Here is a 67,341-nt window from a genome sequence, read left to right as displayed (position 1 = left end):
AGGAAATGATCTACCACCCTTTTTTATAACTGAATCTTGGAAGTAGTATCAAATCACTTTCATGAAATCGGTTGGTCCCAGGAATCAACCTGGGGACCGTGCGGGGGAGACCGAATAATGAGGAGGTGGGGATCCTGCCTTGGAATCTGGCTGCTGCCCAGATTTTTCCACCGTCAGTGTCTGGCTAATTCACTTTCTCTCGATACGTACACATTTTTATTCAGAATCATTGGAGAATAAATTGCAGACGTTCTGCTCCTTTACTCCTTAACATCTCAACCTTCGAAAACAGGAACATTCTCTTAGTTGACCACGGCACAATCATCAGGTTCAGCCGATTCAGTCCTGAGACAATACCCTTATCCACTGTGCACAGCCTAAAGTCAGCGGTCGTCCTGCGATCCTGTCATGTGTTTCTCTCCCAATTGCTCTTAACTTTCGGGTGTGTTTCTTTCTCCACACCATATGCTGCCCAGGGCTTCATGATGTGGCCAGCTGTCTTCTTTCCCCTTACTGAAACCTGTTGTTTTCCTCCGTTCTTGACTGTAAATGCTCCCACAGTGGAGGAGCCCCGTGGTGCTTCTCATTGCTGATCCTAGAAGGCGGGTTACCAGGTCTACCAGCGTGCGACCCTTTTGGTTTGCAGACCAGAGTGCTGTCCCGGCGACAACCTCCGCAGCCCTTCTGAGAGCCAAGGGCACCTCCCATCTCATCTTAGAGGGGGCTGCCTTTGGGCATGCATGTGGGTGGATTGGTTTGGGGGCTTTTGTTCTGAATTGCCAGAGTTATTCAAGGGCAGCCTCAGGCGGGGTGTTGGAAGCATCAGGCAAGTCGTAACCTTGGTATCGTGAGTCGGCTCACGGTAAAGAGCCCCAGCTTTGGAGTGTGGCAGCTTTGGTGGCCTTGGGCCTGTGAGCCTGAGTCATCCTTGGACAATTTGGAGGTCGAGAGGGAGACTTGGGACTCAGGGAGCCTTGGGACCAGCCATTTTGGCTCCCTGGCCTCAGTTTCTCCTCTGTCCCCGGGGTATGGATTTGGCGACCATCAAAAGGTACCCAACCCACCCTGTGTCAGGGACTCAGCTGGCTGGTAGTCGCTGGGGCAACTGTGGCTGCTGAGGTCGGGACTCTGCGGGAGAGCAGCGCGGAGGTGCCAGGTCTAGGGTGTGTTTTCAGCAAGGTCACAGGGGACGGATCACAGGCTAATGCCCGGATGTCTTGTGCGAGTCTGATCACACACAAACACACGTACCCATACTTGCATGCTCACAGGGGACCCGGGAGGCCTGCAGTCGCAGCCATAGCCACATAAGCAAAGGGAGGCAGAGGTCACGGACACTTAGGGGGACCTGGCCCCACCCCTGCCCCGTGCCTTCTGTAGCCGCTCCATCTGTGCTGGTGTCCATTCTTGGGGGGGGGGGTGGGGGGACCTGGACAGTCAGGCGCCATGGGGATGGTGGCTGGGATGCTACCCCCCCCCACCCCCGCTCCAGCCACCACCTTCCCCTCCGCTGCTGTGCTCGTGCTCCCCAGCCCTCTGCCTCCCCGCTGGGCAGCTGGTGTGGTGCCCCCCTGCCGCCGCCACCGCTTCCTCTGCTGCTCCCCCAAATCCTGCAGAGCTCCCCTTCATCTGGGGGGTGGGGGAGGAGGGGGGCACGTGGGGAGGGGGGCGAGAGCAGAGGGAAAGGTCTGGAGATGAGGCGGGGGCAGGTGGAGGGGTGAGGCAGAGATGGGGGCTGGGGTGGGGTTGGGGGGGCAGAGGTAGAAAGGCGAAGTGGGGAGTTCAGAAACGAGAGGTGGGAAGGAGAGCCATGGCGGCGGGGTCCTCTCTCTCAAGACAGGGGTGACTAAGAAGGAGGGTTTCTGGTGGGCGTGGCTGGGGTCCCCAGTGTCTTGGGGCAATGGGAGCCAAGGTTGGTTCTGACCCCCGCCCCCTCCCCTCTACCTCCCTCCCCTGCCCAGATCCCGGCAGCGGCTCCGCTGAAGGGCCCAGGCCCCTCCTCGTCCCCGTCACTACCTCACCAGGCCCCTCTGGGAGACAGCCCCCACCTGCCCTCCCCACATCCTGCCAGGCCTCCCTCCCGACCCCCCCCTCGCCCCCCCCCCCCCCCCCCCCCCCCCCCCCCCCGCTTGTCCCGCCCACCCTCAGAGCCCACCCTGCACCCTTGCCCCCCGCCCCAGGCACCCCCCACTCTGCCTGGCATCTTTGTTATCCAGAACCAGCTGGGAGTCCCCCCACCTGCCAGCACCCCAGCCCCTGCTGCCCCGGGCCCACCCCAGCCCCCCTTGCGCCCCCCATCCCAACCCCCTGAGGGGCCGCTGCCCCCAGCTCCCCACCTCCCTCCCGCCTCCACATCCTCTGTCGCGGCCTCCACGGATGTGGCCACCAGGCTGCCAGCCCCTACGCCCCCTGACTTCCAGCTCCAGTTCCCGCCCAGCCAGGGGCCCCACAAGTCCCCCACGCCCCCCCCGACCCCCCCCCCGGTCCCTGAGCCCGCCTGGCCCCCCCCACCGCCTCCTCGGACCTTCCAGATGGTGACTGCCCCCTTCCCGGCGCTGCCCCAGCCGAAGGCTCTTCTGGAGAGGTTTCACCAGGTAATCGGAGGCGGGGACCAGCCCTCCTCCTACCCCGCCAGCCCTGCCCTCCTGGTCCCGTGGGGAGGCCCTCCCACGTTCCAGCTGTCCAGCTGTCTCTGTGTCCCCAGCCCTGGTGCCTGGCCGCCGCCCCTCCTAGTGTGTGCCCCCTACCCCTCAACCACCTGTCCCCCTCCTCAGGTGCCGTCCGGAATCATTCTCCAGAACAAGGCCGGGGGGGCCCCCGCCGCCCCGCAGACCTCCGCCAACCTGGGGCCCCTCGCCAGCCCCACTGCCTCTGTGCTGGTCAGCGGGCAGGCCCCATCTGGGACCCCCACCGCCCCCAGCCATCCCCCTGCCCCGGCACCCATGGCCACTGCAGGTAGGGGAGAGGTAGCCCATGCAGGAGAAGTGGGGGGGCCTGAAGATGGGCGGGCAGGGGGAGGGGGATGGGCTGGGGCAGAGCTGTGGGTGCGTGAGCCCGAGGGGTTCCCCCAGACCTCACAGGACAGGGAAGGTGGAAGAGGAAGGGCTGTCGCCTCAGATCCAAGGGGGGCACTCAATTCAGGGCTAGCGGCACTGCCGAGGCCAGAGGACTAGAAGAGAGCGGGGTGTAGGCTTGGGGATCGCATTGTGGAGGGGCCTTCGTGCCAGTGACCCTGAGCCCTATCTGCCCCCAACCCCACCCCTCAGGCCTCCCTCCCCTGCTTCCTGCCGAGGGCAAAGCTTTTGCCAGCAGCCTCCCGACCCTGAGTGTGGCCAAGGCCGCCGCCGCCGGGCCAGGGAAGTCCTCCGGGCTGCAGGTAAGAGGCCACCAGCATGGGGGTGGGGCACCTAGGGTCAGAGCATTGTCACAGGGGAGCTGGGGACGTGCCAAGCGGGGCGGAGCAGGCCAACCGAAAGGCTATCAGAAAGCAAACTGGGCAGTGGGTCAAACACAAGGACAGCCCAGGTGGGCGCATACCAGAGAGCGAGACAGATGGAGACCCACAGACACCAAGACACAGGGTGATGAGAGGAGCAGTGGCTCGCCTGGGTCCCTGAGGCCATCACTGGGGGCAGGAGCAAGGAGAGCCTGAGGCTGGAGGAGGAGGGACGTGGGGAGACCATTGGCCCAGAAAGGCAAGAGAAAGGAGGTGGTGAGAGCCTAGACCGTGAAGGGGGAGGGGGGAGGGCTGGGAAGTCACGTGGTGGGGGGCCCAGAATGGAGGGGACAAAGCAGTGTGGGGGAAACTGAGGCAGAGACCTTCTGCAGGGAAATGGGTAGGGGGAGGCAGAAAGACAAGAACACAGCTGGTAGAGGGACCCAGTGCCGGCAGCCTCCGGGGTGAGATCCCCTCTAGCAGCCTGGTAGGTGGAGTCGGGCAGAAAGAGGGAACCTGGACAGCCAGGTGGGCCAGATGCTGGACCATCAGCCAAGGCCTTGATCTGATGAGCAGGGAGGGAGCCTGCCCAGTGTCCAGACCAAGAGTCCGGTGGAAGCCAAGCCCCATGGAGCCAGGCAAAGTGTGCCAGACAGTGCCTCCGGCAGCTGGGGCCAGGACCCCACCCCAGGATAGAAGAGGGGGGCCAGCTCTCCTGTTGGTCATAGGCAGGGTTGGAGGGGGCTCAGGGCGCCAAGGGAAGGCCTCTCTGCGGCTCTGCCTCTCACTCACCTCTCTGCCCCGCAGTATGAGAGCAAGATGGGCAGTCTGAAGAAAACCCCGGCCCTGCAGCCTAGCAAAGAGGCCTGGTGAGTCGCAGCACTGTGCGCCCCGCCCCCCCCCCCCCCCCCCCCCCCCCCCCCGGTATCCCTGGGAGCCGCCTCTTGTTAGCTGTGTGCTTTGGGGCAGTATAATTTCCCTCAGAGACCCCCAGTTTCCCTTCTAGAGAGTGAGGTGAGGATAGTAGTGACGATAGGGTGACAGGTGCAGATCCCCTGTGACTGTGGTAAGATGGGTGGTGTTTGGGGGAGTGGATGTGGAGGGGAGTCCAGGAAGGTGCATGGACGAATGTGGGTCTCTGTGGGCGCCAGGGGGGGGCAGGGGGGTGTTTGGCTAGATAGATGGATGGAGGGGGTCTGGGGAGGGTGCATGGCTGGATAGAAGGGTGTTTGGGTGGACGGATGGGTGTTTGGATAGATGGGTGATTGGGCGGTTGAATGGGTAGATTTGGATAAACGGATTGACAGGTGTTTGGCTAGATGGATGGATGCAGGCTGGATGGATGGGGTCTGGGGTAGGTGCTTGGCTGGCTGGCTGGCTGGGTGCGGGGTGGAGAGAGGGGTGTCTGGATGGATGGGGTCTGGGAGGGCAGTGGGTACATGTTGGGTGCTTGCCTGCATTCTCCCTCTCCTGCTTTCCTTCCACATCAAGTGTTTAGCAAATGCTCAAGCCCTGCTGGGTTCTGGAAACAAGGCAGGGTTCCGGCCCCAGTGGTGTGGTGCGGGTCAGTCTTCAGCTCAGGGTGGAAATGAGCATATTTGGGGGGAGAGAGAGAGAATCACACAATAAAGAGACGTAACTCACTGCCCACGATGTGGTAGAAAACAGACCGGGAGAGAACTGGATTGTACCACCCAGCGGACCAAGCTCCCTTCTTTCCTCCCTCTGTTCCTTGTCCTTCCCACCTTACCTGGGGTTGGTGACCCGTTTGAGGCAGAATAAGGACGTGCTGACCCCAGGTGGCGGGAGAGGGTATAGCATGAGGAGGATGAGTTTCAAATCCCGGCCTCCGGCTCTGCCCGCTCCCAGCTCGGCCTCCTCCCCACTCTGTGTTTTGGGTGGAGAAACATCACTCTGCCTGGCCTCAGTTTCCCCATCTGCAGAGTGGGGATGATGATAGCACCTGGTCCCTTGGGTTGTCGCCAGAGGCCATGGAAGAGAATGAGCACGTCCTGCCCACATTAGCGCGTTTCCCTGCTGTCTGTGTTGGGGCCACGGGGGGGTGGTCGGGGTCAGGGTCTGGTTTCTCCTGGCCTTACCACCAGCTGTGTGTGTGTGACCTCTCCCCACCCTGCCCCCCAGTTTCCTGGAACATTTGCACAAACATCAGGGCTCCGTCCTGCACCCTGACTACAAGACAGCCTTCCCCTCCTTTGAGGACGCCCTGCATCGCCTCCTTCCCTACCATGTCTACCAGGGTGCACTCCCCTCCCCCAGCGACTACCACAAAGGTGAGCCCTCCACCCTGTCCACCTCACTCCCCCAGGACTCTCCCTCCCTGGTCCCTAGCGTGGGGTGGGGGTGGGGGAGCAGCTGCACCACCCCAGTGCGTCTGCTAGACCTCAGCTCCGGATAAGCCACACTTTCCAGTGTCTGTGCCTCGGGACCTTTCCTATTCTTCCGCAGTGGATGAGGAGTTTGAGACCGTGTCCACGCAGCTGCTGAAACGCACCCAGGCCATGCTCAATAAATACCGCCTCCTGCTCCTGGAGGAGTCCCGGGTAGGGCGCTGGCCCCTTCTTCCCTGGGAGACCCTGCCCTCGCCCCTCGCCCTGCGCAGGGCCCATTTGGGTAGGGTTGCGGGGGCTGCTCCTCGAAGCTCCGGGAGGAAGGGAAGGAGGCTGGTGCAAGTCTGATCCCAAGAGGGACAGCTCGGAATCCGCTCCCATCTTTCTGGGTTGCCCATGTGCCCTCCCCGCCTTCCTCCTTCCCCCCGCCGATCTGCCCCTCTTTCCCCTCAGAGGGTGAGCCCCTCCGCGGAGATGGTGATGATCGACCGAATGTTCATTCAGGAGGAGAAGACCACCCTTGCCTTGGACAAACAGCTGGCCAAGGAGAAGCCCGGTGAGAGGAGAGGGGAAAGGAGGGGTGGGAGAGGGGTCCCCAGCTCCTGCCTCGCTGAGGAATTCGATCTGGGTGCAGGAGGACGGGTACCTGAGCCCGACCTTTCTCCACCACCGGGCGACACCCGTGCCCCCACCTTCCTGCCGTGGCAGAGGTCTACTCTGACCTCTGGGCTCTGGGACTGGAGAGAGCTGAGTTGGTTCTCCTCCATCCCTGTGTGTCCATTCCGCTGTCTCCTGGCTGGGACATTCCACCACCCCCAGGGGGACAGAAAAGCGGGGGACTAGAGTCAGGACTGAGGTGCTTGCAGGTTTTAAGGGCCCTTCTGAGGCGTGAGCTCCTGCTTGCAGGTTCGGGGGTTTGGGAATTGCTGAGTAGAGCAGTACCCAGCAAAGCGTCCTGAGAGTCTGATGAGCCAAGGGCTTGGCCCCAGGCCTGGCAGATGGTCGATGCCCATCACGCCGGGGCTCCTCTTAGCTGTGCTCCCCCAGGCGTCTCATGCTTTCCCTGCCCCCGTGGCTGTTCTTTGCCCGGCCCCCCTCCTCCATTTTGCAGACGAGTATGTGTCTTCCTCGCGCTCTCTTGGCCTCCCCATCGCTGCCTCTTCCGAGGGACACCGGCTCCCTGGCCACGGCCCAGCACCATCCTCAGTGTCCGGGGTCCCCACCCAGCCGCCTCTGCACCTGCCAACCAAGCTGGTGATTCGGCACGGTGGGGCGGGTGGCTCCCCTTCGGTGACCTGGGCTCGGGCATCCTCCTCCCTGTCCTCCTCCTCCTCCTCCGCTGCCTCCTCCTTGGATGCTGATGAGGACGGTCCCATGCCCTCCCGCAACCGGCCTCCTATCAAGACCTATGAGGCCCGCAGCCGCATCGGCCTCAAGCTCAAGATCAAGCAGGAAGCCGGGCTCAGCAAGGTCGTCCACAACACCGCGCTGGACCCCGTGCACCAGCCCCCGCCCCCTGCTGCCCTCAAGGCAGCGGAGCCCCCCCCCCGGCCCCCCGCGCCACCCCCTGCCACGGGCCAGATGAACGGCACAATGGACCACCCGCCGCCTGCCACCACTGACCGCAAGCCCACCGCGGCCCAGGCCCCGCACTGTCCCCGGCTGCCCCTCCGGAAGACGTACCGCGAGAACGTGGAGGCCCTGGGTGGCGGGGCCGGGGAGGGGGCCGGGAGCGTCAGGGCCCGGGGCAGCAGCCCCGCGCAGCTGCCCACCAAAGTGGACGAGGCCACCAGCGGGCTCATCCGCGAGCTGGCCGCGGTGGAGGACGAGCTGTACCAGCGCATGCTGAAGGGGGCGCCCCCGGAGCCCGCGGCCAGCGCCGGGCAGGGCAGCGGCAGCCGGGACCCCGGCTGGGAGGCGCCCCCAGCCAAGCGGCGCAAGTCCGAGTCGCCCGACGTGGACCAGGCCAGCTTCTCCAGCGACAGCCCGCAGGACGACACGCTCACGGAACACCTCCAGAGCGCTATCGACAGCATCCTGAACCTCCAGCAGGCCCCGGGGCGGACACCTGCACCCCCATATCCCCACGCCGCCCCGACAGCCGTCTCGCCTGCCTCCCCCGCGCCCCTGCACAGGCCAGAGGCCTACCCGCCCTCCAGTCACAACGGTGGCCTCGGCGCCAGGACGTTGAACAGATAACACCGGGCTGGTCTTCGCTTCCTTGTCTCCCCCCGACACACACACCTCCCAAGTTGTGCGCGTGTGTTTGCGCGCGGACATCCGGGGGCAGGGAGGCCTCTGGGCACCTGACCTCAGCCTCGTGGGGGACACGAGCCGGGGATCCCCTGACAGTTTTTCTTGCCTAAGTTATTTGAGTCACAAAGGCCTCCTCCCCCACTTCCTGCGTCAGCCGGGTTGTTGGGTGGGGGTCGTGGATTGAGGGGAGGAGGCTGTAATGTAAAATGTGCCCCTGCCAAAGGTGGGGGTAATCCCGGTGTGTCATTTCCTATTTCTTCCCGCTTCCTGCCACACTCCGCCCCTCCGTGGGGAAGGTGGGGTGGGGGGGGAACACACGTGTGTTTGCCAGGGAAGGGGGTAACCTGGTCGTTCCCACTGCTCCCGCGTGTCCCGGTACTGGGCTTGTCCGTGTGGCCGCACAGATCGAGGCGTCGAAGGTGCTCAAAGCCTGGAGGGTCCTTTGTGAGCCTCGCTCAGCCTCTCCCTGCCGCCCCCGACAGGCTGTAAAAGGAAATGCAGGGAAGGGCGGGCGTCAGCCAGCGTCCCAGACCCCCTCCTCGGAGGGCTGTGCCCGCGGGCACCTGTGTCCCATCCGCATGTGTGCGTCCAGTTCCGTGTCCCGTGTCCCTGTGTGTGTGCTCGAGTGAGCGAGAGAGAGAGTGAGATTTCGAACCCTCCCGGCCCCTCGACTGAAATCCGAGCACCTCCAAAACAGGAAACCGGGGTCTTCCTCCCCACCCCGCCATCCCTCCCCAGCCAGTCTTCCCTCTGTTCTTCCTGTCGCCAGCCACCCGCGCCAGATTTTGAAATCTCGGAGACAAAACTAGTACTGTAAGATAAATTTTTTTGTACTGTATTTATTGTGTATAACAATTTTTTTAAAGGAGAATTCTGTACATTTAGAACTCTTGTAAATTAAAAACTGATCCTTTTTTTAAAACTGTACTGACTCCGTCTCAGCCCAGTTACTTTTGGGTCTTTAGGGGGTGGGAGTTGTTTGAAGTCTGGGGGTTGGGTCCCTACCTGCAGGGGCGGGGGCGGGGCGGAGGTTGTGAGGGTTCATTGCACATCTTATTTGTTAAACACATATTCGGGGTGCTGGGCCCTGGTCTGGGCTCAGGGGTGCCACTGAACACGGCAGATGGAAGTCCCTACCCGAGGGGAGCTGACTTCTTAGTGGAGAAACCAGATGGAAAACATCGAGACCAAATGGGGAGTTCTCAGCATTCCCCTATAAGGTTCTGTGGTCTCTGTGAACTCGGAATTGGAGAATACTGAAATACCGCTCCTGGAGGAAATACAGGGCTAGCTTCCTACAAACCTCCAGTCACAACATTTTTGTAAGTTGTTTTCATACATAACCTTGTGTTGTGTGTATTTCTGTAAAGACACCTTAATAATATATTCTAGATTAGTGCACATTGGGCTCATGGCCAACAGACTATAACTCATGCCTGAACGAAGCTCATCTAACACGTGTGTGTGTGTTTTTTTTTTTTAAGATTTTATTAATTTGTCAGAGAAGCAGGGGGAGAGGCAGGCAGAGGGAGAAGCAGACTCCCCGCTGAGCAGGGAGCCTGACTCTTGGCTGGAACCTGGGACCTTGGATCATGATTGGAGCCGAAGGCCAAGGCTTAACAGACCGAACCACCCAAGTGCCCCCAGCACAGTTATGTTCTATATAAGACACATCTCAGCTTTGTCCCCCTTCGGCACGCAGGACAATGTTTCAGTACAAGGGCATTTTAAACAGTGAAGTCACCAACAAAAGCACAAAAAGGTGAAACCACAGTGCGAAACAGGCCTTGAAAAGGACGCTTCTTGGGCATGAGAGCAGAAACCAGAAGGTAGAGCGTTGCTTTATTCAACTTCAGTTGGAAACACACATGTTGGGTGACCCAGATTTTTTGCCTCTCTGCACACGTCTATGAAGGTGCTTTGAGTTTGGGGAGGGTTACAAATAAATTTTAACAAGCAGATGAGTTCACAGATAGGGCATCCACAAAGAATGAGGATCACCTATGAGTGTGAACAGCGTGGGATGGAGGGAGGAAAAGCAGGCTGTTTCCTGTGGCTGCCCTTGGAAATGGGTGGCCTCCAAGGACAGATTTGGGGTGCCTGGATGGCGCAATTGGTTAAGCCGCCGACTCTTGGTTTCAGCTTGTGGAGTGATGAGATCAAGCCCCACCTTGGACTCCGTACAGGAGGGAATCTGCTTCAGATTCTCTCTCCTTCTACCCCTCCTTTTCATGTGCCTGCTCTCTTCTCTAAATAAATAAATACACCTTTAAAAAAAAGAAGAAGCAGAAGAAGAAGAACAGAGATTTATTCTTCCCCCTTCTGGAGACTGGACATCCCACATCGAGGCACCACGAGCACCATGTTCCCTCTAGAAACGCTGCAGGGGGATCCTTCCTTGACTTTCCACTTTCCAGGTGTTCCTAGTCTGTGGCTACATCCTTTGTTGGCGCTGGTGTCTCTTCTTAAAAAGAGACCATGTGGGGGGCGCCTGGGTGGCTCAGGTGGTTAAGCCGCTGCCTTCGGCTCAGGTCATGATCTCAGGGTCCTGGGATCGAGTCCCACATCGGGCTCTCTGCTCAGCAGGGGGCCTGCTTCCCTTCCTCTCTCTGTGATCTCTTCCCTTCCTCTCTCCTACTGTGATCTCTCTCTGTCAAATAAATAAATAAAATCTTAAAAAAAAAAAAAAAGAGAGAGAGAGAGAGACCATGTGGAACAATAGCCTACCCGACTCCAATATACTCTCCTCTTCACTTGCTTACATCTGCCGAGATCCTGTTTCCAAATAAGATCTCCTTCACAGGCACAGGAGTTTAGGACATCAGCACATCCCCTTGGGGGAGGGGGAGGACACAATTCATAACAAGGGGTAGAAGAATGGATGAGGCTAGTCCCAAACCAGAACGCCTTTGTGCGAACTAGAAAGCAGTTCCCCTTTCTCCTGGGCACTGAGTTTTGAAGGACTGAATGTGAGGTGGACTCCAGGCGCCTCTCACCCCTTCAGTGAGTGCTTTGCGCAGTGGACAACCTGTGTAACTGCACATTCAGGCACCCGGGATCAGGTGGGAAGGGAAGACTTCTTTGAGGAGGTGACATGTGAGCAGAGACATACATGAAGTGACGGAGGGAGCCACTGGGAGATTTTGGTGGGAAGGAGGCAGGAGAATGTCTATAGCGTTGAGGGACAGCAAGGAGGCCAACGTGGCTGGAAGCTGGGGGGTGAGAGTGGGAGGGAGGGAGCAAAGCAGGTCTGTGGTGTGGGACCCTGTGCTTCTTGGTGATGATTCTGCTGAGTGATGTGGGGAGGTGGGGGGGAACCACCTCGAAGGTGCGAAGCCAAGGGCTGGAGCCGACTCGGTTTTCTGAGCGCCCTCTGGCGGCCGCTTGGGAAAGGGGTGGGGCGAGTGCGGAACCGGAGCACCACCCCACCCCCAAGAGGCCCCTGCTAAGGTCCAGGTGCCCAGTGACGCTGCTGGACCAGGTTGATGCTCCCAGTTTCTCTGCAGGCCCTGGGAGTGTTGGTGGCGGGCAAGCTGGTATGTAGGGTCTCGGGGTGGGGTGGGGGGAGAGACAGTCCCCCTTCCTAGCTCTGTATCTACTACCCCACGCGAAAACGCAGTTCTTAACATCCTTGGATCCCCGCGCGCTCCGGGACACCCCACGTGGTTGCGCAAAAAAGCTTGCGGGTGATTTCTCCAGGCTTGGGGTCTTGGTTCTGGAAGGTTGACTCCATGCAGCCCCAGCAGAGGATCAGCGATGACTAGCTATAGAACACTTAACCGTGGACGCTCTTTCAAGCCCTTCACCCAGGATATTTTGTCTGGTCCTCCCAGAGTCCCCTTTTGTGGGGACTGATAGCTCCATCTTGCAGATGAAGAAACTGAGGTCCCGGGGCAGTCAGTGGCAGGCTGGGCTGCACCATAGGCGGTCTGGCTGCAAGCCCATAATCTTGGCCTCTGCACTCCCAGCTTCCAGGGAGGTGAGGGGAGAGGGGCAAGAACAAGGCCTTTCTGAGAGGGCAACGAGGGAGCCAGAACCACCCCACCTCCCACCCCCCCGCACACCCCCAGCCACCCCTCACTGGAGACCAAACTGGACACCAAACCTCATAGACCCTTGTTCCCAGATCCCAGAAGCAGCTGGGTGGGTGCGTATGGCGTCCCCTTTTCTGTAGCTGAGGCATCTGGGGAAAAAAGAGACCTGGGCACAGAGCAGGATTGGAACCCTAAACTGACAGCATCCAAAGTTCATCCCTAACTTCTGGCTGGCCACCTGCTCCATCTGTTTTGTTTTTTTTTTTCTTTGATTGTGGGAGAATACACACGACATAATATAACTGACCACTTTAACCATTTCTGAGTATACTGCCCAGTGGCATTAAGTAGCTCCCTTCACGTTGTGCAAACACCACCACTGGCTAACCTCGGAACTTGAAACTCTAACCCCACACACCCCATCTCTCTCTCCTCGAGCCCTGCCCATCACCATTCTGCATCCAGGCCCAATGGCTCTGACGCTCTCAGCACCTCCCCAGTGGGATCAGACAGTATCTGTTCTTTTGTGACTGGCTTATTCCACTTGGCATGATGTCCCCAAGGTTTCGTGTTGTAGAATATGCCAGAATTTCTCCACCAGGTTTTGACAGCTGAGCAGGGAGAGAGCTGGGGGGAAAAAAAACCCCACAAAACTGTGAGCTTATGCCTTGGAAAGAGGGCTCCAGGGGCTGTAAGAGCACAGGGAGACTTGTCACACGGAGACTCCCTGATTCAGAGATCAGTGACCCAGGGACACAAGACAGTAGCCACAGTAACTGAGAGCTCAAAGCCTATTTAATGAGGCAGGATCGTCCTGGGTGCGTGGGTGGCTCAGTCCTTTAAGCCTCTGCCCTGGGCTCAGGTCATGATCTCAGGGTCCTGGGGTTGAGCCCGCATCAGGTTCCCCCATCCGCAGGGAGTCTGCTTCTCCCACTCCCTCTGCCCCTCCCCCCCCTCACTCATGGGCTCTCTCTCTCTCAAATAAATAAAATATTAATAAAAATAAAAATAAAAGGAGGCAGGGCAGTTGACAAGGGGGCCAATTATCCTGAGATCCAGCTGTCAGTGTATTTAAAGCCCCTGCTCCCCCCACCATGAATCTGTGACACGGTAATAAGAGCTCTTGTATCAAGACACTAATTAGAAAGAGCTAGTGGTGGTCTCATCAGCGGCGAGTAAACAATCACTGGGAATCTCCAAAATAACCACGATGTGGTGAAAACTGCCACACTCCCCCCCATGGCAGTGACACAAGTCCCCCTGATATCATTGTGCTTTGTTTTGTTCATGGTTGATGGAAACCGTGAAATCTCAGTGAAAGATCCAGATGTCATTTTTCTCTCCTTGTCCAAATTCACAGACCCTCCCGAAACTCATCTGAGGGGTTGCCTCTGAGGGGGAAGGGAGGTGCCCCATGGGAAGATTCTAGAAGAGGACCTTGCTCTTGGCTATAATAACGTTAGTCACCACTATACTCAGGCCTGTTATTAAATATTTATAATATATATTCTGTTATGCATTATATGTGATCATGTATTATAATTATATATTATAATTATGTATAAAATATATTATATTCATATACCTCTTTATGGAATACAGTTGACTCCTTTTTTAAAAAGATTTTATTTATTTATTTGACACAGAGAGTGAGAGCACAAGCAGGGGGAGTGGCAGGCAGAGGGAGAGGGAGAAGCAGGCTCCGGGCTGAGCAGGGAGCCTGATGCGGGGGCTCGATCTCAGGACCCTGGGATCACAAACTGAGCCAGGAAGACAGATGCTTAACCAACTGAGCCACCCAGGCACCCCCCTCCCCATTATGTACCTTACTGAATTCAGCCAATTACTATTTAACTGAGTGCCTACTGGATGCTGGACCCTGTTCTAGGCACTGGGGTGACAACAGTAAACAAAACAGACCCAAGCCACTGCCTGTGAGAAGCCGACATTCCTGTAGGGAAATATTCAAAATAAGTCACACTGAAAATAAATACATGAAAATAAAATCTCATAAAGAAGTAAAAATAAAAGTAAAAATAAGGAACATCTCTCTTCTGGCTGATGGTGCTAAGTGCTAGGAAGGAAAAAGAAGTAGGAACTGGGGTGGGGGGCGTTGGGGCAGGTCAGGGTAGGACTCACAAAGGAGGCACCATCTGAACAAAGACCCAAAGGAAATGGTCCTGTGTAGCAAGACGGATGGGGAAACTGAGGCTCAGAGAGGCAAAATCTCTTCCCTGACGTTCTCTTGCAAGCAAGTAGCAGGGCTGGGATTTGACTCAAGGCTTTGTAGGCTCTGACTCCCATGCTGAGAGAGAAAACTCAGCTCCAGACCTGGATTATAAGACCTGATTTTTTTTAAGCATCTGCTAGGGGCCAGGTACAGCTCTAAGCCCTGAATGATCTCTCTGTGCTTTTTGATTTCACTTCTCTGGGACTCATTTATCTCATCTGTAAAATGGGGATAACGATTGTCACATCTCATGGACATTCTAAGAACTCAATGAGCTAATGCTCTTAACTAATAAATCTGCATGTAAGGAGACATTCAATGATCGGGAAAGATTAAATCAACAAATATTTACTGAGTCCTTTTGGTGTGTCTGGCACGGTGCTAGCCTGGGGACATGGCAGAAAACCACCCAGTTGGAAATCCCAGTCCTCGGAGGGCTTGTGCTCTTGCTAGGGAGGTAGTCACTTAAGCAGAGAAATATGGAATAATCCGAACTTTGGAGAAAAATAAAACAGTGAAAATGGATGGATGGATGGGGGGGCAGCCTTAAATAGGGAGATCAGGAAGGGATTCTGTGAAGAGGTGACATTTGAGCAGACACGAATGAGGGGAGGGAGTGAGCTGTTCGCATCTGTCTTCCTGGCTCAGGAAGAGCCGTTTAGGTGGCAGGAAGAGCAGGTGCAAAGGCCCTGAAGTTGGAGGGCTGTTGGAGTGCTTGAGGAGCAGCAAAGGAGTCAGTGTGGTTGGAGCAGAGTGAGCCAGGGGGAAAAGGAGGGAGGTGAGGGCAGAGGGAACAGGCAGATGCGCGTAGGGCCTTGTGGGCCCCATCGAGGGCTTTGGCTTTTACTTTGAGTTCTCAAGAGAGAAGCCAGGATGGGTTGTGAGAAGAGGAATTTCATGAAGTCAGGTAAGTTTTAAAATTATTATTATTATTATTATTATTATTATTATTATTATTACTGCTGCTGCTGCTGCTGCTGCTGCTGCTGTGGTTGTTAGTCGTAGTATTAATATTAGCATTCCCAGGTTAAGAGGAGCGGCAGAGATCTGGATTTTGAACCGGGATTGAAAGCCTCGCACTCACCCATCTCGAGAAGCCGCCCTGCCACCGTCCACCAGGGGGCTCCAGAGGCCGGGTTCCCGTTTAGGGAGGGGGGGGCGCCTGGTCCCCCCCCCCCCCCCCCCCCCCCCCTCCCTCCTCCCGGCTCTGGGCCCCACCCGGCTCAGACGGCTCGGGACAGGACCTGGAGCACAGGCCGCTCCGCGGGCGCCTCGGATCCCCGCGGGACCCCCGTCCAGCCCGCCGCCCGGTGCAGCCGCCTGCGCGCCCATCGGTGAGTGGTCCCCGACCGCCACTGTCGCCTGCCAAAGCCCGCCCGGTCCGCGGAGCCTAGAAGCCTGATTATTCCCCTGCCGCCCCCAAGACTCTCAATCCCCACCCCCCGCAGTGTGTAGCGCTTCCTCAGCACCCCGTGCCGTGAAACCTCCTTGTCTCCCTCCAGCTCCTTCCAGCCTGTGCCAGTGCCCCCCTGGCCTCCCTGTTCCTTCCCCTCGTGCTCAGTTGCTCCCACTCCCAAGTGGTCTTCCCATCCTCTCAGACAGAAGAGATGCCCTCCTTGGAGTCTCCCTCTACTGACCTCACCCATCTCTGTCCTATTTGGCCCCTCCTCCCACTCAAGAGCTCCTCTGCTACTTCGCCAACGCAATGGCCTGTCCAGCTACCTCTAAAATGTCCCTCAGACCCCTCCCTGCCCAGGACACCACCCAGGCCTGCCCCTCTCTGCCAACATCCCAGGTCCCAGCTCCCGCCTCTCCTTTATCTCTCTGACACTCTTTCCCCTCTACTCCTTTTCCTCTCTATATATTTATTTTCCTTTAAGTATCATTGTGATTTTATGGGTTTTAACATTTTTGATATGCAGTTAATTTTGATGCTCAAATCGTCCTATCTTTGGCCAGTGGGAACTCCTTTAGGCTGGTCCAATTTCCCAGTAGCATGTCCCTTACATCTTTGCCCACCTTCCCACTACCTGATCAGGCTCATTTTGTTCTCCTGCTCCGGCCTTGGAATCAGTCATTTCTACAAGAAGCTCTGTTTTTGTTTGTTTGTTTAATGGAAAATGGTATTTGGAGACTCCAACCTGACCAAAGCCTGGTTCTGTGAAAAGATCAGTAAATTATAAGCATCCACTTAGACTGATCAAGGAAGAAAAAAAAAAGAAAAAAAAAAGACACAAATGATTGATATCAAGAATGAAAGAGGGGACATTACTACAGATCCTACAGAGAATGAAAAGATAGTAAGAGGATACTGAAAACACAGTCTGGATGGGGGTGCTTGTTGCTGCTGAGTTGGCAATTCTCTCTAACACAGACCTGTGATAGGAGTACATGTTCCAAGGTCAGGTTGCCTGGTGTCCCAGACTGAGCGTTTTCTAACCAAGTGATCTTGAGCAAGTTATTGCTATCTTTGTGAGCTTCCTTTGTGCATCAGAAACATGGGGATAATAATAGCCCTACCTTACCACATTGTTAGGAAGATTAAATGAGTTAGAGCAGCATCTGGCATGCAGTGACCAGAAATCTTCATATTCTTGGGATCACCTGAGGCCCCTCATGACCTGGGTGCACTCAGCCAACCCTTCAGCCTTATTTCTCACCCCTCCTGTGTCCCGCAACCTGCTCCATGCCGTTCACAGCTCGGGGCCTTGGCACACACCATCCTCTCTGCCCGTCTTGCACAGGATCCTTGCTGTGCATGGAAGGGAGCTGTTCAAAAGTCAGCTCGGCCAGAGTTTGCTGATCCGTGGTCAGTTTACTGTGTCCGCATCTGGTGCTCATCATCCCTTGGTCTCCCATCATCAGTCTTGCTACTTCCATCATCCCACAACTCATCTCTCTCTCTTCCTCAAGCTGAAATCACCATCTTCCTCCGGGAACCCTCACCTCCTGCCCTCCCGTGCTCTCTGCTGCCCCCACCCCACCCCCAGCCAGTTCTCCCATCCTCCTCCACCCATCCCACCTTCCGGCTCCCTTCCTTCTCCTCCTCCTCCTCTGTGAGGCAGGCCCCCAACACACCCTGTGCCCCTCTTGCAGGCAGATCTCCCCCAACCTGTGCCCATCTCCATCAGCGAGCCCAGTGGGGAGCGTGGAGCCACCATGTTCAGCTGGATGAAGCGGGGCGGTGCCCGGGGCCAGCAGCCCGAGGCCATCCGCACAGTGACCTCGTCCCTCAAGGAGCTCTACCGCACCAAGCTGCTGCCCCTGGAGGAGCACTACCGATTCGGCGCCTTCCACTCGCCAGCCCTGGAAGATGCCGATTTCGACGGCAAGCCCATGGTCCTGGTGGCCGGCCAGTACAGCACGGGCAAGACCAGCTTCATCCAGTACCTGCTGGAGCAGGAGGTGCCAGGCTCCCGCGTGGGGCCCGAGCCCACCACCGACTGCTTCGTGGCAGTCATGCATGGGGACACCGAGGGCACCGTGCCGGGGAACGCCCTTGTGGTTGACCCGGACAAGCCCTTCCGCAAGCTCAACCCTTTCGGGAACACCTTCCTCAACAGGTGTGCAGCTTGAGAAGCAGGGGTGCATCTCCCTGCCTCTGCCCCCCAACCCCTGCCTTTGTTTCTTTCTTTCGCGCTCCAATTCCCTCCTCTCCTCCCCCTTCCTGCCTCCTCCATTGAAGCCGGTGGCCAGCCTGCCCCAGTCCACCTGCCCTCTACCTGGGCGGCCTTGGGCAGGTGACTTCATGTCTCTGTGCCTCTCTTATCTTCAACTGGAAAATGGGGGTAACCATAGTCCCACTTCTGTATGAGGTGCTTATTAGCACAGCACAAGGCATAGAATAAGTGCTCGGTAAACATCAGCTCTGGGTTAATTAATTAACTTGTTTATTTATTTATTTTGGTTGTGGTTCTTATTCTCTGTCCCGATCTTTTGAGATTCTTCCCTTCTCTGTACCTGAGTCCCCCACTGTGCTGTCCTGGTTTTCCCTTCTTATGGGTCCTCTCCTGCCTCTCCCTGCGCTGACCCACGGCTCTCCCTCTGCCTCAGGTTCATGTGCGCCCAGCTCCCCAATCAGGTCCTGGAGAGCATCAGTATCATCGACACCCCGGGCATCCTGTCAGGCGCCAAACAGAGAGTGAGCCGGGGTGAGTGGGCCCGGACTCCTGGGTCTGAGGGAGGCGGCAGCTGGCTCTCTGCTCGGACATGGGCCTGCGTCAGCTGGCGCAGAGCTGGCTGGGTGGCAAAAGGGAGCCCGTGGAAGGCTGTGCTGCTCCATGTCTGTGCATGCCAAGGGGACAGGGGAGGCATGGGCGTGCACACGTGGGAGCAGGCCTCAGCTCCGTGTCTGGGCTGGTCTGGAGGATGAGGCAGGGAGAGATCAAGAGAGACGGAGGGAGACACGTGAAGTCAGAGAGAGATCCCAAGTGTGGGCAGCCTTAGAGAGAGACCCAGGATACTCAGGGAGGAGGCAAGAGGCCGAGCACGGAGGCCCTGGGCTCTGGGCATGTTCCTGGCTTCACCTCTGGGCCGCAGATGGGGCTGAGCAGGGCTTGGGAGGGGGAATCTGGGCGCAGGCCAAGATGGGCCTGGAATTTATAAACAGCTGTGCAGGGGGAGCGGCTGAGGGTGAATTCCAATGGGGCCTCCGGGGGAGCCGGCCCCCACCCCTGCCTAGCCCGCACCCCACCCCCCCCAGCCACCCCGCAATGTCTGCCTGGCCAGCCTGGAACTGGGTAAAAGGAGTCTGCCTTGTGGGGCAGAGGGGACAGGAGGTTGGGCCACCAGGCTGGGCGGGAGCGCGGAGGGTGACGGCGTCCCTGGCTGCTGCCCAGCGGGCGCGGGTCCCCCTGGGAGACAAGCAGGGGGCAGCTGCAGAAGCAATGGGAGGGCGAGCGGCCAGTACGAGGGGGAAGACAGGAGGGAGGGGCTGGGAGTTCCTGGGGCGCCGCCCCCCCGGAGCTGGGCCTGTGGGAGCAGGAGGAGAGAGCAGTGAGGGGAGCCGGGTCGGGGGCCGAGGTTGTGGGAAGAGGAGAAAGAAGGGAACGGGGTTTCTTTCCCTGGCAGGTTGGGTAGAGGAAGAGGAGGAGAGTCTGTCGGTCTGTCTGTGTGCAAGTGTGTGGGAGGTTGGAGAGAGCACAAGGGTATGTATGGGAGTCCGCATCTTGAAGCCTGTGGCTATGATTGTGTCAGGATGTGTGCGCACGTGTGCGTGCATTGGTGGGAGGCGTGGCTGGCTGCCTCTCCCTGTGTGATTGAAGCAAAGGGGGGGGTCTCTGGTGGGGTTCAAATCTGGTCCCTGCTACTTTTAAACCACGGGCGCTGGGCAAGCCACTCATCTCCCTGTTTTAGTCTCCTCATTTGTAAAAGGAGGGTAAAAACAGCCTCAGCCTTGTAGGTGGCACGGGGGGTTCACGTTCAGTGTCAAACCTGTGAAGCACTTCGGTGTGCGACACACAGTAGGCGCTCTGGGTGTGCGGTCAACTGTGTTCCTGGTGAGTGTCATAGCTGTGCACCCCGGGGACTCTGCCACGTCTCCTGCTCCCGCGCTGACTCAACCTCCCTCCCTTCCTCCCGCCTTGCATGAGACACACTTTCCAAATCCTGGCTTGTGTGTGTGTGTGTGTGTGTGTGTACGCTGGGGAGGGAAGGAGGTCCTAGTTCCCTGGCACTTTCTCCCCACAAGCAGATTCCCCCTCCCCCACCCCATCAAGTCCCAAGGGGCCACAAGGACCCTGCTCCCGCTGGACAGGGTGCCCCCAGCACCCACTCCTCACTAGAGCATAGGGACCCATGCAGACTCCTGCTCCACACCTCCCACCCATGTGTCTTGAGTCATTCCCTCAACCTGTCCATGCCTCAGTTTCCTCATCTGGAAAATGGGGATCACAAAAGCACCTGTCTCCCGAGGGTGTTTTGAAGATCCAACTCCATGATTCAGGGAGAGAAAGCAGCAATGGCAGGGGAGTCAGCAGCAGCTTCCTGTTCTGACAGGTAGCACCTTGTCCCCCAGGTCACCACGGTGTCCCCGGTTCTGAGAAGCCCTTCTTGACTCCCCAAGGCTGGGTCAAGTGCCCCCACTGGGCTCCTAAGTCTCTCTAGGCTCCCCCTCCCTGGCCTGACCACTCTTGGGAACGGGTCTGTGTCCTCAGTGCCTGAGCTGAATGAGAGAACAGGACCAGGATGGCTCTGGGGACAGTTCCTGAAGGGAGACCTCCACTGCACCCCGCATGTGTCACAACTAAAACTTGTTGAGCATTTACCGAGTTCCCAGACTGTGTTTCCTTGTTTTTTTTTTTTTTTTAAGATTTTATTCATTTATTTGACAGAGATCACAAGGAAGCAGAGAGACAGGCAGAGAAAGAGGAGGAAGCAGGCTCCCTGCTGAGCAGAGAGCCCAGATGCGGGGCTCGATCAAGGACCCTGGGATCATGACCCAAGCCACCCAGGCGCCCCTGTGTTTCCTTGTTTTAACGGTTTATTTTTTTATAGATTTTATTTATTTATTTATTTATTTTTAGAGAGAGCGAGAGGGAGAGAGAAGGGGAAGGGAAAGAATCTCAAGCAGATCCACACTGAGCTCAGGGCCCAATGGGGGGCTCGATCCCGCAACCCTGAGAGCACGACCTGAGAAGCCAAGAGTGGCGTGCTTAACCCACTGAGCCACCCAGGCTGCCCCTATTTTAACAGTTTAATTCAGGTATACACTGACATGCCTAAAGCTCGCCCATGTAATTTATTCTTACTTATTTTATTTTTTAAAAGATTTTATTTATTTATTTGACAGAGAGAGAGACACAGCGAGAGAGGGAACAGAAGCAGGGGGAGTGGGAGAGGGAGAAGCAGGCTCCATCCCAGAATCCTGGCATCATGACCTAAGCCGAAGGCAGAGGCTTAACGACTTAGCCACCCCGGCACCCCGAGCTCATGCATTTTAAAACAGGCACTGTTTTAGGCTCTTTACAGATAAGCTTTTTTGGTATATTATATATTAGCTCATTTATATTCATTTAATCTCCACAACAGCCCTCCAAGTCGCATTCTGTTAGGACCTCCATTTTACAGAAGAGGAAACAAGTTCAGAGAGGTTTCCTACTTGCTTAAGTTCACACAGCTGGGGGGAGTGGGGGGTTGGGCAGAGGTGAAATTCAAACCCAGGACTTCCTGACCGCTAAGTCAGGCCTGCCCCCCCACTCCACCCACCGTGGCTCCTCTCTGCTCTCCTAAGCCTCGCTTGCTGAATATGTGAGTGAGCAGCAAAAGCGAAGGGTGTGAATGAATGAATGAACCAAGGAATGAATGAATGAATGAATGAAGCCTCTTGAGACAGGTACTCTATGAAGGCCAGGACTTGTCTCTGTGTCATCTGTGGTATCTCTGGGTGCCCAGGATAGGGCCTGGCACACAAAAGACTCTCTGTAAATATTGTTAAATAAATTCAAAATATTTACCATCTCCTCTGGTGAGAGCCGAACTAGAGCCAATGTGAACTCTTCAGTTGCTGGATTGTGGGGAGATCCAGAAGCCTTAGGGAGGGGCTGGGGTGATGGAGGCACTTGGAAGACCCCCGGGGTAGGGGGAGGTTCATAGGGGCACAGGGAGTCTGTTAAGAAACACTTCAGTATTTTAACAACCCGTACATCCAGACGGGGGCATGCCACTAATACCTGCCTGAGGAATGAATGAAAAGGGGGCAGGTGATGGCCCTCTGTAGCCAAGGGCCAGAGGGATGGGGTAATTCTGAGGGCCTGGGGCCAGAGGGATGGTTTAATTCTGGGTGCGGGGGTGGGTGCAGAGCTGCAGGATACTCTTGGGGCCTTGGCTGTTTCGCCCAGAGAAGGTTTTCAAAAGTTAACAACCTGAACATCCGTACAGTCCACTGTCCATCCAAAGGAGTGAATGCTTGCGAAAGGCTGGAGGGTGCGGGGCTGACCTCAGCCCTTTCCACCGCTTCCTCTGTGTACCTCCAGGCTACGACTTCCCAGCCGTGCTGCGCTGGTTCGCGGAGCGTGTGGACCTCATCATCCTGCTCTTTGATGCGCACAAGCTGGAGATCTCTGATGAGTTCTCCGAGGCCATCGGCGCCCTGCGGGGCCATGAGGACAAGATCCGCGTTGTGCTCAACAAGGCGGACATGGTGGAGACCCAGCAGCTGATGCGCGTCTACGGGGCGCTCATGTGGGCGCTGGGCAAGGTGGTGGGCACGCCCGAGGTGCTGCGCGTCTACATCGGCTCCTTCTGGTCCCAGCCCCTCCTGGTGCCGGACAACCGGCGCCTCTTTGAGCTGGAGGAGCAGGACCTCTTCCGAGACATCCAGGGCTTACCACGTCACGCTGCCCTGCGCAAGCTCAACGACCTGGTGAAGAGGGCCCGGCTGGTGCGGGTGAGCAGCACATGGGGTGTGGTGTGTGTGGTGTGTGTGTGTGTGGAATGTGCAGGCAAGGCTGGAGCATGGGGGCAGGAACTGCCCTTGCCCTGCCTCCCATTGCTTCTACCTCAGGGCCTTTGCACGTACTTTTCCTGCTTCCTGGAAACCACCTCTTCCTTGCCTCCCTCCCACTTGGCTCACTCCCCACCTCCTTCAAGTCTTTGCTCAACAAGCTCCAGAACATTTCCCTGTCTGCCCTCCCTTCTGATGACTGTAAGTCCCTCCCGGCTCCCATCATGTGAGTCTTGCTTTATCCTTTTTGTCTTTCTCCCCCCGCCCCCCAAAGATTTATTTATTTATTTATTTGACAGACAGAGATCACAAGTAGGCAGAGAGGCAGGCAGAGAGAGAGGGGGAAGCAGGCTCCCCGCTGAGCAGAGAGTCGGATGCGAGGCTCCATCCCAGGACCCCGGGATCATGACCTGAGCCGAAGGCAGAGGCTTTAACCCACTGAGCCACCCAGGCGCCTCTGAGTCTTGCTTTATCCTTGTTGTAGTTTCCTTCATAGCATTCATTGCTGCCTGGCCGGACATTGCCCATTCACTGGGCTTCTGGGTTTACTGCCTGTCTCCACTCGCATGAAAGCGCCACTGAGCCAGACGTCGGGATTTGTTCGCTGCTGTATCCCCAGCACCTGGCACAGAGTTTGTGCTCAGTGAATATGTATTGAATGAATGGCGTTGAACCAACACTCTTCATTTGACAAAACCTCCCCTATGCCCAGCCTGCGTTAGGTGGTATTGAGGACACAGCAGTGACCAAGGAAATTCAGGGGAGGAGACAGACTCATCCCCAGACAGTGATGACCCATCATGGGCCGGGCTGGTACATGGGGAATTGGGGTGGGGGACTTCTTGGAGGAGATGGCATCTGAGCTGCAAAGTGGAGGAAAGGGAGGATGAGGAGGGGAAGGAATTCTAGACCGTGGGACCAACAAGTGTGTGGACCAGAGATGAGAAGGTGGCCAGTTCAAGGAAGAGGGAAATTGTCAGTGTTGAACCCTGTGTAGACAGTGCAAGTAACTGAATCTGAGCCCAGTGAGGTGGGAGTCAGACCACCCAGGGCTGTGGCCTGGAACCTGCGTTTTGTCCTGAGGGTACTGGGGAGCCATGGAAGGGTTCAGATTACAGGAGAGATAGGGTCTCACTCAGGCTGCCTTCTGGTAGAGGAATTTAAGGGCTGTTAGACTGAGGCTAGAGACCAAGGAGGAGCTTGGGGACCGAGGAACAGAGAGGAGCCTGGATCCAGAGCAGGGCTTTGGGAGGGGGAGGAGAGCACTGGTTTGAGAGCGATTTTGGAGGCCAAATGGAACATTTACAGGGGAGGCTGCCAGGGTGGAGGTGGGGCAGGAAACCGGGCAGGCAGGGAGGCCTAGAAGGCTATGGGGGGTGGAGGAGCCTGAGGTGTTGGTTTAAGGAGCAGCAAAGAAGGGGTGAGTCAGGGCCCCTACCCCCACCCCAGGAATCCTCCCTGGGAGGGAGCGGCCCAGCAGGGACAGCTCTGAGCCTCGGAATCCACCTTTCCCTCCTCCCCCACCGAGGCTCTGGACCGTCTCTGTGTCTCTGTCTCTCCGTGTGTGTTTCTCCTCATTTCTACCTCTTTCCCAGCGGCCATCTCTTCCCTCCTATTCCTTCTCTCTTTCGGGCTCTTCCTCTCCCCTTCCCTCAGTCTCTGTCCCTCTCTCCTCGCTCTCTCCTTCTGTCTCTTCCCCTCTTCTTATTTCTCCCTCTCTGTCTTCCTCCGTGTCTCTCTGAGGCCCTACTCTGGTTCGCCCTGGTCCCCCACGGACCCCTGGCCCCTGGCCCCCGGCCCCTCGAGGACGAAGACAGCGGCGGGAGCTGGGGCCCAGGGCCGTGGGACAGAGGGGCGGGGCCGGGCCGGACACCTGGTGCCCCCGCCGGGCAGGAGGCGGCTCCGGAAACCCGGACAAACCCCGGAGTCCGGGACCCGCGCCCCGGCCCAGCCCGCCCTCCCACCTTATCTCTTCCTGGCACCTTCCCCCGCTTCCTCTCTGGAAAAGCCATCAGCGCCCTCCCGCCTTCCCTCTTCTGGGTCCCGGAGGAGCCGCCTTAGGCCCCGCCCCTCACATCAATTGGCCCGCGCTCACAGGCCCCGCCCACCATCCTGACCACGCCCCTGCCCCACTGGCCCCGGACCCCTAGGGACCATTCCTTCCCCTCCCTCCCTCGACCCGTCTGTGGCTCTCCAGTGCCCCTCACACAGGGTCCAACTATGACCAAGCCTCCCTATGCCCCTCCGCTGCACCATGTCACCCACCCATTCCCCACGTGTGATTCCGCCACACTTGGTCTGGCCATCGAGCAACAGTTCACACCATTTACCTTCCCAAACACTCAGGACTCTGAGTAGCTACCCCTCAGTGCCTCGGTTTCCCTGTCTGTACGTATAGGGAGTGGATGAGTCACCCGGCGCTGCCCTTTGGTTGAAGTGATAGCTGCGAGAAGGAGCGATTTCACTGTTTTTGCGATACTGGAGGCCAAGATCTTGTGGGTCTGATTCCAAAGAGGCCAAGATGCCCTGAACCTTCTTACCAAGCTTCTCTGAGGCAGCCCCGTGATATTCATTCAACAAACAGTTACCGAGCACTACAACATGCTTCTGCACTCTGTTGAGCCCTGAAGTTACAGCAGGGAACAAATGAGTTAATGCTGTTTTTTTTTTTTTTTCTTGTAGAATTACTTTTTACTGGGGAAGTGGGTATCAAACAAATGAATCTATAATATCATACAGTATTGTATGTGATAAGGATCAGGAAGGAAAATGAAGCAGAGGAAAGGAAACTGGCAAGGGACTGTTTTAAGGAGGTCAGGGAGGGTCTCCCAGTAGAAACCTGAAGGAGGGAGAGTGATGGTCTGGGGGAGGCCCTACCAGGCAGAGGGAACAGTAAGTGCAAAGGCCCTGAGGCAGAACAGCCTGGAAGGAGGAGCCCAGGGTGGCTGGAGGAGGCAGAGTGGTGGAGTTGGGAGGACATGAGGTTTTAGAACCAGCAGGGACCGCCAAAATGTTTAGCATTCTAAACCTATGATTCATTGAGAGAACTTTCAAACGAATGTTTTCCATTGAACCTTTAAGACCATCTCATGGTAAAGCAGTTAAGCTGGGTTAAACATGCTCCCTCCCAGTCCTGATTGCCCCCACCGCCTCACAGTGCCTCTTCCCTGGAGGCAGCCCCCATGAGGAGTTTCTTGTGTCTTTTTACAGATATAGTCTATTTTTATTTGAGCATATGCAGTTAATTACTGAGCTTCCTGCTCAAAAATGCGAATGTTCACAATTCTGCCCTTCTTGTTTATTTTTTGATAACTTTGGAGATTGGGGCTCAAAGGTTCCCAAGTTCATTGCTACCCTCCACAAGTATTTCTTGAGTGCTTTCTGTGCATATTTTGCCGGTACTGGGGACAGAGGGAACAGATAAGGTCCCAGCCCTCCTGGAGCTCCCATTCTGATGAAAGGAGACAGAATAAGTAAGCCACGAGATAAGCAAAATAAGGATGGGTCTCAATAAACATCATGGGGGCCAGGGAAGTGACAGTAGAAAATAATTGGATGGCGGTGGTTGGGGCACCTGCTTCTCATAGGATGGCCTCTGTGAGGAAATACTGAGGGAACCAGCTTGGGGAAATCAGAGCAGAGTAGTAGGCAGACAGTGGCATGTGCAAAGGCCCTGTGGCAAGAAAAAGATTAGCATGCTGGTACAAAGATGACAGGTGAGGAAGCTGACATGGGGCTGCAGGGAAGGGTGAAGGATATGGGATAAAACACTAGGAGCCAAATCCTGGAGGGCAGCAGTTCTCAAAACTTTCAGTCACAGGAGCAAATGACACTCTTGAAAATGATTGAGCGCCCCAAAGACTGTATGGGTACATGGGTTGAATCTGTCTACATTGGCCATACCAGAAGTTAAAACTGAAGAAAATGTTTAATATTCATCTAGTATTATCGCTGAACCAACAATAACCATGTAACTATTAGTAAGCAGCAGTTAGTGGATTATAAATGTTATGCATGAGTTATGATAGTTCAACTTATATTAATAAGGATAGTAGATATTAGAAGATCAGGGTTTTTTTTTTAAGATTTTATTTATTTATTTGACAGAGAGAAATCACAAGTAGGCAGAGAGCCAGGCAGAGAGAGGAGGAAGCAGGCTCCCTGCTGAGCAGAGAGCCTGATGCGGGGCTCCATCCCAGGACATTGGGATCATGACCTGAGCCGAAAGCAGAGGCTTTAACCCACTGAGCCACCCAGGCGCCCCAGAAGATCAGTTTTTAAATAACCATAAGCCTAGGACATGGGCTAAGTCCCATATATTTTATGAAAATTATCTCCAAATAAACAAACAAACAAACAAAAAATTACAGAGGACGGTGGCCCGGTTTTACATTTTTGCAAGTCCCTTAAATGTCTGGCTCCTGAGAAGACCTCTGCATTTTCACATCTGTTCCTGCACTCAGTCAGTTACAGTATCACGAATCCTGTTGCCTTTAAAAACTCCACTGCCCCCCCACCCAGGGAGGGGGAATGGGAGCACAAAAGACACATAGCACCTTGGTATTGTAATAAAAATAGTTTTGACTATGTGAACCCCTGAAAGAGGTTGGGGAGGGGAGGGAATCCCTGGGGTTCCCCGGGCCACACTTTGAGAATTGCTGCCGTAGGGACTTGTCAGCTATGGTCGGAATTTTGTACTTGGATAAAAAGCAGATGGAGACTTTGGAGCTGTGTCTCATGATCTGGTGTTGTTTCCTAAAAATCAGAAAGACCTCTGCAGCCGCTGCTGCCTGGAGAAGGCATGGTAGGGACAAGAGAAGCCAGAAAACCAGTGGGGGGCCTGCTGTGTCTCCCCAGGCTGGCAGTGCTGCCAGGGCCCATGGGGTTGCTGGCCCCTGAGGTGGGAAGCAGTGAAAACAGATGAGGTCCGGGCCCAGATTCTGCTGGGCGTCAAAAGACGGAGCTGTCCAGGAATGTGGACAAGGCAATCTAGGCAGAGGCTCCAGCTGGTATGTAGATGGGGGGTGGGGAGTGGATTGCCTAGGAAAGGAGGGGCCCTTCTGCTCTTGCAGCAGCTTCTCACCTGGAAGGGTCAGAATGCACATTTTCAGGCCCCCTCCGGGCCACGCGGATCAGGAGCTCTGGGTTCGGGGCCCCAGGTGATGACACTGTCCTCCCGCAGGTCCACGCATACATCATCAGCTACCTGAAGAAGGAGATGCCTTCCGTGTTTGGAAAGGAGAACAAGAAGAAGCAGCTTATCCTCAAGCTGCCCGTCATCTTTGCCAAGATCCAGCTGGAGCATCACATATCCCCCGGCGACTTTCCGGACTGTGAGAAGATGCAGGTGGGAGGTTGTCCCCAGGAGTGGGGTTTGGAGGGGCATGGGGGGCGTCGGGGGAGGCGGAAGGGGTCAGCTTCTGTGGGCTTCAGGGTGGGGCCTTGAGAACAGAAGGGATGCAGGGCAGGTTCTGGAAAGCACCTCCTGCAAATGGTTCCCTGAGGGCACGGTTTTGTGAGTTAGGACAAGGAAATGAAGACAAAACCCCAGGGAACCTCGGCTTCAATAAGATGGAAGTTTGTTTCTCTCCATAAAGTCCTAGAAGGTGGTCTGGTTTGGTGCTTTCCAGAGCCAGGGACAGCGTCCCCTTTTCTCTCCGTTCTCCTCCCATCCCTGGCCTCCAGTTCCAAGATCCCTACATGGTACAGAATGGCTCCAAAACTTCAGCCATTCTGTATGCCTTCCAGCCAGCAAGGAGGGATGAGGGAGAAGGGGCGGAAAGCTCCTGGTCCAGTCTCTCTAAGGACACGTTCTAGGATGGTGCTGTCCATCTGCCATGATGGAAATGTTCTGTACTCTGACTTCCAGTTTGGTAGCGGCTAGCCCCATTAGGTTTTATTTAGTTTTAGCTCAGTTAAATTTAAATAACCACATGTAGCTCCTCTACTGGAAAGGACAATTCTAGAGACCTGTGTGTGGCACCAAGCTGGGGGTCTAGATCAAGTTTCTCAGCCTCAGCACTACTGATATTTGGGGTCAGAGCGTTTGTGGTCTGGGGTGTCCTGGGCATTGCGGGATGTTCATATCCTCCTGGCTTCTATGTGCTAGTAGCGTGCCCCAGATGTGACAATCAAAAATGTCTCTAGATCTTGCCAAGCGTCCACTGGGGAAGGGCAACATCTCCTGTGGTTGGGAAGCACGGGGCTAGATAAACAGCAGCTAATACGATTACACTGACAGTTCTGGAACGCTTTATCCAGATGAATTCATTTAGCCTTTCCCACCCCCCAAGGGAGGGGAGCGCTAATGTTTTTGAGCCGTTTCACACGTGTGGAAACCGAGGCCCAAAGAGGTGAAGTCACTTGCCTGAGGACACACAGCTCCTAGGTGGCAGAACTGGGTTGGGACCTGGGCAGGCAGGCCCTGGAGTCCAGACCCCCGCCAACGTACCCCTTTGTGTCCAGATCAGCGGGCTTCTCTGCCTTGGTGCTGGAAATCAGTGCGGTCCATGACACGGATCGGTCTGTGCTGTGAGTCTCCTGGTGCAGGCGACTCAGAGGGGCCACGGGACAGAAGCAGCACGACTACAGATCCAGCCGCATGGCTGCTCTAGAAGAAGTCATCTTCTGTGGGCAGGGTGTCCCCCAAGTTCCTGACAATCTGGCCATCCCAGGCTAAACCTCCAAACTTGGCAGCAAGCCACGCTCCCCCGTTTCTGTGAAGTGGGGTGACGGAACTAACGGCAGGAATGGAATTTTCTCGATTTGCACCAGGGTGGGGGTGCCGACCAGCTGCAGCCTGGGGTGCCACAGAGGCTGGCTAGAGCCAGGGCTGTGCTCAGGAAAGGCTGGGACCGGTATCAGAATATTGAAATCCTTCTCTACCAGCTGGCAAGTCATCAGAGGGCCCCCCGTCCAGTAATTCTGGGGGCGTGCCTGGCACAGGGGGAGGGCCCCCAGGACCCCGCTGCCCCAGTCTCTTCTGAGCCGTGGGTGTCCGACTGGGACAGGCGGGTTGTACGGGTTCGCACCTCTCCGTCAACACCTGCCGCCCAAGGATTCTGCTGCCCCCTGACTTCTCAGGGCTCCTCTCTCCTCCCCCCTCCCCCGCAACAGGAGATGCTGATGGCTCACGACTTCACCAAGTTCCACTCGCTGAAGCCGAAGCTGCTGGAAGCCCTGGACGAGATGCTGACCCACGACATCGCCAAGCTCATGCCGCTGCTGCGGCAGGAAGAGCTGGAGAGCACCGAGGTGGGGGTGCAGGGCGGCGCCTTCGAGGGCACTCACATGGGCCCATTCGTGGAGCGGGGGCCCGATGAGGCCCTGGAGGACGGCGAGGAGGGCTCGGACGACGAGGCCGAGTGGGTAGTGACCAAGGACAAGTCCAAGTACGATGAGATCTTCTACAACCTGGCGCCGGCCGATGGCAAGCTGAGTGGCACCAAGGCCAAGACCTGGATGGTGGGCACCAAGCTCCCCAACTCGGTGCTGGGCCGCATCTGGAAGCTGAGCGACGTCGACCGGGATGGCATGCTGGATGACGAGGAGTTTGCTCTAGCCAGCCACCTCATCGAGGCCAAGCTTGAGGGCCACGGGCTGCCCGCCAACCTGCCCCGCCGCCTCGTGCCGCCCTCTAAGCGGCGCCACAAGGGCTCTGCGGAATGAGCCAGCAGCCCTCCCTCCCTCCCTCCTGCCCTGCTGTGGCCCCGAGCGCCAGCCGGCTGCACGCACATCCCCACCCCAGCCTGCACGCTTGCCACCTGCCCACCTTCTCAGTTGTACAGCTGGGCCTCTCTCCACTCCCCTCCGCCAGACCATGGGGACCAGGGGAGGGGCAAGGCTTCTCTGCCTGGCCCATGCCCCCTACCCTCATGTACACTTAGGCACATCATGGGGACATTAACACACGCGCACGCGCGTGCACACCCACACACAGAGGCGTCGATTCAATCATTGTTCATTCAAGTATTTATTGAGCACGTACTACGTTTGGATGGGCAGGGATTGTTCTGGGGCCCGGGCCTTACAGCAGACAGCAACCCAGACACATGCATCTGCCCTCAGGGGGCTGACATCCTCAGGAGAGAGCACCCACACCGTCACACAAATGCACACAGACACACACCCGGCCCTAACCAGTCTGAGCCCCAATTCTCTCCCCATAGTTCAGTGGCCATCCGGTTGCAATAACCAACACAAAGACCCCCTTCCTCACTTCTTGCCCATCCAGCCCACAACTCCACCCTGTTCTCAGGCCTTGGGACCTGGGAGCTCAGAGGGGAGACACTACTTCCTCAAAGGGACCCCTCTTCAGCTCCTCTGCCCACTTCTGGGCACACCCCTTTCTTTAATAAGGATTCTCAGCAAACAGAAAAGCCCCTTGGAGCTTTGCTTCGCCCAGACTGGGTGCCCACTTTGAGGTATTTTTGGCCTCCGCCCACCACCCTGGTTTGAAAACCCAGCCTGGAGGTCCCCTCCCCCAGGTTCCCCACCGTTGGTGGCCTGAATTGTAGACTGAGGCACAGCTCCTCTGCCAACAGCCCCTATTTAAGTAGAGCCCCTACCAGAGATAAAGGCGCCTGGGCTTTATTTTAGTCCCCTTTATGGGGATGTGTTGGGGGGAGGGGCTCTTGGTGCTATAGCCCTCCCCTCTCCTCCCTAAAGGGACCCCTCCCGTCCTGCCCTCCACCCTTTGGTGCCTTCACCATATACTAGTGCTTGGGGACCCCATGGGAAAGATGGGGAAGGGTGACATAGGTGGGGATGATGCCCCCCCACGATGCTCTCGGGGATTCCCACAGCCATCAGCATGCACCACCCCCCACCCCCGCCCTGCTCCGACCCCATGCCTAGGAGGGGCCTGTGAACCGAACAGCAAACAGCGTTCCCACAGAGCAAATAAAGCCAAGGCTTCTTTCCACGTGGAAGTCACGCTGTCTCGGGGGGGGGGGGGGGGGGATCGCTCTCTCCCTGACTACCCCGGAAGGAGAGCCCCGGGCAGGGCTTGAGTTTGGTTGGGGGGGGGTCTCCCCTCCAAGGTCCCAGAAGCGGGGCGGGGGGTTGGAGGCCATGACTCAATGCTGCAGAGTCTGATGACTCAGGCCTGGGCTGGGGGCCAGACCGACATATTTTCCGAAGAAAAGTTACTCTGGGGCCCTCCCTCCGGGACAGCCCTCTCTCTCGCCTCCCGCCGCGGGGGCCTGGGAACCAAGCCCTGGGGCGTGGGGTTGTGATCGCGCGGGCTCGGGCACATCGTGCCTCCGCCAACACCCCCCCGCCCCCGCCCGGCCCGCCAGCGTGCGCCACCTGGGACGCCACCCCTGACACGTAACACCGAAGACAAGCTGGCTCCTGGAGGAGAGGTGACGCTGTCCACAGGGACGACCATGTGTGCGCACGCGCTCTCTCCCGGGGGCTTCGGCCTGCGGACCCCGCGGGCTGAGCCCCGGACCCACGCCCCGACCACACCCACCGCGGCCGGGGCACGCTGACCTCGCGCTCCTGCCGCCCACGCGAGCTCTCCAGCTTTCGCGGCTCCCAGCGCCCCCTGGCGGGCACTCGGAAGCTGCACGGACTTCGCGCTGAATCCCAGGTTTTAGTCCCGGCTCGGGGGCTCCAGGGCGGGTCGCAAAGATCCCGCTGTGCGATCCCCGGCGTGGCCCCCTCCCTCTCTGGGCTTCCTGGATCCCTATGAATGGTTGCCAGCGCCCAAGGGCCTCCAAGCTTCCTTCCTTATTTGTAAACAGCAAAGATTAGTTGATTCTAAGATGAAACTTCAGGGGGCCAGCCAGTAACAATAGCTAACATTTGGATACCAGGCACATTTTTTTTTCTTTTTAAGACAATTATTTATTTGAGAGAGAAAAAGAGAGAGAAAGCACAGAGCGAGAGGGAGCGGGAGAGCCCAACTTGGGGCTTGAACCCAGGACCCCGAAATCATGACCGCAGTGAAGGCAGACCCTTAACCGACTGAGCTACTCAGGCACCCCACCCACCCAAGTACAATCTTACACTGTTGTGGGTTTATTATTTCGTTTCCTCTCCTGAAAGACTTACAAGGCTGATGTACCGTTATTGTCCCTATTTCACAGACGGGGAAAGTGAGGCACAGCTATGCACCTTGTCCAGGATTTATGATTCCCAGCCTGCACTGGCAACCCTGTATGTTTCTAACACTCTTTGCATAGGAGATTCTGTGCTCCCAACTCGGCACTTGGAGAGCTCCTAGATTTCCAAGATTCTAGGATCAGAACACTAAAAACACAAGCGTTCTGAGACTGGAGCGTGTCTTTCGCCGAATCCGCCACGGACGGTTCTGATTTTCCTTTTTAAGACAACTGGATTAAAAATAATAAATAGTAAGTTAAAAACTAAAAATATACGCAGATTTTAAAAGTTTTCCTAGGCGGTCGCAGAGGTGTTTGCTCAGGGCCGGAGCCGCCAACCCACGACCCGAGGCCCACGGGAATTTGCATAAGAGGGAGGAGACATTTACCCTTTATCCCCGCCCCTTGGCAGCTCCACTCACTTTACCCAGATTGCGGTTACCGGAAGTAGGTCACGGGAGGGGGCGGGAGATCTGCGCGCGCAAGCCAGAAACGGGCTTTGGGGCGCCGGCGACCGAATGCTTCCTTTGCCAAGATGGCGCCGGGAGGCAGTGGCCGTGGCAGCACGCCGTGCTTGAAAAGCGAGGCCGATTCTGGCTTCCTGGGCTTCCGTCCCACTTCGGTGGACCCGGCGCTGAGGCGGCGTCGGCGAGGCCCAAGAAACAGGAAACGAGGCTGGCGACGGCTCGCCCAGGAGCCGCTGGGGCTGGAAGTTGACCAGTTCCTGGAGGACGTGCGGCTGCAGGAGCGCACGAGCGGGTGCGTGGGGCGGGACTTCCGGGAGCTGGGTCACGTTCGGCCAGGCGGGGTACGAGGCCAAGCGTGCTTGGGGGGGACATCCGGGGTGCTGCGCGTGTCTGTATCGTGTCTCTGCCCTCTGAGGTGAGGTTGAGGGTCTTGGTTGGGTTACCAGATACAGGACCCCCAGTGTTAAATTATAATTCAGGCAAGTGACTAGTAATTGTAGCCTAAGTGCGTCCCGTGCACCCACCTTTGTGTAATGCTGAGAATGAAATATTACGATATTTTAAGCGCTGTGATCTGTTAAGTACTGAGTTCTGTGATTTTAAGGGAGAGGCCTCAGTCTGGTGGAATCCTATGGCGGGAAGAAGGTGCCTGAATGTGCATAGTACTAGAGGAAAGCCGGGCCCCCTGAGAGGTTAAGCCTCCCTCCCTAGCAACTGGCAGCCTCCCCATCTCTGGCTGACATTCTCCTTCCTGTCTCCCAGTGGCTTGATATCAGAGGCCCCGGATGAGAAACTCTTCTTCGTGGACACCGGCTCCAAGAAAAAGGGTGAGGAACAGCTTTCGGTGGTGCCCGCTCGGTCCTTCTGTATGGTCCATCTTAGTCGCTATGATTGACAGGGCTTGGGTGGCAGGCATCCGCCTGGAAAGGTCTTTACTATAAACAAGAGGATCTGAAATGAAAGACTAACAAGTCAGATTTTTATTTTGGGGTATCCGAGCTCTCAGTCTTCAATCTGGCAATTCTCATCGAGTCTCCATCTGGTGCACGGAAGCCAGCAGGGGTCTGCCTGTGAGTAGATCAGACGTAAATGAGCAGCCCTCTCATTAACTTGCAGAAAAGCTGGAAGGAATGAGACCTGTTTTAGTAAGACATGCTTGAGTATGAATAAGATCTAGTTTAACGAGTAGGTAAGGAGCTGGTCTTAATTTGGTTTATTTGCCGAAAGGCGGGGCAGGGGCACTGCTGAGACAGTGCAGGAGAGGTGAGTTATGGATGGTTTGAGTGAATAGTAGGTTTTCCAAGGGTAAGTAGAACAGACCAAAAATAGACAATCGCTTTAACCAGGAGCTAGAAAACAAGCTAAGGGTCTTTAATGAGCAAATGGCAAGCTCTTTAACAGCAGGGTGCCCTTAGGGAGCAAGTGTGGGTTCAGTCCAGGGATCGGTTCCAATGAACATGAGAGGGTCTGTTTCCGTGAGCAGAAAAGGACCTGCTTTGAGTTGCGGGAGACTAAGCTAGCGAGTGAGAGGTGATGATTGAAGAGGTCACCTTTCACAGGAGGGAGCCGATGGGCATGTGAACAGCAAGGGGAAGGCAGGACCTGCCCCAGGGACCAGGTAGGGAAATCCCGAAGGCCTGCTTTGGCGAGTATGAAGTCTCTTTGGGAACAGAGGAGAAGCAGTTGATAGATTCTGGTTTTGGCAAAAAAGAAAGAGGCACTGTTCGTGGTCTGTTAGTCTGGCCGTGGCTTACGGGCTCCATTCCGGTGCCATAGCAGCTCCAGGGACACGTGACTGACCGACTCGTGGCTCTCAGTTTCAGGTCCTGGGGACACAGGGAGGAAAAAGAAAGGTAATAGTGACTGCGGGCTTTCCCAGGTGATCACGGTGCCTCATGCTGTTGCAGTCATGACCTTTCCAGACAACCCCGTGAGTCAGGCGTATAAGGTTCCCATTTGGAAGCACAGAGGAGTGAAGTCTTCAGGACGTAGCCTAGGAAACGGAAGGACGTGGGTTCTGTCCTAGCGTGTTTGGTCCTGGAGTTTGCTTTTCACTGTCAGGTGAGAGAAGGTGGAAAAGCATCGTGTTGAGAAGCAGCCATTTTGGGTCCCGAGTTCAGCTCCCTGGGCCTCAGTGTTCCTTGGTCACCTTCTTTCTCGTTAGCATTCCTGGTTTTCCTGCCTTGTCTGGAGGCCCTTAGAGGACAGGGCTGTGGGTTTGACCCTCTCTCTGTTCCAAGCACAGGGCTGTTTCCAGGTGGCCCAGTAAATGGGTGTAGTGGGGGGGCTGGGCAGAGCTTGGACACTCTGGGCACTTCTTTCCCCAGGTAGAAGCCTGGGGCCAGCCTGGGGCCTCCTCGTCTGCCCTGGGATGCGGGTCTGATGGTTGCTGTGGGGCTGAAACGCCGTGGGTGGGGAGTTGCTCTTGGGAAGTGAGGAAGCCCGAGCCCTCGACTGCTCTCCTTTCTCCCAGCCCCAGAGCTGAAGAAGAGGACCAAAAGCCAGAAAAGATCACTTCTTCTCAAGAAACCTCTTCGTGTTGACCTCATCCTAGAGAACACATCCAAGGTTCCTGCCCCCAAAGAGTGAGTGTCTCCCTCCGCCCCCCGCCCCTGACCCGTCTTTCCTGCTGGGCTCTGGCTTCTTGTCCTGTGCAACAGCCGCCACTTACTTCCGGGGGGAGGGGGTCAGGTCAGGTGAGCGTCACTTGGAGGAGAGGGATGGGATCCGACAGGGCCTTTGCGGGTGGGTTGGAGGAAATGAGGTGGGGGCCGGGGCCTCGGCCCAGCCAGGAGCTCTGGGGATGGAGAGGAGGGATGGCTGGGAGCCATCGGGAGGCCCAGCAGGCTGGCTTAGTGACAGCTGTGAAGGAGGGGAGGTTGGATGAGTGACGGGGTAGACTCCTGAGATGGGGGTATGGGAGGAGCGGCTGTGGGGACCAACTGAGGTCAGTTTTGAAATGATGTGTGAGGTTCCTGGGAGACCTGCAGAGGCCCCCACGTTGTTGGCTCTCGGGTCAGGGGAGAGGCCCGAGCTGGAGATAGACCTGGCTGGGTGGGAGAGGCAGGAGGAGTGCAGAGGAGGTGCACCTTGTACGGGGTGCTTGGGAGAGGAGCTGCTGGGTAGTGGGGGTGCAGAGCCCGAGTGGGAGGAGCTGGGCCCTTTCTTAGGCCTCTGCTTTATCCATCTGTGCTACTTCTCCTCCACCCAGCGTCCTCGCTCACCAGGTCCCCAATGCCAGGAAGCTCAAACGGAAGGAGCAGCTATGGGAGAAGCTGGCCAAGCAGGGCGAGCTGCCCCGGGAGGTGCGCAGGGCACAGGCCCGGCTTCTCAACCCTCCCGCTACCAAAGCCAAGCCCGGGCCCCAAGACACCGTCGAGCGGCCTTTCTATGATCTCTGGGCCAAAGACAGTGAGTGCCCCTGCTGTTACTTGTGGGTGGGGACAAGGCTGCCATGCACAGTTTTACAGGTTGTGTGCTGCACAAGAGCACAGGGTCAGAGGGAGGTATTGGCCGGCAATTCGATGATCCTCCACAGAGTTCAGTGTCTTGGGCTTCCCTTTCCTGAGGGCTGCCCCCTGCCCCTTGGCTTTCTTCTGCTTTGGGACCTGTCCATATGCTCTTTGGCCTGGCGTTCAAAACCCTTTGGGGTCTGAGAGTCCGTCCTTCCCTTGTCCATGTTTTGGTGCTGTCTTTATTGGGTGGAGGGGTGGGAGGGAGCCCTTTAGGCCACACTGGCAAGCCCCCAGCAGCCACCCTATAATGCCTCCACAGACCCTCTGGAGCGGCCCCTGGCTGGCCAGGATGTCTTTTTCCTGGAGCAGACCAAGAAGAAAGGGGTGAAGGTGAGACTGTGGCACAGAGGGTCCTTGGCGACCAGTCCTTGGCTGGGGTGGTGGGCGCTGCACTAGGGCCCTAGAACCTCGGTCTCAGCCGGGGGCCAAGACCGTGCGTGCAGGAGCCAGGCCTCGAGCTGGTGCCTCCAGAGGAGAGGGCCACGTGCTGGCGGTCGGTGGGGTGCTTTGGGGGATGAGCAAAGCTTCCCTGAGAAGGGGCCTCTGCCGACAGGGCCTCTGGGCAGGGAACGAGGGAGTACAAGGGCGGGGCTGAGTAACAGCTCAGAGGAGGCTGGCCTGGTGGGAAGGAGCTTGGGTTTTGGAGTTTTCCTGTTAGTGATTTTGCATAGAAGAGTGGGGTCCTGGTGGCAGCTCTGAGGAGGCGGGATCGTGGTGGGTGGACGTGCCAGGATCGGGGAGGGGGGACCCAAGACGACGCCCTGGGGCAGAAGCACTGCGACAGGTGGGCAGTTGGGTGTGGGGAGTGGGTGGAGGCCGGAGGCTTCTGGGGTTACTCCCAGGCTTCTGGGCGAAGGCCAGAGGGACATCCACCACCATCCCCCATCCCTGCCGTGGTATTGTTGAGGCACAGGTCTTGATCGGATTCAGATTTGGGCCTGGTAGACCCGGGTTTCTGCATTTGTCACAAGCTCCCGGCAGGGGCCGGGCCACACCAGGGGCTTCTGCCAGCCCTCTGTCCACTGTCCTGTGCTCTGAATGACAGAGACCATCTCCCATCCTCTGCCAAGGCTGCTGCAGATGTCAGGATGACAGACTGAGGACTAGAGTCAAGGTGCCCTGTACCCATGTTTTTACCAGTGGTGCCCACCACAGGGGTCATGGGGACTTTTCTCAGGAAAGGCAGGCAGGGCCCCCCCACCCCCCGCAGGGAGCTTTCTCGTCCTGGGGCTGTGGCTCCCTTGGGTAGCGCGGCAGCTGGGTAGCAGGTGTCCGTTGTCTTAGACGCCGGACCCACCGGCACCTCCCAGTTGGAAGGTTCGTGGGCGCTGCGGAGGCCTCTGCCACCTTCCCTGCCTAGAGAACCGGCTTCAGCGCATGCACGTTCTCGAGTTGCGGGGCTGCCAGCCTTCATAAGTCCTGTCCTCCTCCAGCGGCCGCCGCGTCTGCACACCAAGCCTTCCCAGGTCCCTGCCGTGGAGGTGACACCGGCTGGAGCCTCCTACAACCCGTCCTTCGAGGACCACCAGGTATGCAGCCGCTCCTCAGCTGTGGCCTGGCCACCTGGTTGGCTTGGCCTCCCTGGGCTCCTGTGTCTGCCCGCTGCTGGGGAGTCGACAGTGACTGAGGCGACCCCCCCCCATTTCCCCTCCTGGGGCCCATGGTCCAGCAGGGGAGACAGACAGTGATGACCCAGAGGGCTGGGATGAGGGAACCCAGAGGAGTCGCCAGGCCCAGCCTTGGGGGTCAGGGAGGGCTTCCTGGAGGAAGGGGATATCAGAGCTTAGACCAGAGGTCTGAGGAGGAGTTTGCTGTGGGGAGCAAGGGGAATGGGTGTTCTCAGGCGTGTACCAGAGACCGTGTGTACAAAGGCCTGGGGGTGTATGAGACCACGCCATGCCACTTTTCGGGAAGTCCACGGGCTTAGATGCAAAAGGCCTCAAAGAAATGGTAGTAGTCTGAGCCGGTGAGATTTTTCTAAGGTCTAGGCTAGGTCACCAGCGGACACCTGGCTGTGAGAGTCACTGTATGTCCGTGGTGTCCGTTGAGCGCGGGTATCGTGAGCAGTGGGGACACTCTTTGGCCTCGGGGAGCACAGGTTCCCAGAGACAGATCGAGATTGTGGAGCAGACGGGGGACGCTTGAGCGAGTGCCCTTCCACCTTGTTCATGACGAATGGGCCCCTTAGCTGACCCGGAACAGAGCGAGCAGTTTTCTGCGCCTGATGCACGGTGTGGACGAAGCCAGCGCCCGCCACCGAGCGGGAGGAGGAGGAGGCCGGTCACAGGCGGAGGCCGTTGCCGTCCCCCACAGGCTGGCTTGGCTGTGGGGGGAGAACATGGGAAGATTGGTCCGTGTCTCTTGTTCTTCTTTGAACTGTGTCAGAGAGAGTGCTCCCACGCCTTAGGACTCGCCCACTCACTGCGTGGAATGTAATGGTTTTTAGCATCTTTGCAGAGTTGTGTGGCCTGAGTGGCCCTCACCAGTATGTCAGAATGTTTTTATCCCCTCAAAAGAAACTTGGCGCCCATCAGCCATCACCACCCCCCGCCCCATCTTCCCTCAGCGGCCCCCACTGTCGTTCCTGTCTTTTTACATGTTTGCCTGTTCTGCGTTTTGCATGAACAAAACTACCGAGTGCAGAGATCAGGCCATCCTCTAAGAGAACTGGCGGAGCAGGCGGGCGCGGGAGGAGGGCGCACCCCCTGACAGCGCGGGGGTGGGGTGGGGTGGAGGAAGGCCTGGGGCACAGTGGTGGGAGGCTGGGTTTGTCTGTAAGTCCCTGGGTCCTCAGCCCTGACCCCTTCCCCTCCCACTCCCAGACCCTGCTGCGGGCGGCCCACGAGGTCGAACTGCAGCGGCAGAAGGAGGCGGAGAAGCTGGAAAGGCAGCTGGCGCTGCCCGCCTCGGAGCAGCCTGCCACCCAGGTGAGCCCACACCTGCCCGCCCCGCCCTGCCCCTGCCTGCCCTCCGCCCCCCACCCTGCCCCTGACACGCCGCTACCCCCCCCCCCCCAGGAGTCTGCGTTCCAGGAGCTGTGTCAGGGGCTGCTGGAGGAGTCAGACGGGGAGGGGGAGCCAGGCGAGGGCCAGGACACGGGGCCCGAGGCTGGAGGGGAGCCGGCTGAAGGAGTGGAGGCCTCCCCAGCACCCATGCGGCTGGCTGCAGCGGAGAAGAAGACCGAGCAACAGCGGCGGCGGGAGAAGGCTGCACGGAAGATGGTGAGCACTGTGGGCTCTAGCCTGCTGCTTCTCTGGCAGCGTGTGGGCTCAGGATATGACAGGGCATGTTCTAGATCGAGTCTCTGCTGCCCTGATGCTTATATTGGGGGTGTGGGATTTGCAGACCACCAGTGGGTAAGGAAGGTGGTTTCGGGAAACTGCTGGGAAGTCAGGGGAGGTGGCGTTGGAGGGGTCTCAGCAGGGGGGAGGTCTCCCAGGGGATGGTGCTCGGCCGGGCCCCTGACTCCACCCGGCCCTGCTGCAGCGGGTACAGCAGGCCGAGGGGCGGGCAGCCCGGCTCCGGCACCAGGAGCTCTTCAGGCTACGTGGGATCAAGGCCCAGGTGGCGCGGCGGCTGGCGGAGCTGGCGCGGAGGCGGGAGCGGCGGCAGGCACAGCGGCTGGCCGAGGCGGACAGACCCCGCAGGCTGGGGCGGCTCAAGTGAGGCTTGGCTTGGGGTGGGGAGCAGGGATCTGGGGTCCCAGTTCCCTCCTGGCCTCCTCCTGGAAGATCATCTCCCCACAGAGCCCCCTGTTCTGGAAGGCCTGCTGCCCTGGGTGAGGCCAACCCCCTGAACACCCCTGCCCATTTTCTCTAGATACCAGGCCCCCGACATCGACGTGCAGCTCAGCTCGGAGCTGTCTGACTCGCTCAGGACCCTGAAGGTATTTGCCCGCCTGGGGTGTTGTGCTGTAGGGGAGACCCCCGTGCCCAGTGATGATACCCATCCTTGCTCCCCGTGCCCGCAGGGGCTATGGGCGACATCACGGCTGCCCCCGGGTTGGGCCGGTTGGGCTGACGCCTGGGGGCTGAGGGCACGGAGTCTTCGGGGCTGAGGGGCCCGCTGGTATGACTGGAGCCTACGGCCTGTGGAAGGCCCTCCCAGCCGGGTCCCAAAGCAGCCACTGGGGTCCTGGCCCCACCTTTCTCCCCTTCAGTGCTGGGCAGGTCTCCTTAAAGCTCAGCACGGTCTTGTCCTGCACGCACTTAGAACCTGCTCAGTGGCCCTGGGTGCCTCGCCACGGCCACAAGCCCTGCGGTTTGGGCCTAGCTCAGGGCTGCAGCCAACTCTAATTCATCCAGGGGCTGCGCACCCTGTTGGTCTGAACCCTGCCCATGCTGCTGCTGCCCCATGCCTGGCACGCTCTCTGCCTCTTCAGCCTCCATCCCGCTGGTGCTGCGGACCTAGCCCAGGAGTCCCTCCACATCACCCCACCAGCCCAGGGTCAGGATGGGCCCCCCCAACTGAGGCCTCCCTCTCTGTGTCCCGCAGCCGGAAGGCAACATTCTCCGCGACCGTTTCAAGAGCTTCCAGAAGAGAAACATGATCGAGCCCCGGGAGAGAGCCAAGTGAGGGTCCCCGGGGCTGCTGCGGGGAGTGAGGGCTTTGGGAAACCTCCCGCCCCTGCACTTGGTGGGCTTGCTGGCCACTGACCGCTCCGTTCCCTCCTGCAGGTTCAAGCGCAAGTACAAAGTGAAGCTTGTGGAGAAGCGCGCGTTCCGCGAGATCCAGTGAGTGGCGCCCCCTTCCCTGCCTGGCTGACGGGGCTCCGGGCAGTGGCAGGAGCCCCTCTAAGCTGCCCAAGGAGAAGGAGCCCCTGTCTGCTCCTCCTTCCTGGTGGGATCCCTGGTCCTACTTGGGAGGGGACACTGCACTAGATGCCTTTGAACCCAGAGTCCAGGCGGGGGAGGATCCCCAGAGGGAAATGGAAGGGTCCAAACCCGAGTTGGCCGGTGTCAAGGGGATGAGGTCGTGGGGCTCTTCCTCCGCCCCCGCACCCTCAGCTCCCTCTCCTCTGTCCCCAGGTTGTAGCCACCATGGATGCCGGAGCCCCTACCCCACAATAAATCACTGCTGGCTGACCCCTCGGGCTCACGTGTGACTTGTCCCCCTCCTGGGGGCAGCGTCTCTCTCTGTCCCTCCCTAGCACTTTGGGGGTGCCGGTACCAGAACATTCATCTCCACCAAAGCCTGGCGCAGCAAGATGTTTGGGGAAGGGAGCAGAGGAGATGGGGCTCGCCGGCTGGTGGGGAGCCAAGAAGGGAGAGTGGGGATCACAGCTGGGTGTGAGGGAAATGGCCCACGTCTCTGCCCAGGTGACTGAGAGGCAGGTCTCGGTTGCCATCCTGCTGCACAGGCGATGGGCAGTTCTAATGGTCGCCGAGCACCTGCTGTCCTTTTTTTAAAGATTTTATTTATTCATTAGAGAGAGAGTAAGCACAGGCAGGGGGAGAAGCAGGCTGTCTGCTAAGCAAGGAGCCCCATGTGGGACTCAATCTCAGGACCCCGGGGTCATGACCTGAGCCAAAGACAAACGCTTCAGCTTCAGACCAGGTGCCCCAAACCTACAGTACTTTCAAGCGGATGGATTCCCCCTGCAGGAGGTGGCCAGTCCTCTCTGTCCGAAAGGTGATGGACCTGAGGCACATCAGAAGGGACTGATCCCTCCTCCCCACACCAATTTAAAAAGGATTTTTTTTTTAAAGATTTTATTTATTTATTTGACAGAGGGACAGAGATCACAAGTATGCAGAGAGGCAGGCAGAGAGAGACAGGAGGAAGAAGGCTCCCCGCTGAGCAGAGAGCCCGATGTGGGGCTCGATCCCAGGACCCTGAGATCATGACCTGAGCCAAAGACAGAGGCTCAACCCACTGGGCCACCCAGGTGCCCCTAAAAAGGAGTTTTTTGAAAAACCTTTTTTCTCCAGGTAACAAAGGCCCACATTCCTGCTGTGTCATTGACCCCGTGCACGGAGGTACCGCAGCACCGTGTGTTGCTTGGAGCCTTTGTGTTCCAGTCCAGCCCGTCCCTCTTCTGCGGAAGTAACTGTCACCGCAGTTCAGGCTGAATGATTCTGGTATGTCCCATGTGTGAGTTCATTGAACTCTATACGTGTACATGGAAACATCGAACAAACGGCTTTTTAATCTTTCTATGTTTTGGAAATGATCACACTGTAAGTGGGTCTGTATTCGGCTTTTTTCAGTGTGTCTGGGAGAACTTGTGTGTGTGTGCAGGGCGCTCCTTTATTTTACTTCCTTCCAGCTGCTTAGAACTGGAGGGTGTGAGTGTGTGACTCACATGACTCTGGCTCCCACTGGCCCATCTAAGGAAACAGGAAGGAGGGTCGTCCTGGGCTGCGCCACATGTATCCGGAGGATGGGAACCTGGGAGTGATGTCTGGGCTGTGAGGGCGAGTACATGGCAGAGCTTATTGGTAGATTCCGTGAAATCCTCTCCCCATACGACGGGCTGGTTTTTACCCGCCAGCAACACAGCAGCCCACTTGTTTGCTTGGAGCTCTCCGACTGTAGGATCTCCCGGTTCTCATTTTACCCCATCTGGTGGTCCTTGAGGTTGAGTCTATGTGTCCGTATCACTCACTGGCGCACTCTGCTGGCGTCAACCTTTGGACCATTTTCCTCCTAGATTGTCCTCTCCTTGTTGACTTGGAGGAGCTCTGTTTGTTACAGCTCTTGAAGTCCGTCCTGCACGTTCCAGACGTTTCCCCCAGGGCGTTGCCATTTTACTTTGTGTCCAGTATCCCCTGTCAGAAAACAGTGTCGTGTTCTGTTAGCCTTTCCCTCTTTTTTGTTGTGGCCCTTGGAGACGTTTCACGGGGACACAGTGTCTATAAAAGCCGAGCAAGCAGTTTATGAAAGAAGTGGGTGGAAGGGAGAGACCAAAGTCAGGGCCCTCACCTCCTCACTTCCTCTCGCATCCTGGGGAACGTCACGGCTTCAAGGAGCGGCTCCTGTTCCGCCCGCATCCCCTTGTGAAAATAAGGAATGTAGTGCAGACAGGAGAGTGGCTGTCCACGCGCCTGGCTGGGGAGGGCGCGGGGGACCGTCCACTGTGGTGAGCAGGAGAGCCACTCCGTGAAGGGAGCCGTAAGCCTTAGCCTCTGACCCCGAAATCCCAGAAACCCATTCGAGAGAGGAAACTCTTAATGGCCAGAGCCAGCCACCAGCTCCTGTGTCAAATAGGGGGGACTTGGGTTCAAGGTCACGCCCCGCAGCCCAGACTCTAGGCAGAGCCCTCCGGAAGCTCGTGCTGCTCCATCGCCTGGGGAAATGCGTCTGTTCCCCTGCGGACGGAACATGGGTCTGTGGCAAAGATACATGGGGGCGGTTTTCTGCACGTAAATTACACTCCGCATCTGAATTTTACATCAAAGGCAGAAAAAATGCTGAACTCTGAGCTCCTGAAGATTTGCAAGCTGAAGGCCACACTCAGGTCTGGAACTTCCTTTGAAACACATAGAACAATAGGGGGGTTAAGTGGACAGACGCCTGGATGCCTCATAAAACAAAGACAGTGACATGTTTTGAAAAGAGCATAGCTGGGCGGGGAGGGGGGCACCTCAGCGCGATGTTGGAGCTCAAGTGTCAGGGCCACAGATTTGTCCCCGGGGTTCCTTCCATGCCCTGCACCTGAAGGTTTCAGTCTGCAACATCCTTTAACCTGCAGTGGGTTCCCCTAAATGGTGAAAGCTCCAGGCACTGCAAAATCTCGATCTGCTTCTGACTGTCCCGACACCAACAAATGAAAGAATGATCAGGAACCTGGATTTGGGAGCTGGTTTCCTGGCTGCGTGACCTTGTGAAGGTTACTCAAGCTTTCTGTGCCTCCGAGGCCCCATCTGCAAAAGGGGCATAATGATACCTCACTGTGCCTTATGACGTGGATTAAGGGAGTCCACCCGGGGAAAGTTCAGAGCACAGAGTTAGCGCTCCCTGAGTGTTTGCTCTTATAACAATGTTAGGGAAAAAAACAAAAAAAAAAATTTAAGTGGAAACTTGCAGTCCGTGCCAAAGACTCCTCACAAACGCTCTTACCTTTTGACCGACTAATTGCTCTCTCGGGAAGGGCCCTAAGGAAGCAGCCAGAAGCTGGGGGAGAGGCACCGTGTGCAGGGATGTTCGGGGGTAGAGTGCGGTGCAGAATGGAAGGAAGCGGCTCATGGCTCCTGCCACGAACCAAGGGGACCGAGGGGGCAGACGTGCAGGTGATAAGCAGCCTCTGTGTCTGTGCAGATGCTTTGTGCAAAGAAGCCCAACTGGATCCAAACCCCTTGGTGCCCAGGGTCTCTCGGGTGGGGGGGATTCCAGGGGATTCTTTCCCCTTCTATTTTCATAATGGGTGAAGCCTTTTTAAAAGCGGAAATTCAGAAGCAGACAGAGCCCTTGATGCAAATAAAGGTGTCTGCTGTTGCGCTGTTTGGGACATTAAAAACAGAAATAGTCCAGACATGCAAGGGCAGGACACGGTTATATACGAGTGGGCTGTCTATACTCAGGCCATTGCTCCGCCATTCGTGAAGAGTCCGCTTTCAGACGAAAGTGCAATGAGCTGGGGAAACACTTAGGATCTGTCTCCCAGAACCGTTCAAGGGGCCAAGAGCACCGCAGGATGTTCACCAATTTGTAGCTGTCTGGAAACACGTGCGCGGAGGAGGACGCTGGAGGCTCTGCCCCCGCAGGTAGATCGTGGGGGGTTCTTCCTCCTTCTGTCATGTTCCTGCACCTCCTCAATTCCTCCCGTGTTGCCCACAGTGGAGGCGCCAGGTGGGCCCGCCTGACCTCCTCCCCTCGCCACAGAGCAGGTGCCAGCAGGTGGACCCCCTCCAGAGACTCGGGGTGGCAGAAGACACCCCCGGGGTCACGACTGGGGCCGGTCATGTTTGCACCCAGCGCTCCCGGCAGTGGTGGCCTCGGGGTTCCATGCTGTTGTCCTGGGAGTCATTCCTGAGGGCCCCACCCAGACTCTGATCCCTGCCCCGCACAACCACGTGTTGCTTTCATACTCAGGGAAATCATGTTTAAAATACTAAGAGATTTCTAAGGTCTGTGTGAGTGTAAACCACTGTGAAGAGCTGACATTTTTGCTGTGTTCATTTGCCAGCAAACGAGATGGTGGCCCAGAGAGGGCAAAGGTTTACCCAAGGCCACACAGACTTGCTGAGAGTCTGAGTCCAGCCAGGACTTTCTCCATTCCCCTTGGAGAGCCCAGCCTTTCTTGAGTGAGGCAGCAGCACAGACAGCTGAGTATGCCTGCACCACTCTGTGCCGTATCTTTTCTACATGTCCACAGAATCTGGGGCGTCGGGTGCAGGGAATGTCGAGTGATGATTGAAAGTCCCATGACCTGAACTCTAGAATGACACTCACAGGAGCCCCCCTGGTCAGAAACCTGGCACCATGATGGATTCCTCCTTTTCCTTCAACAGCAATAATACAATTTTTAAAAGTCCCCAGCCCCATTCAGCCACCTAAGTACTAAGCCAAAATACTGAGTCTTCTCCTGGTAGCTGACATTTGAGCAGAGACCGGAATAAAGTGGGGGGGGGGGGCTTGTGGATATCACAGGGAAAAATTTTCAGGGGCCTGGAACAGTCAGTGCAAAGGCCCTGAGGTTGGGAACTTCACGAAGGGCGAGGGAGACTCCTCTACCTGCAACCAAGTGAACCAAGGAGAGAGCGTGGAAGGTGAGCTCCCTGATGCACCCTGTAGCCAGATTGTGCTGGGCCATAGGGACCACGTGAGAAGAGTCCCTCTGACTGTGGGTGGGGAGCAGATTCTAGGGGGCCAGAGATGCAGCAGGGAACCCAGTGAGAAAGCAACCACTGTAGTCCAAGCGGGAGACGCTGCTGCCAGACCGGTGTGGAATCGGTGAGGTAGAAGCTGCTAGAATCCTGATAGGTTTTGAAGGTGGAGTGCACAGATGGTATGGGTGCGAAGGCCAGAGGGAGATCAAGGATAACACCAAGGATATTCCAGGCAGAACTTTTGGATGGATGGAGGTGCTCTGCAGAGGTGGGAGGGAGGGGGTCAGCTCGCTTGCTGAGACCTGCCGCGGGGGATCCAGGGCAGGGGGTGGATGCCCCTGATGACCGTGCGGGGAGGGGTCTCGTGGCGCCGCCAGTGGTTCTGAGTGAACGTTAACGTCCTCCTCTCTGAGGGACTGGTTTGGACCGTCAAAATGCAGCATCTCCCAAGTTCAAGGGGGAAGCGTGCGGAGATGCGATAGAAACGGTGGCCGCCAGGAGGCGCCAAGAGCCGGCGCCTGGGGCCAGCCGTGGGGGGGTGGGGTGGTTCCCTCGCGACCCTAACTCCAGCGTCGCCCCTACTCAGGACCCCTCAAAGGGCCACACTGCAGTAAGTGGGATAAAAGCTAGACCCAAGTGGGAGGAAGCTGCTGCTTTCCGAATGAGGAGGAGCAGATTCGAGAAGTCTCTGTAAGTCCGCCCAGAGGGTCTCCTGGGGGTCTGCCGGTCAGTGAGCTGAGGCTGGAGGCTCGAAGGTCCAGGTCAGCCGATGAAATTTGATTAACATGTCCACACTGGTCACTAACCCCCACTTGGGCCTGGACCAGGTGGAGAGAGGGAGTGGGGTGAGCAGGGGTCCCAGACCTTGGAGGGGGCGGCCGGATGAGCAGGGTTAAAGGGTGAGAGCCAGCGGGAGGATAGGACGGCCGCCCGTGCGCAGGGATGAGGCCAGAAGCTCGCAGACAGTTGCTGTACAGGTCCCTGTCACTTTGCTGTGGGCAAGGGGCGTCAAGCCTCAAGCCTGACTATCCCACACTGTTCCCCTGCCTGTGTCTTCCCCTATTGCCAGGCGGAGACCTTACCCAGAAACCCAGTGGCCAGCGGTCATCAGTTCACCCCCTCCATCCATCAGTGGGTCTCTCTCTCCATCTGTTGACCCATCCATCGGTCCCCTTCCCCACCCATCGGAGTATCATCCGTGTGCATCGGGATATAAAGAACGCGGGCCCTCCAATTCCATTTACCTGAAGCCCCAGGACACGCCAGACTGATGTGTGGTGATGCAGGTCAGGCTACCGGAAACTGGCAAGGAAGATGCAGGAGCCAACTTCTTGGAAAATGGAAATGATCTGTATCTTGATCCGGGTGGGAAGCCTGCTTCTCCCTCTCCCACTCCCCCTGCTTGTGTTCCCTCTCTCGCTGTCTCTCTTTCTGTTAAATAAATACCCCCCCCCCCAAAAAAAAAGACATACACACACCTCCCATCCCTCATCGCCGTCGTTTCCTAGAAGAAATAATTACTTGGGATCATATTATTATTTTTTTTTCATTTTTTGAAAAGGTTTATTTATGAGCGAGAGAGAGAGAGAGAACATGACCATGGGGGGGAGGGGAAGAGGGAGAGAGAGCACCTGAAGCAGACTCCCAGCGGAGCGTGGAGCCTGATGTGGGGCTTGGTCTCACGACCCCGAGATCATGACCTGAGCTGAAATCAAGAGCTGGGTGCTCAGCTGACTGAGCCGCCCAGGAGCCCTTAAGGATCTTTTAAACTTAAGAATCTTAAGGATCATTTTAAAAATTAGAAAGAAGCTCTGAAGGTACTAAAGTCGCTGAATTGCACGCTCTAAAATGATTAATTCAGAACAAAAAGCTCTGCCTTCCGCTTGGGTCATGGTCTCAGGGTCCTGGGATCAAGCCCCGCATTGGGCTCTCTGCTCAGCAGGGAGCCTGCTTCCTCTTCTCTCTCTGCCTGCCTCTCTGCCTACTTACTTAGGCACTTACTTAGGCACTACTGATTTCTGTCTGTCAAATAAATAAATAAAATCTTTTAAAATTTTTTTAAAAAGCCAAAAAACTCTGTAAGGGGGGGGTAAGTTTGGAGATGAGCGCCTTTGTGTCCCCAGTGAGGACTCTGCTTAGACCAGGTAAGTAATGCGGGAGCCATGGAGGGTTCTGAGCTGCCAGACGTGGGTCTGGCGCCCCCTGGTGGCCTGTAGGGGGACAGGCTGCAGGGGACAGAGGAAGAGGGGAGGACCTGGGGGGAATCTGGAGTCGCGGTTTCAGGTGCCAGTTAGACACCCAATTGTAGGTGCCAAGTAGACAGTTGGTTGCAAAAATCTGGAAATGAGGGGCTGGAGATAGGCATTTGGAATTTGCATTAGACCCCAACTCTGTGCAAACGGCCCCTTGTCTCCCTACCTAGCGCAGTTAGAATTTTCATTTCCTAGAGTGATTCCGGTCAGGTCCCTCAAGCCCAAACACAGTCAAACAACGTGTTAAACTCTGGATCTTACTGACTTTTTCTTCCACATTCTTTCCTCTCCATCAGGGTCCGGCGAGGATCCCCTGTGGGGATGGGGGCCCCAAACCCCCACACCCCTGCACCGCGTTCTGAGGATCGCCAGAAGGGCCTGTAGAGTCCATATCTAGTTGACCGATGACAGCAACATAGTAAGGACACACGGTGGATCGGACAGGTGCTGTCTGGAGGGATCCATCTGCCGCTCCCTCCCAGCAGCGAACATGACGTCACCTGCGCGCAACGCTTTTGCCCGCGGAAGCCCACTAGATCCTCGGAGCTGCAGGCTTTGGCGGAGGGCTGGTACGTGGGCACCATCTGCCTGGCGGGTACTCCAGGCTTCCAGAAGGACAGCAGGTGTCAGCGTGAACCATATTGTTTTGTACAAAGGGCTGAGGCTCGGTGAGCCCACTTATCATTTAGGGAAGTTTTATATCACCGGAGGGAAATGTTTATCAGGCAATTTCCCAGTTGTAAGGCAAGGGCCAAGCTCCCAAGCTCAAAAGCCCAGAAGGTTAGCGCGGGCGGTTCCTTGCACTGCCCCCCCCCCACCCCGCCCCTGCCACGCTGCTCAGAGGCCTGGTGGCAGTGATTGGTTTGGACAAGATAAAAAGCCAGGCAAGACACGGACACCTGGGTGGCTCAGTCAGTTAAGCGTTTGCCTTCACTCAGGTCAATTCCAGGGTGCGGACATCCAGTCCCCCATCCGGCTCCTTGCTCAGCAGGGATCCTGCTTCTCCCTCTGCCCTCCCCTCCCCCTGTTTGTGCTCTTTCTCTATCGCTGACAAATAAATTAAGATCTTAAAAAAAAAAAATAAAATGCCAGATGAGGGAAAGAAAACACAAGATCTAAAAGTAGAGGAAAAAACCCACAAACACTTCCGGAAGAAAACATCGGAGGAAATCTTAGTGGCCCTAGGTTTGACAGAGATACCCTAGGTGTGACACCCAAAAGGGACAAAGCATGATTAAAGCAAAACCAAGTGGGACTTCATCAAAATTAAAATCCTTTGCTCTCCAAAAGATGCTACTGTGAGTCCGGGAGGGCACACCGCCGACTAGGAAAGTGTCTGCAAAACGTTATTTCCAGCAAAGGACTCGGAGCTAGAATATGTAAAGAACTCTTACAAACTAATAACCTAGAAGATCGATAACCCCAGTAAAAAGGGGGCCTCGGCTCATGTGGCTCCCAAGAATGGAGGATACGGGGTCCTCCCCATCTGGGGGGCTTGGGGATGGGGGCAGAGGGAATGAAAAGGAGCCTCCGGGAGGCCCTGACTCCCTGCAGAATGACAGACAGACAGACAGACAGAGGTGGCCTGGCCGCTGGCCTTGCCTGCACCCGGTGTTGAAGACATCGAAGAACAGGCAGGGGTCGGCATGTCATGCTCCAGGGACACATCAGACACAAAGCCTTGAGCAACATCTTCCCTGGGGTCTGGACAGGCAGAGGCTGGGTGTCCTGGACCCTCAGAAGTTCAGGCCTCTTTCACCCCCAGGGCTTTTGGGGTCCCTGAGAACACCACCTGGGCCCCACTCAACCTGACCCCACTTTTCTCATCTTGCCCATAGGTAGCTGGTTCCGTAGCCTGACGCTGGGCTCACCCGGCCTCAGGTGAGTGCCTTTAGGGTGCCCATCTGTGAAATGGGACCATCACAGTTCCTGGCTCTTCAAGGGCAGGATGCTCTCATGAAGGACATAGCCGCTTCCTCATTCTGTTTATAAAACTCGCTGCCCCAGCCCTGCCCGCCACCCTTCCTGGCTTTATTTTCTTTCCCAGAGCCCACGATGCCCCTCACGTAGTACATATTTGTTTCTGTGTCCTGGGTGGGTGGAGTTGTGTGTTGCCGGGGTTGGGGAGGCCACGCCGGCTGGCCTCAGTGACCCTGTGACGTGTGTCGGCGCTTGGGGCCTCATTCTGCAGGATGTGCCTTGTCTGCAGTCATATGTCCCCAGTGAGCTGGATCTTGGGGTGAGCTGCTGAGCCGCTGGCTGGATCGCGTTGTGTGTCTGGAGTGTGGCTGTGTGTCCCCTGTGTGCATGTGGGGGTGGCTGCCCTTGGGTCTGGCACATTTGGTGGCCCCAGCTCAGCTGTGGTCTACAGAGGTCCTGGTGTGCCTTTGGTGTCATTGTGTGGCCGACTGGAGAGGTGTGGGCTGTTGTGTTACTGTGTTTCCGGCTGGGTTGCTGTTTGGTTGGCTGCGCAGTTGTGTACCCGGGTGGGGGGGTGAGTCCTTGTGTGTTACCATTGGTCTATGTGCATGTGTGTGAGAGAGAGGGAGAGTCCCAGCCCCCCAAAGCCACCACTAATTCTTCCGGCCTCCCCAACTTCTGGACAAGAGACCCCTTTGTTCTCAGGGCAGAAGAGGGGGCTGGTGTTCCTTTTCTCTGAAGCTCCTGGCAAGGTCTCAACCCAGAGCCTGGCCAACAAAACACTCAGAGCTTCTGTGCTGTGCCCGGCCACTGGCTGGGTGTGCTGGGAAAGCCGGGGGTCACCAGACCTGTGAGAACTAGAGCGGTAACGGCAGCAGAGAAGGGGGAGCACTGAGGGGACCCCGACCCTGACCCAGGCTCAGGAGACCTTGCTGGAGGACGGTTGTTACAAGATGAGTTTTGGGAAAATCATGACGCATGCAGATCTAAAAGTGAACGTGAGATCGAGGCTGAGCCTCCCCTGTTCAGAGGACGCTCGAAGAACAGACACATTTACAGATCGGGAAGGTTGAAGCCAATATTGGAGGCAGAACATTTGGGGAGGTGCTATGGCCTGAATATTTGTGTCCCCTTCCCCTCCATTAATGTTTGTCGTTTATAAGCCACATGGAGAATTACTGTGCATTGCTTCCACGTATCCGAAATGGACAGGATTATTTTTTTTTAATTTTTATTTATTTGACAGACAGAGATCACAAGTAGGCAGAGAGGCAGGCAGGAGAGAGAGAGGAGGAAGCAGGCTCCCTGCTGAGCAGAGAGCCCAACTCGGGTCTCGATCCCAGGACCCTGGGATCATGACCTGAGCCAAAGGCAGAGGTTTTAACCCACTGAGCCACCCAGGCACCCCAATGGACAGGATTATAAAACAGCCCACAGCTTGGAAGGATTTGTTCTAGGCTGAATGGTGTCCTGCCCCAGATTCATGTATGTTGAGGTCCTAGCCCCCAGGACCTCAGGATGTGATCTTATTTGGAAATAGGTTCTTTGCGGATATAAGTAGTTACGATGAGGTCCTACTGGACTGAGGGGGGGTGTCTCTAATCCAACATGATTTATGTCCTTATAAAATGGGGAAATTTGGAGAGAGAGACACACACAATGCCATGTAAAGATGAAGGCAGAGAGCCAAGTGTCGCTTTTACGAGGAACACCAAGATAGCCAGCAAAACACCACAAGCAAGGAAAAAAGCATGAAGTCTTTCTCCCAGCCCTCAGAGGGAATCAACTTTATGGACACCTTGATCTCCATCTTCTTTCTTTTCTTTTCTTCTTCTTCTTCTTTTTTTTTTTTTTTTAGATTTTTTACTTTATTTTAATTTTTAAAAAATTTTAAACTTTTAAAAAGATTTTATTTATTTTTTTGTCAGAGAGAGACGGAGAGAGTGCAAGCAGGGGAAGCAGCAGGCGAGGGAGAAGCAGGTGCTCTGCTGAGCAAGGAGCCTGTTGCGGGGCTGGATCCCAGAACCCTGGGACGCGACCTCAGTCTAAAGCACTTGCTCAACAACTGAACCACCCAGGCGCCTGGAGATTTTATTTTATTTTCTTTCTTTCTTTCTTCTTCTTCTTTTTTTTTTTTTGGAGATTTTATTTTTAAGTAACCTGTACACCCATCTTTGGGCTCAAACTCACAACCTTGAGATCAAGAGTCCCACGTTCCACAGACTGAGCTAGACAGGCGTCCCTGGATCTCCCAGTTTCCGACCTCTAGAACCGGGAACCAACTCTCAGTGGCTTAAGCCATGTACTCAGTGATGACAGACAAACAAATACAGATGTACTATGCAGAAGGCACAGCTTTCCCCGGAAGCACAATGTTTTCCTTATAATATTGTAACAGAACCACCCTGAGTTCTCTCCTCATGAGTCAGAAACAACACTAGGACAAGGACAAGTTTATTTGCAGCAAATAAGAGGAGATCACGGAGAAGGGCTTCCAAAAGTGACTCCCAAGCAAGGCTCAGTGGGTTCTTTCATGTAGGGTTAGGATGAGTAGTTCATCCTACGTAGAGGCTGGCACAAGATCGCGCTTGCGCTTTAAGGCAACGTGCCGGAACACGAACAAGCGAACATGCGTTGGCTGTTGTGTAAATGAGGCTTGTGCTCCTCTTTGTGTGGAGATTTCAGTATTGTACTTGTCATTTTAGAGATCACTCCATCCTCTGACCATCTGCTCAGGTGTGAGTCTGGGGAGCTTAACCCCACCCCAGGGTGGTCTGGGGGGTCTGGAAGTCTTTTTAGGTCAGTTGCTATGGCTGGTGGAGTGGCTCTGCTTTCCATCTGCCAGAGTTAAGAGACAAGCTGAAAAGAGGAGCTTAAGAGAAAATGTGGAACAAAGGTCGATGCGTACCAGCAGGTGGGCAGTCAAGGTCAGGTCTGGGGGTCTAGCTGGCCACAGACAGTACATTGGAGCTGATTACTGTCGATGAGCCAGACTCGGGCAGCAGGAGAGGGTAGAAACCAGCACGTGCCAAGCCGGAGAAGGAGGAAAGCAGGGGAGGTCTGAGATGGGACTGCGGTGATTCGACGTGGCTAGGGCACTGGGAGATGGGGCAAGGAGGGAAGGATGGGACCAGACAAGGGCAGACGGTGCCAAGATTTGGGTTTTTGTTCTGACGGCTCTGGAAGATCTCTGTTTAGGGGCCATTGATTGCACACAGCCCTGTTGGGTGCTCTATATCCCAGGCTTATTATTATCCTTCCAAGACCAGGGGGATCAGAAGTCACACAACAGAGGGGGAGTGGAACTTGAACCTTGTCTGCCATCCACCCTGAGCCAGGGTTATAGCAAGCGAGGACCAAGGACCAGGAGGCAGAGACAGAAGCGGGGGCAGGAAGATCTCCGCCGATTTGGTCTCTACTGAGCCTTCCACAAGTGCCATATACCCACTCACCAACCCCCTCATGTCCTCCAGCCGGCAGGCTAAATCACTCTCAGTAGGGAAGGGATTTTGTCTATATTTTTGATGAAGTTCTAGAACCTAGGTGAGGTTCGGTGGGCTGAGGTCCGGAGCCGATGACCGAGAAAGAATTCTTGAGACATCTTTGGTGCAAAATGGTGGTTTATTAAAGCACAGGGACGACCCGTGGGCAGGAAGAGCTGCTGCCCCGGGTTGTGAGGGATGGCAGGTTATATACCTTGTGGTTGGGGGAAGGTGAGGGGAAGGGAGGTTTCAACGGAGTTTTCATATGTTAAAGAGGGCCTACAAGGTGCAGGGCGGGGTGGGGGGGGCTTGCCCTTGTGGCTTGATCAATGTCGTCTTAGGTCAGCCATTAACATCAAGATAGTTGGGAGATTCTTGGTGGGGTGTTATGATCCTGATATCATTTACCTTCCCTTCTACCTCTGCCTCCACCAGTTTCCTTTATGATGGGGAGGGAGTCATCAGGGCTTGAGGAACTGAGAGTTATTTGCCTCTGGAAATTTGTGCTATTGATAAGGTAACCTCCCTGTTTGTAGATCTCCAGGACATTTGTAGAGCAAGGGAGATTCCGGTCTTGCAGGATTGTGATCTCTGCAAGTTAACTATTTGTTTATCGTTTATGGCAGTCAGGGGTGCCTGAGGAATGCTACACATATTATGGAGGAGAGCGGGTGTGTGGGGGGGTGCAAGGCGCCAGCTTTTGCTCTGTCCTCAGCCAGCCTCCTGCTCCCTCATCATTTTCATCCAGGGCTGCAGGTGGGTCCGCACTACATATTTGGTAAATGAATGAGTCATCCCTGTAGGCGATTACACCCATCTTCCGCACAGAGAAACTGAGGCTCGGAGAGGCGCCCACGCTCTAATTAATCCCTTAGCTAGGTGCCCGCTTCCAGCACTTTCCTGAACCCCCTCGCCTCGCGGCTCAGGCGGCGCCCAGTCCAGCGGCCCTGCTCGCATCAGGCAGCGGCGACCCTGTAGCGCTCGCAGGAAACCTGGGCCTCCCCGGCGCGCCCCTGCGCACCCCCAGTGCTTTCGGGCTCGGTCCTCCCACCCTCTCCCAGGCAGAAAAGGGGCCCGAGAGCCCCCCCTCCCGGCCCACACTGGAAAACCACCACCTTCCTTGGCAATTCCGTTTTCTTTACGGATCCGCCGGTCCGAACCCCGCCCCGCGGGGCTGTACCATTCCGGCCCGGAGGGGGGGCCGGGAGGGGTCGCGCAGAGGCTTCCCCTGGGGCTCCTGTCGGACGCGGCCCGACCCCAGCGGGGGAAGGGAAGGGGCTGTGTGGGGTCTCAGGGTGGCGGGTCACAGGGTCCCTGCACTCCCGCCGTGGGGGCCCGTCGGCCCCCGCCGTCCCCGCTCCCCCCCCCGCGTTGGTTCGCGCCGTGGAAAGCGGAGTAACAACCTTTGTGCAGAGGTCCGGGAGCCGCCGAGTGCGTCCGTCCCAGCCGCAGGTGGGTCGCAGTCCGCGTCCCGCCCATGCTGCGGTCCCCAGCCATGGCCCTCGCCATCCGAGTCGTTTATTGGTAAGCACGATGGCCGGGGGCCCCCTCCGCGTCCCCCGCCCGCACCCCTCCTCGGCCCGACGGTGCTGGGCCCTGGGGGCTGGGGGCTGGACCCACGGGGGCTCCCTGCCCGACAAAAGGGGTTCCCTGCGGGTGGGGTGGGTGTGAGGGGACTGGCGCGAAGGAAGGGCGTTGGTCCACCTCCCGGGTCCGTGGCGTTCAGGACAGCTCAGGTTTCCGAAGGTGGAACCGAGACACGTCTGAGGCTATTTAAGACACTCGACTCCGGGGGGGCTCCGTTTGCGGAGCTGGGGGTGGAGGTCACCTTTGTAACGGGAGCGGAACCTCTGCACGTTTAGGGTTCCCCTCCCCCAGTACCATGAATAGTCATGGGGTGGGGACGGCGAGAGTCGGGAAGGTTCGAGAAGCGTGGGTTTGAAAGGAATGAAGACGGTGGGTGCCCATCGTTAGTAATCCTCCTCCCTTTCGGGCCTGGGTTTCCCCATCTGCAGAGAGAGAGAGAGAGAGAGAGAGAGAGAGTGATCTTGGTAGGGCCCGCGGAAGGGAGTGCATGTTTGATCCAGCTTCCTCGCTAGCGTGAAAACGTCCCGAGTGGACAGGGCATTTTCTCGTTGACTGCTCCTTACACACACACACCCCCGCCCCAATTGCATAGGCAGGCCTGCCTGTGGGCGCCTAGTAAATGCACGTTCCGCACATTTCTCCTCCCAGAGAGTGCTTGCAGGAGAGTATTAGCTCTGCCTTCGTTATAGGGGAGGGTGGGGGTGGGTCATGTCCCGGGGGTGTGTCATGTCCCAGCGTGAGTCAAATGCCCTGGGACAGCTTCTGGTTTTGAAAGGCTGAGATCTGCTGGCCCCGGGCCCATTAGAAATGTCCCCTCACCCTCCGGAAAACAGAGAGAGGAGTGATTTTGAGGCCCCCAGGAGGCCTGTGCCAGACTCCACTCCTGAAATAGCCTGCTGTGGGGGTTGGGGAGGCGTTTGGATTCCAGCCTCAGGGCTGGGAGGACCTGGGGATCCAGGAGTGAAGGTTTTCAGGACACCTCCTTGGGCTGTGGGTGGGGATGCTGTTTCTCTGGTTCTCATCCTAACCCGTTTTCTGTTTCCCTTCCTTCCGCCTGTGTCTCATACTTGTGGTCTCTCCTTGTCACTCCCTTGCTCTGCGCCCCCTCTCTGTTGCTTGGCTCCTCTGTTGGGTGTCGGTTTTCTGTGTGTGTGGGTGTCTGCCTCCTGTTCCTGTCCCTGTGCCGTTGTCAACATTTTCTGTGTGTCTGTCCTCTCCTCTGTCTGTCCCCTCTTTGGCTTTGTCGTCTGTCTGCGTTCCTCTTCATGTCTTTCTGGGCCCCCTTCCATTTCCCTTTGTGTCTCCGTCTGCCACCCACCTGCCTCTCCCCCCCACTTCCTTCCTCTTCTGGATCCCCACCGTCTCCCTCTCTCCCCTGGAACCCACTCTCTTGGACTCCCTCCCACCAGTGGCGCTTGAGGCTACAAGTCCAAGGTAAGCAGACTGGCCAGCCCCAGGGTGGCCCTGGGAGATGAGGGAGGAGGGCAAGCCGGCGTGGCCCCTGTTGACCCCCGTTTTCACCCCCGCACCTCCTTTGCAGTATCTTCAACTCAAGAAGAAGTTAGAAGATGAGTTCCCGGGATGCCTGGACATCGTGAGTCTTGGTGGTGGGGAGGAGAATCAGAGATGGGTCTCCTGGTGTGTCCCTCAGCCCTGAGGGGGTCGGGATCCCAGTATCTCAGGTGGCTCGGGCTGGCCCCACCCTTCACCCCATAGGTGCAGGTGTCCCCAGGTGGGCCGCTCCACCCCTCCAACGTCATCTCTCTCCCTAGTGCGGCGAGGGGACTCCCCAGGCCACCGGCTTCTTTGAAGTGATGGTAGCTGGGAAGTTGGTTCACTCCAAGAAGGTATGGCTGGCTGTTTGTCCGTCCATCTTTCTCGTCTTATTCTCAGGCTGGCTGGGCATTGGGATCTCACTGCTTCCCTCTTCTTCCACTCCCCAGAGAGGTGATGGCTACGTGGACACAGAGAGCAAGTTTCTGAAGCTGGTAGCCGCTGTCAAGGCTGCCTTGGCTCAGGGCTAATGTGCCCTGAAGGCAGAGGTGAGGGGGTCCCGGCTCGTACACACTGCGGTCCACATACCCCGAACCTAAGACTCGTTTCTAACCTGATACCATCCAGAATGGGTAGCATTGTCTGTATTATTCTCTAGATCACGGAACTGCTTTTCAGGACTTCCTGAGCCTGATTTCCCGTTTCCAAGTCAGTGTGTTCCAGATGAGCCCCAACTGCCAAAACTGGACACCCCATGCTAGCCCACTCCAGAACCAGGTTCTGGCTCCTGACGGCCGAGAGCCTGGAAGCACTCTCCCATTCTCTCTCTTTGAGCATCCCCGCCTTCCGTCAGTAAACAGTAGACCCAATTTCCTGTCCCCAGGAAACTTGGGTCCAGAAAACTGGTTTTCAAATGCTTGAAACTCACGTTCCATTTCCTAGAGTTCTTTAGCAGAGCAGAGTGAGGTCACCTTGGCTGTGAACTTGAACACGAAGATTGAATTAATACGATACAGAGCAGCATCTTGCCTCCTGTGCAGCTCTGAGATGAAGCTCCGCTAAACAGAGAAAGTCAAGAATTATGTAATTCCAAAGCGGCTTGAGCTGACTCAGTTATGTGCTGGCAGCTGTGAGGGTGGGGGCGGGGCTTTCAGTTCTTCAAGCTGGAAGTGGGAATTGACAGGTGGCCCCTGACATCAGCCCGGGGTTGCCTGGGGTTCCAGGGAGGGCCGTCAGTGGATGCTTTCCTCCCACATGAGCAAACATGGGACTTACGTTGGGGAAAGGAGAGAGGGAGCATTGGGTCTTGTTTGCATGTTTTGTGTGTGCAGTTTCTGGGGTCCCTGAGACCACCCTCGGGTTCAGGGATTCGCTAGAAGGACACTCGGGACTCACCAAGTTACACGGGTGGTACGATGATCATAGCAGCAGGGTAGCCGTGAAAGTCAGTGAAGAGCAGAAGTATGGGGTGGCATCAGGACTCCTCATTGTCCCCATGGTCGGAGTATCACCACAGGGAAGCTCGCCCTCCGTGGTTGACCTTGGCCTCTGGCCCCTCCAGAAGCAGGAGCGGTTATCTTGTGGTCCAAGGCTCCCCCGCTTTAAATCATGTCATTAGCATAGCTGGGCACCGTAGCCCAAGACCCCAGGTGAACTGGGATGTCACCCAGGCAGGACATTCCATTCCCAGTGCTTTGAGATCCTCCCCCGGCTCCCGGGAGCTGGTGGCCAGGTGGGTCCTGCGGGTTGGGAGCCATGAAGAGGTCTTTCTGGGGCTTGCAGCTGGCACAGGCATCCCCAAACCCCATTTCAGTAGGCAGCTTGTCTGGAGAGCTGTGTCCCCGTGGGGCACAGGTGACAGGTGTACTCTCCTGCTAGTGGCTGCCCAGCAGCACATCCCCACCCCCAAATTTATTAAGAACGAAGTCTTGGCCCACCTTCCCCGTTGGATTACAGCTTCTCTCTCATGGGCATTGTTGTCTTCGTGCGTCAGTTTCTCCCTGGGACTGCATTTTTCCCCTCACTTGTCTGTCTTCCTTTATCATGGGGTCCCCACTGGTCTTGGTCCCTGTAAACTCACCCCTCCCCCACCTCTTCTCCGCACAGTCCAGTGACCTTGGCCCAGCCCCTGCTGGCAGACGCTTCATGACGGGAAGGACTGAAATGTCTTGTGGACGCCTGGTCTTTCCCTGATGTCCCTGCGGCCGCTGAGTGGAGGCTGAGACTGACGCCCCTGGTCCTTGCCTGTGTGTGTTTGTGTGTGTGTGTGTGGCACACGTGTGCCCCCCCAGGAGTGTAACTTCGCACTCTGCCTTGCTCCTTCCTCTCCCCACCCTTTCCCTGCATCCCCCAGCCCCCTGGCTACTCTCTGGCATTTGGGGTGGTCCTGCTCCTGGCTTCCTTCTTGGGGGGTGGTGGCGAGAGAGAGATCCAGGTGAGTGAGTTGCAGATTTCGGCAGACTTGTCTGTGGTTCACTGTTCATTAAACATTGGGTGAGTTTAATGGAACGTTTCTGCGAGTTTCCATTTTGCTCGTGGAACCTGGGCATCAGTGTGTGAGCTTGAGGTGGGTGGTGGGGGGCACTGATGGCAGCCCATGATGACGGGGCTCCCATGAGAGCCAGGGCGCGCCCCCCTCCTCCGCATCTGGGTGGGTTGGTGACTCCAGCAGCCATGGGACAGAAAGCAGGGGAGTCCTGGGACAGCAGAGCCGGCTTTGGTCACCACCTTCAGAGCCCAGAGAGCGCTTCCCATGCTCTGTTCTGTTGGCTCTTCGAGTGAGTCACAGCACTGAGCCGACTGGCTAGGGGACTGGGATCCTAAGTGGGCTATCGCCCTTGACAGTGGAATTAGGAATTGGTTAAGTTGGATTAGCCCCTGGTAGAGAAAGGTGAGCGGATGTCGTTGGTGGACGAAGCTTGCTGAGGACCCCATGGTCAGCTGTCATTCTGTCTCCGTGCTGGGTTGGGTGTTAGGGCCACTTGGGGAGTTGGAGACTCGGGTACCCCTTGGACCACAGCATTGGGACTGTCGGGGATTGGGGGGGGGCAGTGATCAGGAGTCTCAAGCCCACTTGGGAGCTCCTTCTGGGCCTGGACCATTTATAAGACCCACAGGGAGGCTGGCCCTCCAGTCTCGCTTCAAACAGACCACCCACTTGATATCTTGGAACCCCTTTCACGGAGGCCCGTTTCTATCTTAAATGTTTGTACATGTCCTGGAAAAATGAAATCACCAAAACACGCAAACAAAATTTCATTTGTGTACCATGCACCAGGATCTTTGCAAAAGCCCCCCAAACAAGGATGATGCTGTTCTGTCCGCTCCAACGCCTTGTTGTGGGCGGACAGAGTGGGAGCTCTGGCAATTCTGTGAACCCAACTCTGGATCGTGCTGAAGCAGAGGGGTCACACCGAATTAAGCTCAATTCTTCTCTCAGGTCGTCTGAGCCGGGCCATCGGGTGGCACGGGCGAGGTGAGGACACCCACCCCACTAGATGCCACAAAAAAGCATCTAGATGCAAACATCCCATTCTATGAGGCTGTTGATTTGGAGACACCCACGAAACCGCATTCGGGACTGGTCACGGGCTGGAGACCAGAGGAACAGAGCTGGAGAAACAGAAGAGATCACAGTCCAACGAATGTTACTCTTTACCTTTAAAAATAGCTTTATTGAGATACAACGCATACCATACAACTCATTCCCCCTTCTTTTTAAAAAAAGATTTTGTTAGAGAGAGAGGGTGAGGGGCAGGCAGAGCTCGAGAAGCAGGCTCCCCGCTGAGCAAGGAGCCCAATGTGGGACTCGATCCCAGGACCCCGAGATCACGACCTGAGCTGAGGGCAGACGCTGGCTCACTGAGCCACCCAGGTGGCCCTACTCACCCCTTTGAAAGTGTCTTAATTTGACGGTTTTACTAAATTCACAGATAAAAGCAATCAGCACCCACCATCTGAGAACATGGGCACCACGGAGGGAAGCCCCTCCCCTCCCCGCCGCGAGCATCCAGTAATTTGCTTTCCGGTTCTGGGGATGTTCCTAGTCCCAAGATGTCCTATCAACGGAATCGGGCAAGGCTTTGCCTTTTGTGTCTTGCTGCTTTCGCTTTAGTTTAGCGTTTTCGAGGTTCATCCCTTAGTAGCATGGGTCAGCATTTCTTTTCGCGGCTGAATAATATTCCGCTGTAGGGACCGCCCCTTTTTGTTTGTCCGCTCCTCCGCCGATGGGCACTTAGCTTTTTTCCAGACTTTTTGGCCCCTGTGAATGAATCCTGCCCCCGAGACCACGAGCTCACAGGGGTGTGTCTGAACTGCCTTCGGTTCCTTTGTGCGGACGCCTAGAAGTGAGATTGCAGGGTCAATGGCAATGGTATTTTACAACCTCCGTGGTGGCGGGTCACACACAGACCCTTAGATTCCCTCGGGACTGGGGAGCTCTTAATGCCTTTGGAAGGATGGAGAGCACTTGCCTCAACTCAGATACAGTGCTCATCGGGTGAACTCTCAGACCTGAGCCTCTCACTCCAGAGACACCGTGGTTCTTGTCTGAAGTCAATGCCAATGGCTCACGAGGCTGTGCCTGTGTTGCGCGGGTCTGTTTGCCGCGGTATCCGGGAGAAGTCACAGGACAACCGCCAACAACAGCGACGAGAAAGAGTGCTCCACACCCCTGAGCAGGTCTTCATTTCTAACGATCCCGGTGCTTTTCTTAGGAAGCAATTCTTTGTGGTTGAGGTCTAAGCCAGGTCAAGACAGATCACAGAAAGTGGGCAGCTAAGACTTGTTGGAGCCTGACCTCGACCCCGTCTGCCTGCTCGGCTCATATTGGGGGCTGCCTGGTGACACCACCCGCAGCTCTCACTTCTCCATTTGGCTTAGTGTTGTGCTGCCAACCGGCAATTGGTCTTTCAAGCGAGACGTCCGATGGGTGAGGCCACGCTGGGTTATGCTTCAGCGGAAACAAAGCAAACCCAGGTCTCAGCAGATGAACACAACCGAAGCAAAGTCCTCTCCAGGGCAGCCGTCCTCTGTGCGTGCATTCCGTGGTCTGGAGAGGCACTGTCCAGCAGAATTTTCTGTGAGGATGGACCTTTCCGTGCAACACTTAGTGGCGGGCCGCAGGGTGCTTTCGGGCACGTGAGATGTGGCAAGTGTCACTGAGGAGTTCAGTGTGTTATTTTATTTACTTAAATTTACTCAGGGGCGGCTGAGTGGAGCAGTCCGTTAAGCATCCCACTCTTGGTTTCAGCTGGAGCGGTGGTCTTGGGGTAGTGGGGTCGAGCCCCTCATCTGCCTCTGTGCTGAGCGTGGAACCCGCTTAAGTTCTCTCTCTCCTTCTTCCTCTGCCCCTCTACCTGGTGCATGCTCTAGCTCTAATAAGTAAATCTTAAAAAAAAAAAAAAAAAAAAAAAAAAAAAATTAAAAACAAAAACAAATGGCATCTGCGAGGGGTAACCTAATTTAAAAAAAAAAAAAGATTTTATTTATTTATTTGAGAGAGAGAGAGAGAGAGAGCGCAGGCACAGAGGGAGAGGGAGAAGCTGACTCCCCACTGGGCAGAGACCCCTGAGGTAAGGCTGGATCTCAGGAGCCTGAGATCATGACCTGAGCTGAAGGCAGACGCTTAACGGACTGAGCCACCCAGTTTGGTTCCCTTATAGAGCAATTGCAGATCTAAACTTTTGGAGAGCCCTGTCGCTGCCTCTAACCCCACAGCATCCTCAGCGCACCTGCCCGGGAAAGAGCGGAGAGGCCCACGCACCGGCTCTTAAAGGCGTCAGCCAGGAAGTGACGCACATCCCCTCTCCTCGCAGCCCATTGGCCAGAACAGGCGCACGGCCCCGCCCATCTGTCCCTCCGGGCTGGGTACTGCAGTCTTCTTGTATTCAGGAAGGGGAGGTGAGCCTGAATAATCGGTGAGCGCTAGAAATATCTGCCCCGGTCCTTTTATTTTAAGTTTATCTTGTGCCTGGGAGGGAAAGTGCCATGGTCCTATTTTTGCTAAACTGGGACAATTCACACCTTCAAGAAAATAAAAGGAGGCAGCCGGGAAGGTCCCTCCTTTCCTGAACGGGGAGACACAGTGAATTCTTGTCCAACAGCGACTCCGTGTGGCCATCTTGAGAACTGCACCCCTATCATTCCGGGTAACCAGAGCATCATCCACATGGAATCCCTTCTGGTCATTGAGACTCGTCTAGCGGAGCGAGTCACCATTTTCGGTGTAGTGACATGACCCTTTTCAAATAAATACGGAAGAGGGAAAAATATATCATCTCTTCTTTCTCTGGCCCCTTCCATTTAGTCTACGACCGATCCCAGCTTCAATACTTGCTGGCCATGGGACCTCAGACAAGTGTCTTTATCTCTCAGGGTGATGATTTAGTGGAAGGAGGAGGCGAGGGAAATGGGAATGTGGGGTCCAGGCAACCCCAGGGGGAGGCTGGGCGTCACCAGGGTCAAGTGCAAAATGGGAGAGTCTGCCCTCCGTGCTTCTGAAGCCTCTTCCCTCTGACTCAGAGAACTGCCTGTCTTGCCTCCCTGCCCTTCCTGACTTTTCTCCATCTGGGAAAGACTGAACTCTCCTCTCCCATCAGCCCCACCTCCACGTGGCTCCACGTTACAGCGCCTCATGCCGGGAAGTTCCTCCCACCTTAAAAAAAACATATATATATTTTAACTTCAAGGATATTTACTGGGGCACCTGGCTGGCTCAGCCCATAGAGCCTTCGACTCTCTCTCTCTCCCTCGTTGTTTTTTTTTTTTTAAGATTTTATTTATTTATTTGACAGAGAGAGAGAGAGAGAGATCACAGGCAGGCAGAGAGGCAGGCAGAGAGAGAGAGAGAGGAGGAAGCAAGCTCCCTGCCGAGCAGAGAGCCTGATGCAGGCCTCGATCCCAGGACCCTGAGACCATGACCTGAGCTGAAGGCAGAAGCTCAACGCACTGTGCCACCCAGGCACCCAAGACTTTGACTCTTGATCTCAGGGTGGTGAGTTCAAGCCCCAAGTTGGGGGTGGAGCCTACTTAAAAGAAATTCAAGGCCATGTATTTTTTTTTTTTTTTAAGATTTTGTTTATAGACAGACAGAGATCACAAGTAGGCAGAGAGGCAGGCAAAGAGAGAGGGGGAAGCAGGCTTCCTGCTGAGCACGGGGCTCAATCCCAGGACCCCGAGATCATGGCTTGAGCTGAAGGCAGAGGCTTTAATCTACTGAACCACCCAGGGGCCCCAAGGCCATGTATAGTTAAGAACTCTTGAGGTTGGTGGTCAACTCAACAATGGGATTCAGGTTTCAGAATCGTTCTCTCTATTCTCTTTTCTTTAGTTTGTTGAGTTTTTATGTACTTGCTGTTTTGCCTTATGACGGCAAGATGGCCATTGCAGCTCCAAGCATCACATCTGTGTCCAAAACAGGAAGGAAGAGGAAGACATCCTGCCAGTACACTTTTTTTTTTTTGTACCTGTCCCCCCCCTCAATTTTTTGAATCAAGGTAAAATACACATAACCCAAAATTTACCATTTTGACCATCTTAAGGTACACGATCGATTGGGTAACATTTAATATATTTCCAATCATGAGCAAATATCACTAATTTCCAGTTCCAGAACATTTCTTCACTCCAAAAAGAAACTGAACCCAGTAAACACCCACCCCTCAATCCTTCCTCCCTCCCAATTGATTGGCACCCACCAATCTGCTTTATAGATATGCCTATTCTGCGGGCCCCTGGGTGGCTCATTTAGCTGAGTACCTGTGTTCATGCAAGTTAAATGCATATTCCTAATTGAAACAAGCCAATCTGAAAAGGCTACGTGCAGTGTGAGTCCAACTACAAGACATTCTGGGAGAGGAAGAGCCATGGACACAGTAGAGTGATCAGAGTTTTCCAGGTACCAGTGGAGCACAGAGGACTTCGAGGGCAGTGAGGGCATTGCAGTGGGGAATACGTGTAGGGTATTGTAGGGCACTGGAATGGCGGATACCTGTCATTATTTGCCAAAACCCACAGAATGCACAACACCAAGAATGAACCCTAATGTAAATTGTGTACTCTGGGTGACAACATGTCAATAGAATTTCACTGATTGCCACAGAAGTACCACTATCGTAGGTGTCGATTTGGGGGAGACTGTGCGTGCATGAAGGCAGGTGGTTGGTATACAGGAACTCCCTGAGTTTTCTGCTCTCCTTTGCTGTGAACCTACAACTGCTCAGAAAAAAACAAGGTCTTTAAAAAAGATTTTATTTATTTATTTGTCAGACAGAGCGAACACAAGCAGCAGGCAGAGGGAGAAGCAGGCTCCCTGCTGAGCCGAGAGCCCAACTCAGGGCTCGATCCCAGGACCCCAGGATCATGACCTGAGCCAAAGGCTGAGCCACCCAGTTGCCCCCAAGGTAGCTTAATTCTAACATGCCTTCTTTAGCTATTTGTTTACACTGAACTACAGTTTCCACAAGAAAGGCGAGAGGAATACATAATTCTTCCTAATATAGCAATGTCTGGAATAGTACACCAGAGCCTCAACAACTTTCTCCAGTTTTTTTTCTTTCTTTCTTTTTTGAGGGCCTCTGTGAACCCATCTGGGTCTCCATTTCTGGTGTATTTCAACTTGTGCCAGACAGACTTCTTTTGAAGATCAAACTGAACTTCTTGGAGGTGGCCCCTGGACCCTTGGACATAGAACCCCAGCAATCTCTTGAGAGCTTCGCATCTCTGCGGGGGACAAGGTGTTGCAGGCTTGTTTTAGTTTTTCCCTGCCTCGGAACTGGGGTCAGCCTTGTCCCTGAAAAACTGCGGGTCACCCTGGGAAGGAGATGCTGTTTGAAGGCAATAGCCCGTCCCCCTAGAAATCTAGAGGAGAGGTAGCGAAATCTGCAGGCATTCAGCGGGTCAAGACGCCAGACGCTGCCCACGCCAGTGTTTCTGTGCTGGTCTCCCCGCCCTCTACATCTGTCTCCCCTGTGCCCTTCAGTGTCTGTCCAGCGGCTGTTGGATAAGCAGGAGGAGTTTCATTAAGCCCAGGCAGCCCCGGGGCCCGTCTGCTCTGTTATATCTGTCCGCCAATCCCTGACAGCCTGTCACGTGCCCCCCCCTCCTTCCCTCCCTCCATCAGATCTAATTCTTTCTCTGCTCGCAGAGGCTGTCCTGACCTAAGAGGATTGGAACCTTGTCTAAAGGGAAGCGGTCAGGGTCAGAGAACTGCTTGCAGAGGATGGCCACAGGGGGGCAGCAGAGGGAAAGGGGAGCTGGGGAGACAGCGCCCCAGGAGAGGGGGCAAGCGGGGGTCCCGCCAGAGAGGACAGAAGGAGGGGGAAGTTCTGGAAAGGAGGACTGGGGGTTGGGGGTGATTTCAGATTTACAGAAAAATTGAGAAAATACGTATCCAGCGCTCCATTCACACCTTACCTTAGCAGGTACGTTTATTACAATGAGTGAACCAACAGTGATAAACTCTCATTGACTAATGCCCTTAGTTGATTCGGTTTTGGTTAGTTTTTCCCAAATGTCTTTTTTCTGTTCCAGGATCCCACCCGGGGCACTACATGATGCGTCTCCTGTGACAGTTTCTCAGGTCTGTCCTCGTTTTGATGACCTGGGTGGTGTTGAGGAGTATGGGTCAGATATTTGGAGAATGCCCCTCTGTGGGAATTTGTCTGAAGGTTTTCTCATGACCAGATTGGGGTTATGGGTCTGGGGAGGAAGACTGTGGAGGTCACATCAGATCAAGGCTATACAATCATCTGGCCATGGTAGGGTCTGTCCGGGTTCTCTCCTTCCCTGCCTGTGCTCGTTGGGAGGAAGTCACTTTGGGGAGCCCTGCTGTGGGTCTGGCTTTACCTGCTGAGGCTCAGAGAGGTGTTGTCACCTGCCCCAAGTCACACAGCAGATTTCTGGTGCTGCTGGTCTCGTCCGGCCCTGCGTCACTCTACACTACAGAGACGCGGGGTGAGAGAGCTATAGAGGAGAGAAGAGAGCCCAAAATGCATGAG

At 56.1% G+C, this 67,341-nt stretch overlaps 4 protein-coding genes and 2 non-coding genes across 10 annotated transcripts in view; all 6 read left to right on the top strand.

The window, feature by feature from the left end:
- Positions 1-8,967, top strand: part of BICRA (BRD4 interacting chromatin remodeling complex associated protein) — a 75,376-nt gene extending 66,409 nt beyond the window's left edge. The window contains exons 8-15 of one of the 2 annotated variants that reach the window (XM_059383654.1): positions 1,962-2,594; positions 2,775-2,955; positions 3,267-3,376; positions 4,244-4,305; positions 5,579-5,727; positions 5,903-5,997; positions 6,238-6,340; positions 6,896-8,967. In XM_059383654.1, coding sequence (XP_059239637.1) covers positions 1,962-2,594; positions 2,775-2,955; positions 3,267-3,376; positions 4,244-4,305; positions 5,579-5,727; positions 5,903-5,997; positions 6,238-6,340; positions 6,896-7,983 — 2,421 coding nt within the window. In that variant the 3' untranslated portion in view covers positions 7,984-8,967. The remainder of the gene's footprint in view (positions 1-1,961; positions 2,595-2,774; positions 2,956-3,266; positions 3,377-4,243; positions 4,306-5,578; positions 5,728-5,902; positions 5,998-6,237; positions 6,341-6,895) is intronic. The other variant, XM_059383655.1, reaches the window with a different exon arrangement.
- Positions 8,968-15,508: 6,541 nt separating this feature from the next.
- EHD2 (EH domain containing 2) lies at positions 15,509-31,670 on the top strand. Its single transcript, XM_059381488.1, has 6 exons — positions 15,509-15,638; positions 17,401-17,867; positions 18,358-18,455; positions 22,278-22,690; positions 27,930-28,094; positions 29,864-31,670. Exons 2-6 carry the CDS (start codon positions 17,464-17,466, stop codon positions 30,413-30,415), a joined length of 1,632 nt encoding a protein of 543 aa, XP_059237471.1. The 5' UTR covers positions 15,509-15,638; positions 17,401-17,463; the 3' UTR covers positions 30,416-31,670.
- A 1,692-nt stretch (positions 31,671-33,362) lies between these two features.
- Positions 33,363-43,010, top strand: NOP53 (NOP53 ribosome biogenesis factor). Of its 3 annotated transcripts, none has more exons than XM_059383878.1 (13): positions 33,363-33,615; positions 34,086-34,150; positions 35,797-35,908; positions 36,535-36,734; positions 37,098-37,168; positions 38,272-38,367; positions 39,661-39,765; positions 39,856-40,059; positions 40,325-40,500; positions 40,658-40,724; positions 41,333-41,409; positions 41,515-41,571; positions 42,769-43,010. In XM_059383878.1, the coding sequence occupies exons 1-13, from the start codon at positions 33,392-33,394 to the stop codon at positions 42,770-42,772; spliced, it is 1,458 nt and encodes a 485-aa protein (XP_059239861.1). In that variant the 5' UTR covers positions 33,363-33,391; the 3' UTR covers positions 42,773-43,010. The 3 variants fall into 3 exon arrangements, with proteins under 3 accessions (XP_059239861.1, XP_059239860.1, XP_059239862.1); XM_059383877.1 differs by lacking the exon at positions 42,769-43,010 and adding an exon at positions 41,866-41,922; XM_059383879.1 differs by lacking the exon at positions 42,769-43,010 and having other exon boundaries at positions 41,515-41,575.
- Positions 35,039-35,161, top strand: LOC132006240 (small nucleolar RNA SNORA54). Its single transcript, XR_009401023.1, has one exon. It is a non-coding gene; the product is annotated as a small nucleolar RNA SNORA54 (small nucleolar RNA).
- Positions 40,768-40,877, top strand: LOC132006244 (small nucleolar RNA SNORD23). Its single transcript, XR_009401027.1, has one exon. It is a non-coding gene; the product is annotated as a small nucleolar RNA SNORD23 (small nucleolar RNA).
- Positions 43,011-51,058: 8,048 nt separating the features above from the next.
- On the top strand, positions 51,059-59,846 carry SELENOW (selenoprotein W). 2 transcript variants are annotated; one of them, XM_059381850.1, is made up of 6 exons: positions 51,059-51,099; positions 57,259-57,283; positions 57,390-57,443; positions 57,622-57,696; positions 57,793-57,891; positions 59,450-59,846. In XM_059381850.1, exons 1-5 carry the CDS (start codon positions 51,074-51,076, stop codon positions 57,871-57,873), a joined length of 261 nt encoding a protein of 86 aa, XP_059237833.1. In that variant the 5' UTR covers positions 51,059-51,073; the 3' UTR covers positions 57,874-57,891; positions 59,450-59,846. The 2 variants fall into 2 exon arrangements, with proteins under 2 accessions (XP_059237833.1, XP_059237832.1); XM_059381849.1 differs by lacking the exon at positions 51,059-51,099 and adding an exon at positions 55,534-55,786.
- Positions 59,847-67,341: the final 7,495 nt, after the last annotated feature.

This window comes from Mustela nigripes, chromosome 17 (genome assembly GCF_022355385.1).
Source record: "Mustela nigripes isolate SB6536 chromosome 17, MUSNIG.SB6536, whole genome shotgun sequence".
NCBI lineage: Eukaryota > Metazoa > Chordata > Mammalia > Carnivora > Mustelidae > Mustela > Mustela nigripes.
This window is presented reverse-complemented; position numbering and strand designations above follow the sequence as displayed.

Excerpts from the sequence above, each read along its gene's own strand:
- NOP53 (XM_059383877.1), top strand. The coding sequence starts at position 33,392 with ATGGCGCCGGGAGGCAGTGGCCGTGGCAGCACGCCGTGCTTGAAAAGC. Across the intron at positions 40,060-40,324 it reads AGAAGGCTGCACGGAAGATG|CGGGTACAGCAGGCCGAGGG; the intron begins GTGAGCACTGTG and ends GCCCTGCTGCAG. Across the intron at positions 41,410-41,514 it reads GAGCCCCGGGAGAGAGCCAA|GTTCAAGCGCAAGTACAAAG; the intron begins GTGAGGGTCCCC and ends TCCCTCCTGCAG.
- EHD2 (XM_059381488.1), top strand. The coding sequence starts at position 17,464 with ATGTTCAGCTGGATGAAGCGGGGCGGTGCCCGGGGCCAGCAGCCCGAG. Across the intron at positions 17,868-18,357 it reads GGGAACACCTTCCTCAACAG|GTTCATGTGCGCCCAGCTCC; the intron begins GTGTGCAGCTTG and ends CCTCTGCCTCAG. Across the intron at positions 18,456-22,277 it reads CAAACAGAGAGTGAGCCGGG|GCTACGACTTCCCAGCCGTG; the intron begins GTGAGTGGGCCC and ends GTGTACCTCCAG.